The 64,942-nt window shown below is 37.6% G+C and overlaps 5 protein-coding genes across 6 annotated transcripts; 4 read left to right on the top strand and 1 right to left on the bottom strand.

Annotated features, from left to right (window-relative positions):
* Positions 1–8,596: 8,596 nt before the first annotated feature.
* LOC115951704 (protein FAR-RED IMPAIRED RESPONSE 1-like) lies at positions 8,597–10,987 on the top strand. The gene has a single exon (XM_031068860.1). The coding sequence runs from the start codon at positions 8,597–8,599 to the stop codon at positions 10,985–10,987; it is 2,391 nt and encodes a 796-aa protein (XP_030924720.1).
* A 79-nt stretch (positions 10,988–11,066) lies between these two features.
* LOC115952394 lies at positions 11,067–12,213 on the top strand. 2 transcript variants are annotated; one of them, XM_031069563.1, is made up of 4 exons: positions 11,067–11,153; positions 11,244–11,474; positions 11,580–11,597; positions 11,755–12,213. In XM_031069563.1, the coding sequence occupies exons 2-4, from the start codon at positions 11,464–11,466 to the stop codon at positions 11,990–11,992; spliced, it is 267 nt and encodes an 88-aa protein (XP_030925423.1). In that variant the 5' UTR covers positions 11,067–11,153; positions 11,244–11,463; the 3' UTR covers positions 11,993–12,213. The 2 variants fall into 2 exon arrangements, with proteins under 2 accessions (XP_030925423.1, XP_030925422.1); XM_031069562.1 differs by having other exon boundaries at positions 11,073–11,153; positions 11,580–11,639.
* A 1,659-nt stretch (positions 12,214–13,872) lies between these two features.
* LOC115954197 (importin-5-like) lies at positions 13,873–32,861 on the top strand. Its single transcript, XM_031072108.1, has 20 exons — positions 13,873–15,301; positions 15,757–15,960; positions 16,075–16,179; positions 22,868–22,933; positions 23,012–23,176; positions 23,336–23,410; positions 23,551–23,702; positions 24,459–24,594; positions 24,740–24,809; positions 24,904–25,031; positions 25,142–25,198; positions 28,457–28,642; positions 28,765–28,857; positions 29,261–29,346; positions 29,427–29,493; positions 29,578–29,644; positions 29,738–29,874; positions 31,626–31,717; positions 31,862–31,928; positions 32,050–32,861. Exons 1-20 carry the CDS (start codon positions 14,081–14,083, stop codon positions 32,212–32,214), a joined length of 3,339 nt encoding a protein of 1,112 aa, XP_030927968.1. The 5' UTR covers positions 13,873–14,080; the 3' UTR covers positions 32,215–32,861.
* Positions 32,862–35,072: 2,211 nt separating this feature from the next.
* Positions 35,073–35,846, bottom strand: LOC115951703. Its single transcript, XM_031068859.1, has one exon. It carries the CDS (start codon positions 35,844–35,846, stop codon positions 35,073–35,075), a length of 774 nt encoding a protein of 257 aa, XP_030924719.1.
* A 10,048-nt stretch (positions 35,847–45,894) lies between these two features.
* Positions 45,895–46,813, top strand: LOC115951702 (ethylene-responsive transcription factor ERN1-like). The gene has a single exon (XM_031068858.1). The coding sequence runs from the start codon at positions 45,983–45,985 to the stop codon at positions 46,811–46,813; it is 831 nt and encodes a 276-aa protein (XP_030924718.1). The 5' UTR covers positions 45,895–45,982.
* The last annotated feature ends 18,129 nt before the right edge of the window (positions 46,814–64,942 follow it).

The raw sequence follows: 64,942 nt of genomic DNA, 5'->3' as shown, positions 1-64,942 counted from the left end.
ATTCCATTGTCAATTGTCACTCTTCAATGTTTAGGGCCTATAAATGATCATCCATTTCTAGAATGGCTATGTAGCACTTATGAGCCGCCATCTAGTCCCCGAGTGCCTCTCCTATTTTGTACTCCGTCGGGAATTATACCAGCAAATGGTAAGTTGAGGTGGCTACTCTCTATGCGTTAAGGGTATGTCACCCAATGATGGCCTTTTAGGTTAAGGAACAGTCGACAACCAAAAAGGTGACCTCTTTGGTGAGCTACTGAGGATAAGTGCCAATAGTGACTAATAGGGTAATGGACCCGACGGGGAACACTTTGGTATCGTCGAACCCTACAAGTGGCGTGTTTAATGGTAGAAGTCATTCCTTATCGATCCTCATCTGTTGGAAGACAAGATAGTAAAAGATGTCTGCTGAGCTCCTATTGTCCACTGAGACCCATCGGGTATTAAAGTTGGCTATTAATAGCGTAATGACCGGGGCATCATCATGGGGATGGTGAAGTCGTTGAATGTCTTCTTCAATGAAACTAATTTGTGGGTTGTCGACCATTGTTAGCTTGGGCAGACAACTAGTGATTTGAATGCTTTACACCATTCGCAGGTGGGACTTTCTTGTGTTCCTAAAGGAACCAACCATCGTGCTTCCTCCTACAATTACCCTTATCTCTTCGAGTGGGGCTCTTAGGCATTCCTTTGCTTGTCAATTGGGTTTCGAATCCTTGGGCGGGTTCTCTTTGGCTCTTTCTCTTACGACAAACCGTGGTAGCTTTCCTTACATGACGAGGGCTTCTATCTACTCTTTCAAGTCATAGCACTCAAAAGTGTCGTGTCCATGGTCCCAATGGAAACGATAATACCTGTTCCTTGGCCTTTTGTTTGGATCACTCTTTAGCTTGTTAAGCCATGTTATTTCTGGGTTATCCCTTATCTGCATGAGGACTTGGTCGAGCAGGGTGTTTAATGGGGTGAAGTTGGCAATCCTGCCAGGAGGAGGTCTCGACCTTTTGTCATCCCTTTTGTTATTCGTCTGGGTTGACTTTCTTCCTCTGTCTAGACGGGGGTCATCCCACTTCTCCCTTTATTCGGTCTGCCTTCTTGTGCTATCATGGCATCCTCAGCGTTCATGTACTTTATAGCTCTGTATAACATGTCAGCCATTATCTTCTAGTCGTTCTTGTAGATAGAGCAAAGGAATTCCCTAGATTGGAGCCCATTGGTGAAAGTTGTGACCAAGACCTTGTCATTGGCTTCGTTGATTAAAAGAGCTTCTTTGTTGAATTAAGTTACATATGACCTCAAGCTCTTGTAGTCCCCTTTTTTTTTTAAAATTATATTTAGTAGGCTTACTAAGGACCTCTTATATCTTTGTCTGCCAATGAAGTGTGCGATGAAATGTCCGCTTAATTCCTCGAAGGTTGAGATGGAGTTTGGAGCTACCTTGCTAAACCATACTCTAGCTGGCCCTTTGAGTGTGGTGGGGAGCGCCCTGCACATGATTTCGTTTGGGAATCCTTGCAAGTGCATGAGGGTCTTGAATGACTCAAGATGGTCGAGTGGATCCCTCGACTCGTTGTATGTCTCCACTTGTGGCATTCAGAACTTGGCTGGAAGGGGGCGAAAGGTGACTTGCACTGTGAAAGGCGAGTTGGTTCGATGGACTAGTTTGTCTAGGTTGGTATATACTCACCCTCTCATGGCATTCATTATCATATCCATCTTTTCCTTCATCGCCTACATGTCCTACGCCATGCATATTGTGCCATTTTCCAATTCAGATGGACGATTAGCGTCCTTCTGTCAATCCCACCTATTGGCGGTGTTGATTTCTTCTTGATCTTCCCTTTCTTGCCGATCTCCCATCGGGAGGTGACTGTCGTTGCGCTCGTCATTGTCCCATTCGTCATGCTAATCATCAGGACATCATTCATTCCTCTAGTTCAATTGTAGCTCCAACTCATGATTTTGTTAGGTGAGTCGCTTGATTGCCACAAGAGTTTGCACTTGTCTTTCCAAGGTGCTTGAGGGGTTTCCGGTCTCTTGGTTTATGGTAGCCATTGATCATGTTTGGACCATGCAACTCTTTGTCTTAAAAGTGGTGATATAGCTAGTCTCCCACAAACGGCACTAACTGATGATGCATAAAATTGTCAGTGAGTTGATTGTCCACACGCACACCAATTAAGGTACTTGAAAAAAAAAAGAACAAAGAACCAACAGAGAGCACTAGTGGGGTGTTGGCCAAAGACCCTCCAAAGGTTAAGTTAGTGATAGAAGAATCTCCAAGAACTCAATAATATGAGAGCTAGGAAATTTTACATACTTTAAAGGAGAGGTGGCTTAGTGCTTATATAGTGGCATAGAGCTGACCAAGATCCCTTGAGTGTTGGATCTTTCCTTGTAGAGAAGATTTGGAGTTAAGTACCTGAGATATTAGGGCTTTTCTTCCTATACCAGGAAGATACAAATGTGTAGTAAGGTTTTTGGACGTGGTGTGCAAGTTCTTTTTCCATTTAGGGATGCATGAGTGGAGAACATGTAAAAGTTTGTGGGACCTAATGTATTCAACCGTCGGTATGCAAATCATCCATTGGGTTCAAAAGGAGCCGCTATCGGGCTCAAATGTATGCTACCCGACGGGTCTAAGGGAAGCTGACGAGTCTCAAGGAGAGTGAGGTGCTTACACCATCGGGCTTTAAGGAGATCACATGAGATACCTGTCCTGATAGGTCTTTGGGTCCCATGGAGATTGAGTAAGCCATCTTCGCCGGTAGGTCTTAGGTGAAGTACTTTATCTTGACATGTCAAAGAGTTAAGAAATTTTCTTAACCAAAAATACCCCTATCAGCTATTAACCCCGCAGCTCAAACCTTTCCCCCTAGACCCCTAAGCATTTTGTGCATGGGGATGTGCTAATAAAGCTACAAAGTTCTTGACTTATTGAGAAGATATGTAAGTTGAAAAAGTTAAAAAGCTATCCAAATGAACGTTGAATGTTTGTCACGATTGATGGCAATGGGGTAGGGTGGCGTTGAAGGATAGGGTCTTCACCTCCGCCCTGCATGGTTTTATCTTACCCCGTCCCACTTGGGGACATGTCTGGGAAAATTGCCTTACCTCATCCCAGCCTTTTGGGACTTCGTAGGCCCCGCCTCGCCCCACAAAACTTTACTTTGTGTTAATCTGTCACACTATGCCCCCACACCTATTAATTTTTTTTATTATTATTTATAAAACCCGTTTCATTAATATAAATATACTTGAAATTGTAATTCAATTTATTACATCAAATCAAACTAATTTTTAGTAAAGACTGAATAATATTATCCAAGGCAAGGTGGAGAAAAATTACCATCCCTATTTGCTAGCAGCCTTGTGTTTTTATTTATTTGCTTAACCTTTTTTTTTTTTTTTTAAGAAACCACCCATAAAGGGCAACTTTTTTATTTAAAATGTAAGTTTGAATTGTAAACATCAAAAACATCTGGTGGAACAGATTCCATCCTGACAAGATATAAAGCTGAACCTCTAACTCTTCTTGCAAGTCCATGGGCAACATTATTACCTTATCTATGAACATGGCAGAAATGAGAATGCATAAAACAGGAAGAGATTGTCTTGATATCATTGATGAGGTGACCAAAACTGGAGAAGGGTAAGCCATCACTGTTAATAGCCTTAACAATGATTTCCAAGTCTCCTTCACATATCACCATCTTAAAGCCTAACTCTTTTGCAAACCAAATAGCTCTATGAGCTGCTAAGACTTCCATCATCTTTACCGAACTAGGTAGTGGAATCAGTTGTGAAAAAATAGCCATAAATAGTCCATTATCATTCTAGACTATATCTCCCAAACCTGCAGACTTCTCTTCTTAAAACACTGCTTCATCAATGTTGACCTTGACCCAATCTTTTGGGGAGAGGAAGAGGGGGGGGGGGGGGGGAGCCATTTGACGAGTTGTTTGCTGCCGCACAATCAAATTTTTCCAAGACCAAACCTCCAGGTTGCTTTTCTCTCCATGTAAACTTATCCCCCTAGATCTATAAAACCACATTCATCTAGGACATCTCAAATGGCTCGCATCAAAGATTATGGTAAACGGGCTAAACCAACCTTCTAATGAGACAAAAGGATTTCGTTAAAAGCACCAACACAAATCTAGGGAAGAGAGTGTTGATGATGCAGCTGACAGAGTAGAGCCCAAGTTTATTATTTCTTGCCCATATTAGCGATGTCATATATACCCATGAACCTCCATTGATTCTGTTTTCCTTTGTTGATAATAACATCAATATGGTTCAAGGAAGAGTAAATCAATGTCCAAAGAGTTTTTCCAGAACAAAGCCAAACCCCCAACCTTGTTGATTATTGAACTATCCATTTCTTATCAAAAAGTAAATCATCATACAATTTGTCTAGCCTAGCTTCATCGGCCCACATTTTGGCTAAAGACAAGGTAGAGAGATCTTGTGACAGCATTATATTAATGAGTTCTTGAACTATACGCTGGCTTTTAATCCTATGTGCGTTCTAACAAAACCAACTCATTGTTCTTGGCGATGCTGGTGAACAGTCGCTACTATTGTGTAGACACCAAATTTTGTACCCCTTACGACTTGGGCTCCCGTTCTTCAATGATGCTGAAATTCTAAGACTCAATTTGGTTTAGGATCCAATCAGATGTTAAATTGACTTGAGAAATGTTAAAATGAAAAATATAACTTTTAATGAGAAAATAAATCTATTTTTGGAAAAGTAAAGCCAAGGAAATTCTCAGCCTACGCACGTAGGAATCAACTTGTGCTTGCGGCCATGATGCATGCACACGCAGGCTTGAGCCTGCACGCACATGCAGGGTTCCAGAAATTATGAAAAACAAGTTTTTTGCATTAAAAACTGAGGTTTGGAATAAATCCCACATCGTCTGGAAGTCGTTCCAAACCCCATTTTCACAATATAAATAGCCATATATGGTACATTTTCAAAACATACAGAAATCATAAGGGAAAACACTAAAATTACTAGAAATAGTGAATCAAAGATGGAGTTTTTCACAAAACATCCTCAAGTTAATTTTCTTTTAATTGGGGCATTTTCTGGCCTTAATCTTTGAGTTTAAGATTAATAATCACTTTTTATTGATTGTGAATAGATTTGACTGAGGGAAACGAAAAAAAATCAAGCTTGAAGAGCTTTTGTTTTGAGGTATCGAGTTCTAAACTCTTTTCTCTCTTTTATGTTTTTTACTCTTGTTGTTAATCCTGTTTCTTTGCTTGTTTTATGTTTTAATATGTTTGCATAGCTTAGTTTTAGGTAGCCTTTGTATTTCCAAGCATGTTAGGTTGTTAGATTTATTGTTTTAAGTATTACTCTGCTTTTTGTGCTTGCTGCGTTTCTGGGCTAGTGTTTCTAAGCAAGCCTACGCACTCATGCATCCTGCATGCGCGCGCAGGTCAAAGTATGCGCATGCATGCACTTGGCCCACGCACGCAAGCCTTTGCATGTGCATGCATATCGCTGCTTAGAAACCTTAATTTGGATTTCTACTTTGTTTTCTTTGTTTATTTCACATGTTATGCCTCTATTTTCCCCTTTTTCATAGACATAAATCTTTGCTTTATTGTTTATTTGTTTATTTGCTTTTCACATGTTAAATTAGGGTTTATCTTTTGTTTCTTTATTTTGATGCCATGAACATGCATTCACATGTTCATGCATTAATGCCATAGGTGCTGAGATGCAGTAAGGTAAGTAAGGTAAATCATGCATTCACACGAATACGCATGATGTATGTCTAAAGATAGATATGAATATGCTTGTTTGGATGAGTTTTCCTTAATAGATGCAATCACATGTTTACTTGGATCTTTTTGTGCTTGTGTTTGTGCCTCGATTAAGTGTTTATATGCTTATGCCTTGGATATGATATGATGACATGATGTTAGATGGATACTAGGTTGATATGAGATGCCATGATAGATGAATGATTAGGTTTTTGGGATGATTGATGCCATGTTGTATGCTTAGATGTATGCTAGTGTGTGCGTAAGTATAGATACAATATTGAATATGCCTTCAATAAGGTTAAGACATAAGACGCAATGAGACTATAAGAGGAAGCCAACCCTAGGGTTAGGCGGTTTTAAGTGCCTAACACCTTTCCAAAGCCGTACCTAAACTCCGAATCCATACTCTGGTAGTAAGATCAAAAAGGTCTTTTCTCAAGAGGACGCTATATTCATAGTTTCTAAGCCATTGCAAAAATTAGGTGTCGACTTCCTGTTGTGTCCATACATTGGAGGAGTATTTTCAAGCTTGTCGAGGGTGCTAAGAGCCCTATGCTTGGAAAAAAAAGGATATCATCTTGGGGAGGGGGGGATTAGAGCTACTTTTACCCAGAGTTTGGTCATCCATCAAGTCATCTTTCTCTGAAGTGGGCCTAGGTAGTTGGGACCATTTACCTCACTAGGAGAATTTATTTGTGACAAGAGTAGGCCCAAAATTTGGCAAATCACGTAGAGGGCTTTTGTTAGAGGGTTGCTCATGTCATGGGCCGTGAATAAAGGTAAGACTCTTGAAAGTTGTCCATCTAGTATGAGAAAGGGCTCAATGTCGTTCATGATTTCACAGATCACTATATTCTTGTCTAAAATGTCCTAATTTGAGTCCGTAACTACATTTGCCTCCCCGTTGTTGTATAAATGAATGCCTTCATCAATTGAAGAAAGTTGTTTCGCAAAATCAGCGGGTGGATCCATTTTCAGCAAAAATTCATACTTCGTAACATTCAAAATATTAGGGGAAAAAAATCCTATCAAAATGGGAGCCTAAGGGCCTGTTTGGTAGCATATTTCAAGTTTTGTTGTTCAAAATTATGTCAAAATTGTGATTTAAAAAGTGCTGTGAAAACACATATTTAAGTATTCATAATGCAAAAAATGTGTTTGGTACCATATTTCAAATAACATATTTTAAATTGTAAAAAAATATAATTGTGTGTTTGGTATGTGTGTATTTTTTTTTAAAAGCTGACAAGTACAATAAAAGTATTATTATTTTATTTGAAGAGAGAGAAAGTTCCCTCAAGTGGTCTAATTAGGTGGGACTTACAGTTTACAAAAATGCCATTAAACAATGTTATTTGAAAACCGAAAATTGGTAGGAGGAGTTTCCTAAATTCAATGTTCAAACACCTTAAAATGAGAAATGTAACTCAAACACTCCTAAAAGAAATCCCCTACCAAACATGTTTTTTTTTGGGTTCACAGTTTTCAATAATAAACACATGTTTTCAAATACATGTACCAAACACCCCTTTAAATACTGAAATTTGTTGTTTGAACTCTCTTATCAAACTGGCGCATTTCTCCTTATTTGTAATCTAATTGCTTAGCTATATCTTATCAAATTTTAACTAAAAAAAAAAAATCCTGAGGTGTTTGGTAAAGTAATTTGAGTAATGTTATTTGTAGTTTTTTGAAATACTTATAGATTAAAAAAATATGTGAAAATATATGTAATATTATTTAAAATATGAAAATGTGTATTTGAGCTTACCTATCAAACAGGCCTTTACCGAAAGAGTCCTGTTGGATTTAGTTGCAGCAGCCCAAAGCCCCTTTTCTCCTTAAAATTCAAATCTTGGGGTGTTTGTAGCTGTAGGGGGTAATTCTGATGCCACACCCTCCCTCACAACTTTTTGCACAACTTTCACATGTGGCAAGCCACCTCAGCACCTTGGGCCCACCAACATACCACAGCATCAGAATTACCCAATCACTTAAAGCCTGAGCGCCAAAACAAATTCCACAGTAAACATTACTCCTTTAGTCTTCTTCTCCCTCCCTCCGTGAAAAAGCTTGAGCGCCAAAACAGATTGCAGCTGCTGGAGTATTGGAACTACGGTGCGAAAATGAAAAAATCACTCCGGAAGACACCATCCTACACCAGAAAATAAAAACCCAGCCGTGAAAAACATAACCTCTTCACCGAAAAACCAAAACCCACCGCTCCCCAAACCCGCGAAAACCATCGTTCGTATCAGCTCCATCTATTGTGGAAAAAAAAAAAAAAAATTCTCTTCCAAATCTCAGAGTTGATCACCATCTGCCATCCAAGGAGGTGATTTTTCATTCCGCTTTTCCTAGTATTTTCTCTAGATTTCTTCGTTACTCTTTGATTCTTTGTTTTCCCCTGTATTATTGCTCTCATTCAGTAAAAATTATTGTGCATTTCTGTTAGTTTACTATGTAATGTTGTGATATTAGTTTACTTTGTCCATTGTTTGTTCTGTTCTCAACTAAATTGTTGCTGGGAGGTTCCTTGTTTTAGGGTCCTCCACTGCTTTATATACTCTCCTTGTGCTCTGTTCTGTTTCAATGAAATCTAAATTGAAATATCAACAAAAAATGCAATCTTGAAGTTGTGAATTTATTGCCTGTAATAACTGGGTTTTCCATTTTTCTATTGCATTTGGAAATGAGATTATGAAGCACAAAATTTTTGAAAGGATAAATTATAATATTTAGAATTATTAATTTTCTTATGATTACGTGACTTTATATTTTGATAATGTGTTATGAATTATATTGTATAGGCATGGCAGATGAAATATCAAATGTTTTCTCACATGTGAAATTAAACGAAGATCATATTGAGAATGATATGATGGAGGGGGATTCAAATGAAGATATTGAGAATGATATGGTGGAGGTGGAGTCGAATGAAGATAATATTGAGAATGAAATAGTGGAGTTGAATGAAATGGTAGAAACAAAAGGTGTGGAAAACAAAGCAGAAGACCCTAAGTTGGGAATGATGTTTGACTCCATTGATGATGCTGTGATATATTATAGAAGATATGCTAAAGAAAAAGGTTTTGCAGTGGCTAAAAGAACTTCTAAAAAGGGGAACGATGGGGTGGTGAGGTATGTGACCATTGCTTGTAGTTATGCTGGAAAGCCAAGGATTAGATTAAACTGTCCTGGAATTAAAAGGACTAGATCTACCAATCCAGTTCAATTGAAACCTCAAACAAAAACAGATTGCAAAGCTCAACTTAGGCTGTCTCTATGCCCAAATGGAAAGTGGATACTTAGATCCATGGTACTTGACCATAATCATGGATTGAGTCCTAGTAAGACCAGATTTTACAAATGCAATAGAATAATAGAACCACATGTGAAAAAAAAGCTTGAATTACACGACAAAGCTGGTATTAGAATGAACAAGAGTTTTAATTCATTTGTGGTTGCAGCAGGGGGACATGAGAATTTGTCTTTTCTAGAAAATGATTGTAGAAATCACATGGAAAAAGTCAGACGTTCACATCTTAGGGAAGGAGATGCTAGTGCAATGCACCATTACTTTTTGAAAATGCAAGCTGACAATTCTGAATTCTTCTATGCAATGGATTTTGATGATGATGGTCGGTTGAAAAATGTATTTTGGGCTGATGCAAGGAGTAGGGCAGCATTCAAAGAGTTTGGTGATGTAGTTACATTTGACACTACATATATGGTTAACAAATATGAAATGCCATTTGCTCCATTTGTTGGGGTGAACCATCATGGGCAATCAACATTGCTAGGATGTGGATTGATCTTAAGAGAAGATACAAATTCATTTATATGGCTATTTAAATCTTGGCTTGCATGCATGTCTGAATGTCCTCCCAATGCAATTATTACGGATCAAGACAAAGCCATGAAAAAAGCGATAGAGATTGTTTTCCCTAATGCACGACATCGATGGTGCTTGTGGCATATCATGAATAAGTTGCCTGAAAAATTTAAAGGGTTCAAAGACTATGAATCAATAAAATTCTGTATGAAAAATGTTGTTCATGATTCATTGACAAAAGAAGAATTTGAAGAAAGTTGGGGCAGATTCATTAAGAAATATCAACTTGAAAGCAATGAATGGTTACTTGGGTTGTATGATGAGCGGCATCGTTGGGTGCCTGCCTTTGTGAAAGATATGTTTTGGGCAGGAATGTCAACAACGCAGCGAAGTGAAAGCATGAATGCTTTCTTTGATAAATACATTAATAAGAAAACTACTTTAAAACAATTTGTTGAACAATATGAGAATGCTTTGGCAGCAAAGGTGCATAATGAAACTGTTGAAGATTTTAATTCTTTCAATTCACGCATTTCTTGTATAACTATTTATGATATGGAGAAACAATTTCAGAGTGCTTACACTTTGAAAAAATTTACAGATTTCCAAAATGAGATAGTTGGAAGTATTTGTTGCAGTTTGTCTTCATGCAGGGAACATGACAACTTTTCAGAGTATGAAGTACGTGAAGATATATCACGTGGAGAAAGTCAGCGGAGCGTAATTTTTCATGTGTATTTTAATGAGGATAATAGTGAAGTTAAATGCAAATGCAGGCTATTTGAGTTCAAGGGGATAGTATGCAGGCATCAAATATTGGTGTTTATTCATAGGAAGATTTATCGAATACCAGAGAAGTACATCTTAGATAGATGGAATAAAAATGTCAAAAGAAGGCACACTAAAGTTCGAATAAGTTATGACAATTGGTCTTTGAAACCTGAAGCATGTCGCTATGAAAAGATGTGTAATGCCTTTTACGAGGTTGCTAATTTGGCAGCGGATTCTGAAAATGCATATAAGAATGTGATGACACAAATATGTGAAATGAAAGGGGAGCTCAAGGAAGGGGGGAATGCTTGTGGTAGCAATAAGCCTATTTCTATAGATATTCAGAATGATTCTACCTCATGTGACAATGGTCATGTAACATCAAAAGAAGCTAGAAAAATTCTTGATCCAGTGGTTGTTTCTCAAAAGGGGCGACCATCTTTTAAAAGGAAGATGTCAAAGGTTGAACAAGCTGTGAAGAAAAAAAAGGAAAAGGAAAAGAAAAAGAAAATGAAGACTGTAATTAACGAAAGGAATGTAGTTAACCAAGTTGAGACTTCAATTCTTGAGGAAACTTGTGAGAAGGTTAGGCTATAATTATGTTATTTACTTATTTTTTTGGATAGTTAATCATTGTTATTACCATTATTAACTTTTGTACTTTGTGCTTTTGTAGGATTCTGCCAAGGTTGGAAATGTGCATAATACAAATTCTACCATGGGATATGGTATGCTTGAAATGCATGAGAGTTTTAACTTTAATGTAAGGCTCTTTATTTTCTATTATCAAGATGTTGCTAATAGGTTTAAATTAAGTATATTGAAATGCAATTATATTGTATATAAAATGTAGGATTTTGAAATGCAACAGTCACAATCACAGCATATTGGTGATAAGAGTTGTCAATTTTTTCCCCAATCGCTTGTGTGGCCAAACATAAGTGGAATTCCTAATATCCCTGGGATACATCCATATTTTGGCCAACAAAATATGTTACAAGGAGGAACTTTTCCATTTCAAACAAGTATAACAAGTCAAAAGTTTGGTATGCACCCTTTTCTTTCCCATTATAATGTATCTCAGGTATGCATTTTTTTAGTTAGATATTTTAAAATTTTTAGTGAAATTTACGTTGCTAATTTGAGTGTATTTATTATAATATATATTATCCTTCATTTTATTTTGTAGGGTCATCACTATCAAAAGGTTGGTATGAATCAAAAGAAGAAAGTTGATAACGAATCTCAGGTATAATTTTTTCCCCTTAACTATTTTAGAGATTTTATAAATTTATAGCAAATTTGAATGGCAAAACCCCTAAACCCACTGGAGTTATACTAACTGCCCAATCTTGGACTTGCAGGTTCAAGGAAGCTTTTGGAACAAAGAAAAACCATGACAGACCTAACAAAGGAATTCAGTTTAATCAACAGAATATTGGAGGATGCTGGGATCTTATTATCAAAATAGCAAGAGCTAGGAAAGCTAGACCAAAGAGGACCTCTTTTGCTTATGAAGCTTCAAATAAAGAAGGATCATGTTCTCAGGTTGTGCCAGCAGTGGAGCTTCTACAATTACTGCAGCAACGCAAGAAGCTTTAGTAGTGTTTGCTGTTAAAGCAAAGAGTTTGGGATTCTGCAGAATTTTGATCATGTGTTGTAGTAAAGGTTTAGTTAGTGTTTGTAATTTGCAGTGTAGTCCTAACTGGCAGCAAATAACCTTGCTCTCTAACTTGGCATTTCTGCAGCAACAGACCCTTTTTGTTCCTCGGGTCATCTTAGGCTCAGTTTGTAACACAACCAAGTTTGCTCTTAAGTTCCCTGGTCCTTGTTGTTAGGTGCACCCAGCATTTGTATAGTTTGTATTCCTTCAATTCTGGTATTAAAAAAAGAAAAAGAAAAAAAGAACGTATATATTGTAATTGACAGACTATGGATTTTGAAGACTTTTGGACAGTTAACTGCATTTGTACAATTGATAGGTACTGTAGTGTGACTCTGGATATTTGCAGATATTTGTAAATGTATGCTTTATGTGGATATTTGCTGATATTTGTAAATAGGTATTTGACAGTTGTAGGCTATTGATATTTGTAGATATTTGTGAGTGAGTGTAAGGGTGTGCACAAGTGGTGCCTATATATCTGCTGGGGTGTGAGTGTGTAGGTGTGACAATTGTGTGTGTTAGGATGTGCAGGGGATGTGCAGGGGAGTGTGCGTGTGTGTGCAAGGTGGTGCAGATATAGCTGCCAGGGGGTGTGTGTGCCTGCATGTTGGTGCGGATATAGCTGCAAGGATTGTAAAGCTCATGTAGATAAGAATTTCATTGTTTCTTCCCTATTATTTCTCTCTACCTTGTTCTTTGTTCCAAGTATCAATTCTTCTTCCCTTTCTTCCACTGAACTAGAATCTTATCAACAATACACAATACTACAACATACTTGGAATTATCCTTTGACCAAATCAACATAACAACAAGCAAATATTACACAAAGAACAAACAAAAGGAATGTTCCACAAATTACAAAGAACAAGTTTTAATTTTTTATTTGACTTCCTTCTGTACCAGAGCAATCTTATAGTTGCTATGCATCCATTTTCCTCCTTTAAGCTTGTTAATGCCTAGTCCATATCAAAAGAGCAGCACCAATCTGCCCAGAAGTTACATTAGCTCAATTGAAGTTATTCCTTTACTTGGATGGAATTCAAAACACAAACAAGATTTTTAAGTCCATTGGATGGAATTTAAAACACACAAAATTTGTAAGCTCATTAAGAAATGGGTTTTTGTTTTCGGCAATGGATTAATGTTTTGCAAGAATGGGTTTTCATTTTCCAATTTGGGATGGCGTTTTATGGCGTGGGATTTCCGTTTACGAGCCACCGTGCCAGTACTCTTGCAAAGCAAATCTGAGATAGACGATGTCTTTCGCGGATTCAAGGAGCAGTGGGTTTTGGTTTTTTGGCGGAGAGGTAATGTTTCTCAAGGTTGGGTTTTTATTTTCTGGCATGGGATGGTGTCTTCCGGGGTGATTTTTCCATTTTCACACCACCGTACTCCAGCCGCTGCAATTTGTTTTGGGGTTGAAGCTTTTTCACATATGAGCTTTGGGAGGAAGAAGAAGGAAAGGTAGTTACGGTGGTATTTCTCATTTATTAATTGAAAATTTGAAATAATTAAAGTTAAGTGCTGTGGTGGTGGGCCCAAGGTGCTGAGGTGGCTGGCCACATATGAAAGTTGTGCAAAAAGTTGTGGGGGGAGGGTGTGGCATCAGAATTACCCAGCTGTAGGTTGAACTTGGAAATGTGAATCAAAATTATCCATATCCACCAAACAATGATTGGAGTAAAATAGGCAAAGTCATAGAAAAATGGGGTGACTGGTTCCACGTGGGCTGTTTGTAATTGGTTGAAGTTGATAGCAAGTAAGTTGTATAACTGTACTCTGAAGTTTAACCCTCCGGCCTCCATCCGGTCCCAACCATTTAAAAACCTTTCCCCAACATCAGAGCAGAACAAAACTCAAATAAAAAGCCGTCAGAGACTCCAACTCAAAGCCCTGCGTGTTTTTTTTTTTCTTTTTTTTTTTTCCTCTCTTCTCTCCCTCCCTCCCTCCCTGCCCGCCAGCCAAACCCAACACAACACTGCCTAATTAAAAAAAGAAAGAAGCTTAAAACCCTAAAAAAAGCGATGGCCGCCGATCCGAATCAGCAGCAGCAGCAGCAAGTGGGTCTCCTCTTGGGTCAAGACCCATCCCACTTCGAAACCCTAATCTCCCACCTGATGTCCTCAACCAACGAGCAGCGTTCACACGCCGAGTCCCTTTTCAATCTGTGCAAGCAGTCTCACCCAGACGCTTTAGCACTTCAACTATCTAATCTCCTCCAATCCTCTCCTCGCCCGGAGTCCCGAACCATGTCCGCCATCCTCCTCCGCCGCCAGCTCACCGATATCTGGCCCCGACTCGCCGACTCCACTCGCTCCGCCCTCAAATCCCTCCTCCTCACCTCCCTCCAGACCGAACAAATCAAATCCATCTCTAAAAAACTCTGCGACACCGTTTCTGAACTCGCCTCCCTTCTTTTACCCGACAATTCCTGGCCTGAACTCCTCCCTTTTATCTTCCACTGCGTCACTTCCGATAATCTCATTCTCCAGGAACTTTCTCTCATCATTTTCGCTCAATTGGCTCATTATATCGGCGAAACCCTCGTCCCTCACCTCACCACTCTCCACGACGTTTTCCTCAATTGCCTCGCCTCCCCTCGGAGTAATTCCGATGTCAGGATCGCTTCCCTTGGCGCCGCTATCAATTTTGTTCAGTGCTTGTCCAGTGCCTCTGATCGGGACCGCTTCCAGGACTTGTTGCCGTTGATGATGCAGACTTTGACTGAGGCATTGAATTGCGGTCAGGAGGTCACGGCGCAGGAGGCGCTGGAGTTGCTGATCGAGTTGGCCGGGACGGAGCCCAGGTTTTTACGAAGGCAGTTGGTGGATGTGGTTGGGTCCATGTTGCAGATTTCCGAGGCGGAGAGTTTGGATGAGAACACTAGACATTTGGCCATTGAGTTTGTGATTACGTTGGCAGAGGCCAGAGAGAGGGCGCCTGGTATGATGAGGAAGTTGCCACAGTTCATCCAGAGGCTTTTTGCAGTGCTGATGAATATGCTCTTAGATGTGGAGGATGATCCTGCGTGGCACAATGCCGAGACTGAGGATGAGGATGCTGGCGAGAGTAGTAATTATGCCTTCGGTCAGGAGTGTTTGGACAGGCTGTCCATTTCGTTGGGAGGGAATACCATTGTGCCTGTTGCGTCCGAGCTTTTCCCGGCTTTCTTGGCTGCTCCTGAATGGGAAAAGCATCACGCCTCCCTCATCGCCCTTGCTCAAATCGCTGAGGGTTGCTCCAAGGTCTTAGAAACAAAAACAAACAAAAATTAAAGCATAAGCATTGCCCCTTGCTGACTTTGATGTTTTACATTCACATTTGGACTGATTGCCAATGTTTTTCATCATTCACTTGGAAATTACTAATTAGATAGGCTGCTTTTCTTAAATTTCATTATTTCTTATCCATGTTTTATGATATTGCCAAATAGTTGTTAATGCCACTCTTTACTTTTTGATAATTCTATATTTACAACAATGGGAAAGGGGGGATTCGAACCCACTGAGCTACAATGTTTGATTGGGACTCTTTAATATTTGTACTTTTGTTTTAACTTGTTTTTCACAAACATTTGTTATTTTAGTGTCTCTGGTTCTTGTTTCTGCCATGGTCTACTTTTGGTTTTTAACTATGTTGACCGGAAGACTTAATTTGCTCTCAAGTATGGTGTTCTTACCTTTTGTCTTTCTTGATACAGGTAATGATAAAAAATCTGGAGCAGGTAGTGTCAATGGTTTTGAAATCATTCCAAGATCCCCACGCCCGGGTGCGATGGGCAGCGATAAATGCAATTGGGCAATTGTCCACGGACTTGGGCCCAGAGTTGCAAGTTCATTATCATAGTCAAGTTCTACCTGCATTAGCTGGGGCTATGGATGATTTTCACAATCCCCGAGTTCAGGTTTGTGATATTAGGAGTACTATATCCTACTTGTTATTGTTTCTTTTTGGCTCCTTTTTTTCTTCTATTTTATTTTTTCCCTGTAAATAAATGTTTATTGTTTGTTTATTACAGGCCCATGCGGCTTCAGCTGTGCTCAATTTCAGTGAGAATTGCACCCCTGATATTTTAACACCATATTTGGATGTTATTGTAACCAAACTTCTTGTCCTCCTCCAGGTAATCCTCCTTGTCCTCAACCTCACCTTGAGCTTGTGTGCACTTTTCCATATTTTACTGTTTGATGATGGAATCAAAAGTAGATGGAATTCTTAGATTCTTTTCCCTCTTAGAAGTAAAAAAAGAAAAGAAAAGAAACTAAGAAAAAACTGCAGGAGAAGAGGGTGCAACCCTAGCAGGATGTACACGAAGGGAGGTACTGGGAAAAATTACTTAAAAAGAAGAGGGAAAAAGGGAAATGTTGGCAAAACAAATGAAAATGTAAAAATACCTAAAAAATTGAGCTAAACTAAAAAAGAGTACAGTCATGGAACTTTTTCTTTTTAATTTTGTGGCTAAGCATACAGTTATTGGATTTGTTGAGTCATGAGGATGATCAGACTGCCGAATGAATGAGCTCTTGTTATTTTTGTTGAAGCATGTAATTTTTGTTCTTGTTATTATTTTCTCAACAAGGATGATGCCGGACAAGATATGGGATTTGTTTTTATCATTTGTTATTTTTTTTATAACGATAAATAACAGAACATCTATGCAAAACAAACATCCAATCCAACAAAGTTCTAAAGAAAATTAATTTGAGGTTAGGCATAGTTCTCTCTGTATCCTCAAAACTCCGATCATTCCTCTTCCTCCATAAACGCCACATTAAGCAATGCGGAGCAGCCATACATAAGTGACCATTCCGATGAAGCTAACAACTCAACAATAGTCTTCGGCATTACCCAAAAAATCCAAATAAACCCAACACCATAGACTACAAGACATGGGGTTTTGTTTTTATCATTTGTTATTTTTTGATTTTTTATGTAATTTTCAGAATTTTATGATTTATGATTTTATTTCTTTTATTTTAGGTGTTTTTAAGGATGTCCTAGTAAACTTAGAGTCCTATTATGATTTTGTAACTATTAGAATCTGTTTAGGATTATCCTTACTTGGAAAATAAAGCTTTTTTTGGAGCCTTTAAATAGGCTAGTAATCTATAAACAAAAGTGAACAATCTGCTTTCTTCTTCTTCTTCTTCTAAAAAAAAATAAAAAAATAATTTTTTTTTTTTTAAATTTTTTTTATTTCGGAGTTCTTCCTTGTGAATTCAAGGTTCCCTTATGGATTAAGGGTTTGCTTCTAGCTAGAAAGATATCTAGCCTTACCATGTTTCCTTGATTTAAGTGTGTATATATATATATGTTTTTATATTATATTATATTATTTTTTATATTTATAATTTTACTTTTAAAAAAAGACTCTTAAATCAAGGAAATAAAATCCTAAGAGCACTAGCATTAGGTTTAGTGTATTTTTTATATAAGTAAAATAAAAAATATATATACATACACTTAAATCAAGGAAATAAAATCCTAAGAGCACACCAAACACCAAAAATCATGCTTCATGAGATGTGCCAAATCTCAAATTTTTTTTTTTTATAACATGCTACGGTACCCCTTGTACTAGTAGAAGGGCACTGTAGCATGTTGTAAAAAATTTATTCTTTTTTTATTCTCTCCTCTATGTCCTCACTTTCTTCCCCTCTCAAACTGCTCTCTTTCTTCCCCTCTCAAATCTTCTCTCAAACTGTTCTCTTTCTTCCCCTTTCACACTGTTCTCTTTCTCAGTTGAATGTCCATGGCCATAGCCTCTTTGCTCTGCCCCAAATTTCTCGGATCTAAACCTCTTTACCTGGCTTTTTTTTTTTTTTTTGATAGGTAATCAGAAAACTATTATAAATGAGTAAATAAGGAAAAGTACAAGTTGTTCATGATGATGAACAACAAGAAATAATAGAACAAACAGCACAACAAAAAGAGTAATCAGGAAACTAAGCTAAGGGAAGACATAAACTCAGAGAGAGAAGAACAATTAGTTAAGCCCCAACAACGAGACCACTCCAAAAGACTACGTTGGCATAAAACCTTTAACTCATTCAACGTTTCCTCATTATCCTCAAAGGAATGACGATTTCGTTCCAACCACACAATCCACATTAAGCACCTTGGAACCAAATTCCAAATGTCCGAATTATGTTTCCCAAGCCACTGATGCCAACAAGATAACAAACCCGCCATTGATCTTGGCATAACCCAATGAATACCAAAAGCCTGAAGCATAAAAGTCCATAGGGAATGAGTAACAGGACAATGAAGAAGAAGGTGGTCTACCGACTCCCCATCACAACAACACATACAACACCAAGTAGCCAACAGGCAACCCCTAAGCATTAGATTATCCAACGTGACGATCCGACCATGTGCAATTGTCCACAAAAAGAATGCCACTCGCCTAGGAATCTTTGGATTCCAAACACCCTTCCAAGGAAACAAAGAATTCAAAACACCCCAAATCGCATGGTAATAAGATCGGGTGTCAAACTTACCATCACCTTTTAGCCACCAACAAAGAGTATCACTCCTATCAACCCGAGGAATATGAGTTTGGATAAGCTGGAATAGAGAAAAAGATGCAGCTAGATCCCAATCTTCAAAAGCTCTATAAAACCTTAAATCCCATACTCTAACAGTACCCCTTCTGGAATCCACAAAACCTTAGAGATACAAGCATCCTTGACCGCTGAACACACAGAGCTCACGATAGAGATCTTTAATAGTATTATCACCAATCCATCTATCATGCCAAAAGCGGATACAAGTGCCTTCACCCACTATAAAAGACAGATGCTTAGAGAAGCTCTCCCACCCTCGCTTGACTCCTTTTTTTGGTGATGGCTGGTGTTATGGTACAATGTGGTCTCATCTGTTTGTGGGTGTTGGTTGGTTGATTTTTTGTGGTGCAATTGGTGTTTATGGGTGTTTTGTGGTGTGATTGGTGTTTATGGGTGTTTTGTGGTTTTGGGTGTGAGTGTTTATGGGTTGTTTGCCAGTGGCTGTGGGTGTTTGGCTGTGGGTATGAGTGTTTGGCAGTGGGTGTGGGTGTGGGTGTGGGTGTTTTGGTTGATTTTGATTTTGATTTATGTGGATTTGGTTGTTGGCAGTGGGTGTGAACTTGGTTGTTGTCATTGATTATACACACTTGATTGTGTGAAAACCAAAGCTTTTCTTCAATATTTCAATGGGTTAGCAGTGGGGGTAGTAGTGTGAAAATCAAAGCTTTTTTTCAATATTTCAATGGGTTAGCAGTGGGGGTAGTGGTGGGTGGTGGCTGGCTGGTTGTGAGAGGTATTTTTTTTTTTTTTTTAATAAAGGTAGAAGTTATCTTAGGCTATTTTCATGGGTGATGTGTTAAAGTAAGAGATGGGATGTAGGGTATATTTTGAAATGCTATATTAAAATAATAAAGTAACTTTTTGATGTGTGAAAATAACATATTTTTGAAACAGCTGATGCTGATGCTCTAAGTCCCAAAATTACAAAAATTACATTAAAAAAAAAAATTTGATAAAAACAAAACTCCGTATCTTGTCCAACATTAGACCCCTCCACCTGAATGAAACTTGGCCTCGAGTTTTCATTTGAAAAAGTATTTTGCTCCAAATAAAAAAATATTTTTAATACTTTAATAATTTGATTTGGTTTTGAAACTTGCATCCTTGTAACATAAATTTTTTCTCATTGGATTGAAATTGATTTGCAACATCAATTAACAAAGGATTGAAGACAATCAAAATTTTCTACTCAGAATATGAATAGATTGTGTTATAGTGGTCTTCTAGAAATCAACTGGATCTATGGAATTATGGGTTATGGGCTAATCATCTTTTTTTGATAGGTAATCAGAAATTTATTAATAAAGAGAAAAAAGAAAAGAAAAGTACAAGTTGTTCATGATGATGAACAAGAAGAAAAAAAACAAACAACACAGCAAAACAAGAAATCAAGAAACTAAGCTAAGTGAAGACATATTTGAATTCAATTGGATCTTCCACAATATTCCATTTGATGATTCAATCATTCTCCTCAATCAACTCCATCTTCTTTTCTGTGACCTCTTCATCAATCTCTTGAAAAGTATTATCTTCAAGCTTCAATTCGTCAACTTTTTGCACGAATTTTCAACTTTATTAATCACTTCAAGATTTTCATTGAAACTTGGTTCTATATTGTTGATTCCCAATAATGTTATATATCTTCTCTTGAAGGTTGAATGTAGAGTACATCAATATAATTCATGGAGTAAGATTTTTTCGCCATATAATCTTGTTTTGTAAAGCACAATATTACCTTGTAATTCTTGGCAAAAAATTCGAATCCAAGCATCTTTTCATCCTTGGCCATGAACAAATTTTGTCTTGGATTCTATGAAATTGTGTTCACTCCCACCAATCTAAGGCATGCCGAATAAGCTTATACAAAGTGAATTAAACTCTCTCCTTAGGAATATCCATAAGTCAAAGAATCCTTTAGGTCAAGTGTCCAATCATGAAAATTTGTGATCCTTATGAATAGTATGAAACAAAACGTGCTTACCAATAGGTTGTGCAGGGGCTATATATCTGCTATTTTTTATCCCTATTTCTTACATGGTTCAAACTAGCTTGATGAGCATGTCCCAAATGTCATGGGCCGCTAGTTATCTTCTCACCCTTAGTTTGAATAGCTACTTTGAGGGCTTGCACCCAGCAATCACCGTTAATAGGGTGTTGTTCTTGCTGTTGCCCTTTGCCATATCAGAAATTTACATTAAAAAAAAAAAACCCTATATGTTTCCTATATCAAAGGAGAATTACAGATTCCTAGATTTAGATAAATATATTGATTTTTTCATTATGTAAGAACACTAATATTCTTTTGAGCTCTATTTTCATTACTTTTGAATTTTTAGGTTTCTATGTGATAAACATACAAACACGCATTAAATATGCAAATTGGCATAGATGGCCAACCTGCCAAACAGCTCTAATTTTCATTTTTCCAGTTGTTATTCTTCAACATTATTGCTGTGAAAATACATGCTTTCAAACTTATTTTGTGCCCATGAGAGAATAGTTAAAAATGACTAATTTCCATGAATGTCTGCTTTCTTAACTACATAAAACTGAAATGATGACTCAACAAAGGGGTTGGTTGGGGAGTGACATCGATAGATTGTATTTACTTAGTTGCAAAGGAAATAAGGAAGAAAGTCATGGAAGAGAATAGGGAATGATGCCTGATTATGGATAAAATCATGGAAACTACATTCTATTAATCATTTATGGTTTCCTTTTCTAGTAGGATTCAAGCTGTAGTTTTTGGAAATTAAAGGCTTTTTAAGTTTTATAGTTGAGGTGTTAATTTAGGAAGTTGGAGGGTGATGGAGAAAATGATAGAACTGTGGGAGAGAGAAATTGTAAAGAGTAAGACTTACAAGTGTGAATGAGAGGCTCTTTTTTAGCTCTGGTATGAAAGTACGCTTGTTTTTTTTTTCTTGGAATGCAGATGCTCTCCCACATTACCTATAGATGATTTAATATAGCATTATGTGTTGGTGTGTTGGATTTGTTAAAATTGATAAGCTTACAATCCCTATGTTCTGTGCTTAAAACTTCTTGGTTTGGGGGATGGAGAAGTAGGAGGATAGAAAATGAGGAGGGGATGGAAAAGTGGAGGGATAGAAGAGATTTTTGTTTTTCCCCTAGGCCTAGTGTGTTTGGTTGGGAGGATGGAAAAGTAGAGGGGTGGAAAACTCCTTTGGTTAAGAAAAAATAATGAGGGGATAGAAAATATAATTTGTATGAATTTACTCTCATGCCCCTATTTATATAAATGTTATAATTATTTTATTTTATATTGTATTCCACAAACATATTAACTACATTTACAAGCATATCATATCAATTTACCCTTTTATTTTAATTACGCAAGTAATTTCTCATAAAAAACACACAAATTATAGGAATAACAACTGATGCTTGTATGAAAATACAAAACACATTTGGTAGTTCCATAAAAAAATAGAAAAAAAAATTATACAATAATGACCCTTTCTTTTTGCTGCCAAGTGCTATAAATGTGTGCACCCTATGTCCCTATCCCTTTGTTACTTGTTTATAGGAATGGGAATTTCAGAATACAGATACAAAATAGTGCATTCATGGTCAAGTCTCACAAAAAAGAATTTCATTTTTCAACCTCCTCCTGATCTCACACTAATGCTTCGTATGCTCTCATGGACAGCAATGCTCTCTCTCTCTCTGCGAAATTCATGGCAAAACTGGGTTTTCTTTGGTTTATACTCTAATGTTAATTCTGATGTTGAAATTATGGGTTTAATTTTCTGGGTTAGTTTGCTGAAGGTAGGGTAGTGAATTTGAGATGTTATAGAGAAGGGCAGAAGAGGGAAAATATGTAAATGTGTTTATGCCCGTGTTTTCTCCTGTGTTTTCCTCCCAAATCGGGTATTGATTTTTGATTTTTCATGGGCTTGGGGAGAAAACACCCAGGCTCCTCCAAAATCCACTCCCTTTTCTCCTATCAACCAAACAACCAAAAAATCATTTTCTCACTACTTTTCTTTCCCCCATTTTCCATCCACCCAATAATCACCCTGAACCAAACACAGTATAAATTGCTTTCTGAAGATTAAAATTGAAAAGCTTCTTCTATATCTTGTTGTGGTGATATATCCTGGACCATGCTTTTAAGCTTTTTTTCATGGGAGTTATTATTTTCTTTGGTCAGTCATTACACCTCCTCCCCCCACCCTCATTTCTTTGAGCTTATATCCTTTGTGTTATTTATACACATTCCAGAATGGGAAGCAAATGGTGCAAGAGGGTGCTTTGACAGCTTTAGCATCAGTTGCTGATTCATCACAGGTACTTTGGTTACCCATGATACAAGTGTTTTCATTTTTATTTTAGAATGCATCAATATAACATGGTATTGTTGAACAGGAGCAATTCCAAAAGTATTATGATGCTGTAATGCCATACTTGAAAACTATTTTGGTGAATGCAAATGATAAGTCTAATCGCATGCTTCGTGCCAAATCTATGGAGTGCATTAGTTTGGTTGGAATGGCTGTTGGGAAGGACAAGTTTAGGGATGATGCTAAGCAGGTGATAATTTATAACATTTTCTAGTCTTTTGATTCTTAGATTGTCACACTACCCATAATCACTTGATTTATTATGGATGATGACTTTTTTTTTTCCCTCTCTCTCTCTCTCACCTAGAATATTGGAGTGTGTCCTTACTAGTTTTTTTTTTCTTGGAAGGTTATGGATGTCTTAATGTCATTGCAAGGATCACAAATGGAGTCAGATGACCCGACTACAAGCTACATGTTACAGGTTTGTTCTCACCATTTGAAGAAATAACTTGGAGATCTACATAGATATCATGTTCTTTTATCTTCTGACTGATAAATGTTTAATATATTATTTGTTTCAATATTGATGGTAAAAAAGCTAACTGCTTGATTATTTTTCAGGCATGGGCCAGACTTTGCAAGTGTCTTGGGCAGGATTTTCTTCCTTACATGAATGTTGTCATGCCCCCATTGCTTCAATCTGCTCAACTTAAGCCTGATGTAACTATTACATCTGCGGATTCAGATGATGATATTGATGAAGATGATGAAAGGTTTCCTTTTTCCCTAGCTTTAAATTATAGTATTGGGTTTTTTTTTTTAATTTTATATATATATATATATTTTTTAAATTTATTATTTGAGATTATTTCTATAGAATTTCCTCTCCTTTATCACTTAGCGTGGTTTGTCTTATTTTATTTTATTTTTATAAATATTTTAAAAACTGCCTTTTTGCTTTTTACTTGTTTACATTTTATTCATTTAGGGTGGAGATAAACTCATCATCCAGATTTTGAACTGCTTCTTAAATCAGTTTTGTTATCTATGGTGGTATTAGGCAAGATAGAGGTGCACTTAGCCATTTCATTAAAACATTTAGGTCACATACTAACATACATGTACATACAAACATCTATCTGTAGTCATCTATCATTTCCTGGCCCCAGAACTTGATCCTAGACTTTTTCTTTTGTTGTAAAAACCATTAAGTTGAATGACTGGCCTTGGGTGTTTACCATGTTTCTTAACAGCTCATGGATTTATTATTATTATTTTTTAGAATATTTGTTTTAGGAACTTGTCATATATTGCCTTCTGTTGTTGTCTTGTTCTTGCAAAAAAAGAGCACTTGCTCTTAAATGAAAAAGAAGAGGTCCTCAAAGAAAAATAATGATTATGTTGTTGTCTTGTTCTTGCAAAAAAAGAGCACTTGCTCTTAAATGAAAAAGAAGAGGTCCTCAAAGAAAAATAATGATTATGTTTAGATACCAATGTTTTTATGGTATTCTCTATGTTTCTTATTGCAGTATTGAAACTATTACTCTTGGGGATAAAAGAATAGGAATCAAGACTAGTGTCCTGGAGGAAAAAGCTACAGCTTGTAACATGCTTTGTTGCTATGCTGATGAGTTGAAGGAAGGATTTTTCCCATGGATTGAGCAGGTTTGGCTTGATTTACATTTTAGGGGCTTTTTTTATTGTTTTTTTTTGTTGTGTTTTTATTTCATTTTAAAAATCTTCTTAGATCCTTCGGGTGCTTACTTTGAAGGATCTCAAAAAATATGATACTGACTACGAATATGTATAGGTTGCTCCGACATTGGTTCCCCTTCTTAAATTTTATTTCCATGAAGAAGTCAGGAAAGCAGCTGTTTCGGGTATGGTCATGAACTTTGCTCTTTCTTTTTCCTAATGTGAGTTGTTGCAGAACTGACTGAAATTCTTGATGTTGTCTATCCACTTTGTCCATAGCCATGCCAGAATTGTTGCGTTCTGCTAAATTAGCTGTAGAGAAGGGGCAGTCTAATGGTTGTAATGAGTCTTACATAAAGCAATTGTCTGATTACATAATACCAGCATTGGTGGAGGCTTTACACAAGGTTGCACTTCTGTTTGAGTCGTTTGTATTTTATTTGAATCAGTTTGTTTAAGGTCATTAAATACCATTTAGGTTTGTTGCTGATTTATTTGAACTGTGGCTGACTTTCAGGAGCCAGAGGTAGAAATTTGTGCAAGCATGTTGGATGCATTGAATGAATGCGTACAGGTTTGTACATCCATTTATGAGGTTGGAGTATGTATTATTAGTACAAAAATGCATTTTTTTTTTTAAATATTTCTTTTTATCCTTGGTATATCCGTTGTGTTGTGCCTCCTAGCAAAGCCTATTTTAACTAAGATGGGTCCTAATGAGATTGTCTCTTTTTGACTTGGAACATTACACCTAAAGAGGTTTTATTTGGTATTATTCTTTTGATACTATAACAACAACTTAGCCTTAGTCTCAAAACTTTGGGGTTGGATATGGATCCTCAACAGGCTATTGATTCTTTTTATAATGGACTGAAATATCTCTGAACTTACAGTGAACCTTATGTTACTTTGTAGCATCCTATGATTCTTTCTTTTGGTAAATGTTCCTTTTCAGCAATAATAGTCCTGTGCCCATTGTTCAGCTGTTCTATGTCTAGAGTTTAAATATAATATATTTTTTTTCTCTTCCTAGTAAAAGGTCACATAACTCACATGCCACTTTGGCTGCTTCCTTTAATTACCACAAGTGGTGCTGTATTGCAGCAAGGCGGTCATGCCTACTAACTTTACGCCATTTAGCTCTAGCTCGCATCTTCTCCCCCTGTAACAGTAGGGTGGAGGTGAGGTTGTGAATTCGAGATCCATTTGGTGTGAACTTATCAAGAAAAAAAATTATTTGGTGCCCTTTTTCCCCATTCTGGTTGTTCATGCAGTTTCTTGAATGCTGTTGCTAATAGTGTTTCTTCAGATGTTCTCCTTCTGTGGAATTTGTCTATACAGTCTAGTAGATGCTTCTTGCTTTCTGTAGACATCTTCAATTTTCATAGCTTAATCTTTACATGCATGGGGCCAGCATGCAATGTCTGATTGAAGCTAGACCTATATGGTTTTGAAGCTAATATAATGAGTATCTTAGGGTTAAATTGAATTGAGTTTGTAGTTTATGAGTTGTGGATGTTTTTGTGTAAGGGCAGATCTGGAATTAAATTCCTACATAAAATTTTACTTTAGGGTTACTTCTTGATTGCTTGATCTGGAGTATTTTAGAATATGTAATGGAAGTCTGTTACTGGGTTTGACCATGTCTTTTCTTTACTTGTCAAATTGGGAGACTTAGTCCTAGTAGGTTAAGAATCAAGGAGCGCCACGACCACCCTAAAATACCTAATTTTGCTGCTGTCCAGAATTCTTGCACCCTGTCATTCTCTGTTTCAGCTGCTTCTTCATCCCTTGAAATTGGAGTGCAGCTTATGTTACTTTCTTCTTGTTTGGTATTTACTCTTTTTTTTTTTTTTTTACACCCAAAATCTCCTCACAATTGAATCCTGGTATGTTTTTGTTCTATGCTTTAAATTTTTATAAAGCATTGTGAGCACCTAGGAAGCACAGATACAACAAAATGCCCAATGTGTCTGTGTTAGACACATGTTGGACACAGAATATATATATATATATATATATATATAAAATATCAGACTCTGCTGGGACATGGTCTCAACACGGCAGTAAAAAAAGTTAAAGAAAAGGGGAAAAAGCAAGATTTTTTAGAACTTAGCACAATCCGAAGCATCAGGCTTTAGGGCTGTAAAATTTTGATCAATCTTTCTCTTTCTCACCCTGGAACACTGGAATTTCTCATTTCTCTTGCCGATTTGGTTGATCAGCACCTTAGAGGCTCTAGACTTGGCTCAATGACAATAAAATAATTTTTGAGCAAGACTTAGGTACAATACTTAGATGCTGTTCCTTAGGCTCTTTTCTTAAGATTCTGCCATGTGCATTTTTTCTCATGGATAGAAGTGTATTTTTTATTTAAGTAGCCACATGGTTGAATCTTAAGAGGAGAGTCTAAGGAACAACACTTAAAGTATTGTACCTAAGTTCTGTCCATAATTTTTTATGTTTGTTGTTATTATTAAAAGTCCATGAAACTAGAATGCCATGAAGAAATTTGAAGAAAAAGTTATTGAAAAGGGATTTCACATATTGGAGATGATGAATAAGATGTCAATGAGGAAATGATTTTGCAAGATGATGAAGAGGATGATAACATTGACTTGGAATATGGATATGAAGTTGATTTGGCTAGATAATGAACATGATAGAGAAAGAAATTATTATGCTGTCTTATATATCATGTCTACATTTGAGTTTGATCAATTTCGATGTGAATATTATATTTTTATATTAATTTAATTTATTTATTTAGATTTATTAAATATTAGTACATAAGTGATGATTAAATTCATCATTAGGCCAAGAACCTCATAGTTCAACTGGCATCTCTTGGGGTTTCCAATAGAGATGTCTGGGGTTTAAATCCCCCCTCCCCATTATAACAATTATTCATTATTAGTTGAATGTGTTTCAAATTTATAATAAATATACCCTTTTATATGTTTGTGTATATATATATATTTTAATAAAAAAATAAATTTATAAAGAGTTTTTGTATAAAAATAGAAAACAAAATCACAATACGATTCATGTTTTGACAACCATACTTGCTAGGTAAATTGCACTGCTCTTTCTTAAGGCTAAGCAAAATACAGAGACTGCCATTGTATTATCTCCCTGGCAGTGTTGTTATGTGAGCAATTACATTATTATTGCTTTCGCCTTCATTGTGTACTTTCCCATCTCTGACACTGAATTCACTAGCTTCTCAGCATGGATTAAAACATTATAATGATTGTCATAGTCGCGATTTTGTACCTGCAAAATTGGGAACCCTACTGCCAACACCAAACCATTTGTGGCATTAACTCTAATTTTAAGACCAGAACCATTCCTAAAACCGACTCCAATTAGGATGCTCAATCTAAATTTTACTAATGTGAATGAATACTTGTATTTTTCACCTAACTTAAAGAAAAATTTTAATTTGCCCCCATTTATTTGATGGACATGTTTGACTGACAAGTGACTAGTAAATTTATTTTTCAAGAACTCTGTTGTAGCTACTTTTCTTCATGCTTCTTGGCTTTTGTGACATCGGCTGTGTGTACAGGTTATGCATATCTCTATCTCTAATGGTTTGAAACTCGCTTCCTTTATTTGTTTGTTTTTGGTTGGAGGTGGGCGATTTGGTGGTAATGTCCCTAATAATTTCAGGATGTTTTGTCAATGAGCTCTAGCTCAACCCTTCCTCCATAAAGAATGGGGCGGAGGGTGAGGTCATGAGTTCAAGACCCACTTAGTACATGTGTCTCGAATAAAAAAAATTATCAGGATTACTGGATATATGTTAATTTTGATTTTTTTGGGTTAGGTTTCTGGACCACTTCTAGATGTTAGCCAAGTAAGGTGCATTGTGGATGAGATTAAACAGGTGATCACAGCCAGTTCTTCTCGAAAACATCAAAGATCGGAGAGGACCAAAGCAGAGGACTTTGATGCAGAAGAAGGGGAGCTGCTTAAGGAAGAAAATGAACAAGAAGAAGAAGTATTTAATCAAGTATGTTATATGAACCTATATGTCATGGTATCTGGTTTATCAGTTTCTGCATTATATATTGATGTAAAAATGACCGTTAAGTTGTCTTCTCTGTTGACCTTGTTTATCTTTTCTTGATCAAGGTTGGTGATTGCTTGGGAACTTTGCTAAAAACTTTCAAGGCGTCTTTCCTGCCTTTCTTTGATGAGCTTTCATCCTATGTTACTCCTATGTTGGTGAGCTTTCCTGCCTTTCTTTTATCTCTTTGATTTTAGTTATTTATTCATTGATGTTTTTTGGGGCAAGGGCGTTATTTAGTACTGGGTTATGGGGATGTGCTTGCAACTTTATTACGGAACTAATGCCACCTTGGCCCCTCAAAGGGCTTAATATGTTACCACTTGACCAGCAGGAGGTTAGCAGCCACCTAATCAAAAGTGGAAATAAGAAACTACATTTATTTTCATGCCACTAGATGTAGTTCATTGAGGTTTTTTTTTATTAGTTTTAATTTTTTCTATTGAAACTGAAGGAAGCAGAAGGAAGGAAATGACAAAGCTAAATTGTGTTTATAGCATTGCCATTGTTTTTATTTTTTATTTTTCAAATGAAGTCTGACCAAACTTGTTGATCAAGCAGGGCAAGGATAAAACAGCAGAAGAGAGGAGGATTGCCATATGTATATTTGATGATGTTGTGGAGCACTGCCATGAAGCGGCCCTCAAGTAAGCATTTGCATATTTCTGTTTTATTGAAATTGTTATTGGCAGTTGGTTCCATGTATTTATTCAATTTGTTTGAACAGATACTATGATACGTACCTTCCTTTCCTATTGGAAGCCTGCAATGATGAGAGTTCAGATGTTCGTCAGGTTTGCCACGTTGATTAGAACTTTGTCATTGTGTTGTCAAGTTAATCATGGGTCTCATTTAAAATAACCTCAATCCCTTTTCAGGCAGCTGTTTATGGGATTGGTGTTTGTGCAGAGTTTGGTGGATCTGTGTTCAAACCTCTTGTCGGAGGTAGGCTGCTTTGCACTTGTATCTGCCTTTCTCCTTGGAGTTGTTGCCTTTATATATTATAGGTAGACAAATTGTTCATCTGAATTTTTGCAGAGGCTCTTTCGAGGTTAGATGTTGTAATAAGGCACCCTAGTGCACTGCACTCGGATAATGTAATGGCATATGACAATGCCGTTTCAGCTCTTGGGAAAATATGCCAGTTTCATCGTGATAGTATAGATGCAGCACAGGTACGTAGTATTTTTGTAGCTATGTCTTCTGGCCTTCTCAAGTGTCATTTTTTCCTTTCTCAGTCGACTTTGTTTCTGGCATTTGTCCTTTCATTTGGAGAAAGTGGAGGCCTCTGCTCTTGTTTTGGTCTTACATTTGTTTTTGGATAAGTTTAAGAATTTTCTTCCAAAAAATTAAAGATATACAACAAAAGTGCAGAACAAACTTAGTGACCTGCTATGAAGCACAAGTACCATCACGGTACAGGGTACATCGATACTACATATCTTGAAAAATTAGGGTACAACATGTCAAGGATACAATGACAATTAAATAATTAATAAATATATATATTTTTCAATATAATTTGTTTATTATAGGCTTTAAAAATAAATAAAAACCATCAAACTATTTGAAAATGTATCTAAAATTAATTCAAAAGGATTTTCAAAAAAACAATTAATTGAAAAGGAATAATATATAGCAAAGAAGTACAATGATAAGCATAAGATGGTGTTAATAAAAACAAATAAACGAACAAATGATCTCACATACTAACCTAAGTCTAACTACCATCAACTTTATTGATATCTAACAATCTTAGCCAAACTAAATCTATAATAATTTTTTTTAAAAATAAAATAAATACTAGTAGAAATCATGAGCCATACAGTTGTAAGCAAGTTTTTTTTATCACTTTAGTCAGTACAATACAAAGTTCTCGAATAGATGTATTAGTCACTTGAATAGAAAAAAAAAGTTCTAAGAGAATGAGAAGAGTGCTGAGAAGAGAGAATAAAAAAGCCAACTAACGTCTATTGTTGCCAGTAGAAGAAGATTTACAATGGGATGTTGATGCTTGGTGGCAGGGTCGGCCCAAGGCCCCCACCACAAAAAGTTTTTACACCCTAGGAAGCATTTTTCATTTTTCATTTCTAACAAGGCCGTGTCCGATCTGAGTCCTCATTAAAATAGCATTTTTTTCCCCTTCACTAACACATACAAGAATCCTCACTATTTGAGGTCTAGAAAGAACCAAGTTTTACAAACACCTGGACTAATCACCTAAAATTTAGTTAAATTTAGAAAGTTCTGTTTCCGTAGGAGGTTTCATAATGATATTGGAGATGTTTTGGACCCCACTCTCTCTTGCCATCTCTAGTAGACTGATTTTTTTATTAAGTTTCCTCTTGTTCACTTCTTTGGCTGGATCACTATTCTAAACAAGTTAGCCGAAAATGCTCATTACGTTATTTCTCTTGAAGGAATTTTAGTTGACTGATTGTAGATGGTTGTGCATCTGGTTGGGCTGAAGCAAGCTTCCTTATCTAATTATCTTAGAGTTTCAGCTTGATTAAAAGTAATTTGATGAAGTGCTTTACAAGATTGAACCCTAGTTCTAGTATAAGAAATGCTGGTAACTGATAGTTGCTTCTCATTGTGCCTTGCTCTATTCTTATCTGCCATTCTATTATATCTGAAGTCCTAGTCTATTACTTTCTTAATTGAGGTGTCCTTTTTTACTTCTTCCACATGGACTTGTAGAATCTTAATTGGTTCATTACCTTGTAAGGCTTTAAGCAATAGGAACTTTGCTGATGCAGAGGTAGGATTGTTTGTCTTATGGAGTTTTGGGTTCCATATCTGCTTCCATTAGTAGTTTATGAGCCCTACTTAATGATAATTCTGCTTCCATAATGACTTACCGCGAGTTCCGGACGGTGGATGCATTGGTTCTACTATGTTTCTCATGTCATCAATGGTTTTTCAGGTAGTCCCTGCCTGGTTAAGCTTCTTGCCTATAAAAGGTGATTTGATTGAAGCCAAGATTGTGCATGACCAGCTTTGTTCAATGGCAGAAAGGTAGAAATATGAATTGTTGGAGCATGATAATATAAATATATATATATTTTTTTTGTTTTTGTTTGTTGGGGGGGGAGGGGGGTGATTCATTGTTAGTGCATGGATGTATTGAAAAAAAAAAAAAATTGTGTTGCATCTTTGCAGGTCAGATAGAGAACTTTTAGGGCCAAACAATCAATATCTTCCTAAAATAGTTGCAGTCTTTGCTGAGGTATTATCTTCTGTATTCTGATGCCTGTTTACTTCAATCGTTTAAAATTATATTTTAGGTTTATTTATTTATTTATTTTTGTTCATTTACACTTACTTTTTGGTAAAATTGGTTGGTGTAGGTTTTATGTGCAGGTAAAGATCTTGCAACGGACCAAACTGCCAGTCGAATGATTAATCTGTTGAGGCAGCTTCAACAAACTTTACCACCTTCTACCCTTGCATCAACGTGGTCATCCTTGCAGCCTCAACAGCAGCTTGCGCTACAATCCATCCTTTCATCTTAGTTGCTTTTTGAATTGGTGGATTTTTTTATTGTACCTCTTTGGGAAGTCGCCTCATCTGGTCATCGTAATTTTTCTTCTATATTGGTGAGCGTGTTTGTGATGCCTTCCTTGGGTCGTCACAGTGTCATTGTTCCTGATATGGGAAGCTGCTGCATCAATTTTTATTCCATATGGCATTGGTGGGCATGTTTTGTTTCTGGAGAAGCAGTTGTGTCCGGTTGGTGTGCTTCGATCACCCATTCTTTTACAAATTGTATTACATAATTTGTTGTGTGGTTTGCTACTGAGGCAATGTTTTTGGTTAGTAGAGAGTAAAGGTGAGGAGTAGAGAATTTTTGGTATAGAATGTGTATACTAGAGTTGTTGATAGTCTGTCCTTGTCAAAAAGGAACCAAATGAAATAACAGCAAATTGTTAAAAACATACCAGTGTGGAGCTTTTTAGTGGATGGATGTGAGGTTGAGGTGTGTCATGGAAGCAAACTTCTAGCAGTTTTGGTGCTTTGAATTTTTGCTGAATGTGAAAACAGTCCAGTGTAATACCTTTATTTTGCCCTCGCAACATATATTCCTTGATAATTTCTGGTGTGAATGTTTCTGGGGTGCTGTTTCCTACCACTTTTTGAATGAAACATTATGCTATATTATCTTGCTAGACATGGACTACTGCTGAACCTCTTCATTATGGTCCACATATTCGGAGCTTGCACTTGCAGGGTACTTCAATCCATAGATTGAGTTAAGTAATTAAGCATGGGGTTGGAAGATATTCCAAATTAAGCCAATAGCTCTAGTTCAAATGGTATCTCTCAGCTCAATGTCAATTGTCAATTTTCAATTGTCAAAGATCATGCTGTGTATGAAAGAGCAATCATCGACCAGAAACATGTACTCAAGATGATTGACCCAACTATCAAGATTACCTGTTGAAGCACTTTGGCGTCAGATGATGGGTTGTAGTTGACATGGCAACATCATTGGTCTAGTCTTTTTTATTATTTTTTGATACCATTCAAAGGAAACAAGAGTCTTTCAAAAAGGTTGGGTTGACCCAACAGTAGTGAATTGGCATTCTAGTTGCCAAATTAGCTAGGTTGCAAACATTGCAGAGTAACCTTGGAAACAAAACAAGAATGATAAGCTAGACCATTCTGATGTAAGTGTAGCAGATCTGTCATCAGAATCCTTTCCTGCCAATTGGGGGTTTCTTTCTTTGTTGGCAACTTGGACTGTTCTCTTGCTATCACTGAGAAACAGAATTTGACTATATCCAAGATTCCCAGCTTTTATAGCTGCTTCCACCATTGCTTCCTGAATGGCGATGAGTGCTGACCCTACTGCACAGCTTAAACTACCGTAGAAAATGATGACTCCTTGCATGTTTTTGGCTTCATAGGCAAAGCCACTCCTCCTAGCTCCAGCAGTTTTGATGATCAACTGCCAAGGACCTCCAATTCTTTGGTGAGCTCAATTCTGGTCTGCATTCTGATGAGAAGAATCAAGCAATTGTTGAAAGCATGGACCACCAGGCTTCCGAGTCCATATGGTCCAAAGGGTTATGAAAATGGCTTGATGACAGTGCATGTCCTGATCCATTCCTTTATATTTGAGCAAAATAGTCCCAATCCAATGTTGTACAGAGGTATTATTTAGATCAGAAGTGTGAACTGCTAAAGGAGATCCGTGCCAATTGGCTTTAGCAAATGGGCAAAAAAGGAATAAGGTGGATTCATCACCTGCATTACAAAGAGGGCATGTGCTAGTTATTGGGATCCCTCTTTCTTTTAAGGTAAGATTTGTTGGAAGGCTGTGATGAAGAAGTCTCCACACAAAGTTAACAGATTTTCAAGGGAACTTTCACCTTCCAAATGAGGCACCAAACTTCTGAAGGGATGTGCAGATGTCTGTTAGGATTAGGATGGGATGAGCTCTAATTTCTATGGAGAAGATTGTAAGCATTCTTAACTTGAAAGTCACCAGAGTAAGAATGTTTCCATAGCAATTTATCAGAGGTTGTTCCTGTCTTAGAGATAGGGAGTCCTCAGAATTTCAGAGCTCAAGGGGTAAGGGTAGAGTGATCTGATTAAGCTGGGTTTCCAACAATGTGAGTTATTATCAATCAAGATCTGTCATTGTACCAGTAATCAGATTCGGGTTGTTTAGGTGTTGGTATTAGTCGAGTCTTTTGATTCATTGCCTCGGTGCTTGGAATAATAACTTTAAAAAAAACCAAATGCTTTCATTGTATGTTTTATACTCCTTGTGTTTTGAATTGTTTGGCATTTATTTCATTTCAGGATGTCGTAAGATGATGTCCTTTTTCCTATTTGAGTCTCAAGATAAATAAATTTCTCAACATACCCTACACTTTATTTTAAGAGTCCTTTTTTGTTAAAGTTCAAGTTAAGGAGGGTAGCTTTGAAAAGTTGTACATTTTAAAAAAAAATTTATTTAAAAAAACAATGCATTAAATGATGTTCACTTAAAAAATTGAATTTTCTAAACAAACCAAACAAAATGGGATAAATGGAGTAATATTTTATATAGATATTGATTATTTAGTTAAAGGGATTTAATAAGTAGGAAAATGGGTAGTTAATTACCCAACTTGTTAATAATTGTCAAACCTACTCAAATACCTCCATTTACAACCCCTCAAGATGGGCATAGTGCTTCTAAAAAAAAAAAAAAAAAAAAAAAGAATCCATCATTTAAGAGTTTTTTCACCTCTTCTGTGATTGCTTTGTTCTGCTCTAGGGCAAACACTCGTCTCTTCTATTGAATGGGCTTCTTTGTTAGATCGACGTTGAGAGTATGCTGTATCACTCGTTTGTCGATTCTTGGCATGTCCTCATGGTTCTATGCAAAGACATCTAAGTTATTTTTCAAGAACTTCACCAATTCATCCTTCAAAGTCTGTTGAAGTCCTACCTTGGTGGTTTTGGACGGGTCTCCTTCTATTAGCACTACATTTTCTGCCTCTTCCATAGGTTTGGGTGGTTCTTCTTCTACCATCCAAGGGTGATTTTCCCTTGATGCCAGGACTACTTGGTAACATTCTCGAGCCAAAAGTTGGTCCCCAACGATTTCTCCAGTCCCGTGGGGGGTTGGGAATTTCACTTTCAGGCAATATGTGGAAGTTACTGCTTTTAGGCGATTAAGGGTTGGTTGCCCAAGAATCACATTGTAAGATGAAGGGCAGTTGACGATCAAGAAATCTATCATCCTCATCACTTGAGTAGGGTAGGTTCCTGCTGTAATCTGTAGTGAAATTATGCCTTTCAGATAAACGCGATTTGCGGTGAAGCTGACTAACGGAGATCCAAAAGGCTTGAGGCGCTTTGGATCCAACTTTATCTGTTGGAAAGCCGTCATGCACATTACATCTGCCAACACCCTTCGGGTATTGCACCCTTTAATGGTTAGCATAATGACTAGGGGATCATCATGGGGTTGCTTGATCCCCTTCACATCTTGCTCGGAGAAGACAATGTCATCATTCTCAATGTGGCGATGTTTTGCCATTGGGTGATTGACGTGGACGCTATTCGCCTGGCTCTGAACTACCCTTCTTAGGGACTTGTATGATCCTTCAACAATTGGCCCCCCAGTGATCGTCCTTATCTCTCCCATGATGGGTTTGAGGTTGTCGTGATCTTCCTTTGTTTGGTCGTTAGTGGGTTTCTCCTCTATTTGCTGACGAACTTGATAGTCTTTCTTAATAAACTTCTGGAGTTTTCCCCGCTAGATCAACTCCTCTATTTGCTCCTTCAAATCCTAGCAGTACTTCTTCGGGTCTCTTCGCTTCGAGGATGAGCTTAGTGGCTTAGGCCATTTCAAGGCAGGGTCGTCCTTTATCTGCATGAGAATCTTGTCTGCAGGCATTATCAAAGGGGTGAAGTTTAACTTCTTCTTTGATGACGCCTCCAGGCCACTTTTACCAGTCTTAGCTTCTGCATGACTACCTTTGCGCTCCTTTTTCTTGCTTTGGGACTCTGTGCCTTTGTCCTTCTTTCTTTTGCCCGTCAGTCCCTTTGCTGTCAACGCGTCTTCCCAATTCATGTATTTTTGCACTTTAAACAGCAAATCTGTCATCGAGTTTAGGGGAGTTTTCCTTAGGGAGAAAACAAGGTCAGGGTTGTTCAGCCTAGCTTGGAAGGTCGTCATTATCACCTGCTTGTCAGCCTCATCAATTTCTAGTACTGCTTTGTTAAATCACTTCACATATTCCCTCAAGGTCATTATCACCTGCTGTTTCACAATTAGTAGGTAGGAAGTAGGCCTCTTACGGCGTTGTCCTCCAATGAAGTGATGGACGAAGGATTCACTTAGCTGGTCAAAGTTTGCAATGGACGCTGCGAGCAGTTTATAGAACCATACCTGTGCTGCTCCCCTAAGGATTGTTGGGAATGTCTTGTAAATAACGTCATCTGGGGTCTGCTGGAGGTTCAGAAGCGTTTTGAATGCTCCAATATGGTCCAGAGGGTCTTTAGTACCATCATGGACTACCAATTGAGGAAGACGGAACTTGGGAGGCAGGGGGCACTCCAGAACGCTAATTGTGAAGGGTGAGTTAGTCCTCTTGATCATGCCATCTAGATTTATTGTTGTTTTCCCTTTCATGGCGTTCTTGACCTCGTCCAACTCCTTCCTCATTTTCATCATTTGATCACTACCACGAGTTGACTGCGCGGTATGCTCTTATTTGCTATTCTTTGGACTATGATCATCGTTATCGTTGTCATTGCAGTTACGTCGAGACTACGGCCTTGTCGGAGTTTCAGGGTGCGCTCTCCATTTCAATTCTTCATTCTATTTTATCAACTCTTGCACGTTAGCAGTGAGTGCTTGGATTTGTTGGGCCATCACGATTGGATCTATAGGAGGTGATGAAGTGGAAGTGTCCATGTGTCTTGAGGAACTTTGCTGGTAGAGATATGATGATGACTTGCCTAAGAGAATTGCAACTCAATTGTTTCCCATAAACGGCGCCAAACTGATGAAATAAGAATTTTCCTCGTCAGTATATTCCTTGTCAGTGGATAAGGGCACCGGTGTGAAGGACCATTCGATGCTTAAGTTAGCTTATTCTCTTTTTGAAAAAACTGTAATTCGTATAGCTGTGTGTGTTCATGTCCTTTTACCTGTTTTTCCTGACTTTATATAGCCTTAGGTTGAGTTAATATTCAGCAGACAAGCAGCTAGATAATCAATGCTTAATGATGGCAATTTAACTCTAATGTTTTCTGCTTCATAACTGATCCTGAATTCTGCATTATTGGATGAAGGTAACGGTTTTGTGCTATTCATTACTCAATCATTAATTACTGCCCATCCATACCCTTACTCGTCACTGTTAGTGATGGTTTGTGAATGATGGAAGATCATTTGTATACTACTCGTCACTCAAGGTATTGCAAGTTAGAAATCAAGAACAAGGAAGTTGCGGGTTCAAGAAAACAAAACTTGCCAAGCTTGACTGATCGAGAAGAATGCTTGATCGATCAAGATACGAATCTGCAAAATTTTAATTAAGTCCATCTACTCATTAAGCCCATTAAGTGATTAGGGTTTCAGATTTAATTTACATAGTATTTAAAGGAAACCATAAGCTAAGTTTTGTTATGACTTTATAGCTTCTTTTTTGAGATTTAAAAAGTTTTGTGTCTTCTCCTTTCAAAGTCACTATCGGAAATCAATCTACATACCATTAGAATCGATAGATCTGAAGTTGCTGCTTTCTAGTCATCAAATGTGCTAGAGATTTAAACCTTCAAAGGTGGTCTTAGAGTCATAGACTGGAGGTCTATGTGGGAGATCTAAAGCATGAACAGGTGGTTCATATATGTAAGGACAGATCCAGATCAAGGAAGTCTGTGGAGTTCAGAGTCCAATTTGGTAACTGTATAAATTTACTATGAATTGATATTCTTAATTTTAAATCTCAACTTGATATAATGGATAGTGCTCTTGGGATTGTTTCCCCCAAGTTTTTTACCTTGAAACGAGTTGTTTCATTAGTTTTTCTAAGTCATCACATCTTGTGTTATTTAGTTTTTCGTTGTGCATGTTGTTTGTGATGAATGTTTAACCTAGATCTAACCTAAGTAAGAACTTGGCTAATAAATTATGTTAAACAAACTATGTTTTCTAAAGGTCTATAACCTAACAAAAATGACAAGTCATTATTCCATTAGCCACATAAGCAATATCACTAACCATAATTAACAGAAATATAGTTCATTTTTAAAACTCAATGGACCAATAACACTCACTTGTAACTTGAGAAACTAATTGCGCTTATAAGATAAACTTTAAAGACTAATAATATAGTTTTACCTTTTTTTGTAGAAGATTTGATGTGAGAGATCTTGGATTCTTGGCCAATGTTTTTCTGATTTTTTTGGAAGACCGTCAAGCCTGTGTCCAGTTTTACAAACCAAGCAGTTTGACATTGTTCAAGAGGTTCACAAAAAAATTGAAATCTTTAGTTTTGTTGGTTTTAAAAATTGGACTAGTGGTCGATTCCTAATTAACCGGTTCAACCAGTCAGTTCAACTCGGTTTTCAAAACCATGATTATGAGTAAAGTTCATTGTTCACTGGCGGTGCAAAGAGTCCAAAGTTGTTTCATGGCAAATGGCAGGGCACCATGGTGAGGCAAATTTAAATCGGACAAACAATGCCACATCTAGCATTGAAGCTACTCTGCATTGCACATTTGCACTACACACCTGACATTGGAGCAGGTCTATTTACGGCACAAACTACCAGAGCATTCCTTCTGTTCCATAAAATAGACCTCTGTCCATATTTTTTGTAAGTGCTACATAAGTTCACCATGCATGTTTAGTTTATTTAATAAAATAATGCCACGCTATTTTTATCATGCTATGTTTTTTTAATTTTTTTAGGCTACAAAAATAATGTGACATTATTTTATTCGACAAACAAAACACACATGGCAAGTTTATGTAGTACTTAATAAAAAATATAGATAAAATGGTTGTTGATACAAATGAAATAGAACTTTAGGGGCTGTTTGGTAAGAGTATTTAAATATAGTTTTTTGTTTTGCAATTCATAAAATGGTGGGTCCCACACTTGAATTTATTGTTTGGCTAATATTTTCTAAATATAGTTTTCAAAAAACAGCATCATATTTTCCTGATTCAAAATAGGATTTTGAAAACGGCTAAGGGGTGTTTTCAGGATACAAAAAATGTTTTTAATGGCATAGTTGTAAATAAATTGAAAACAATGGACCCCACATATTTGTCCAAACCCTTTTATCTTTTAAATTAAGGAATTTATCTTTATCACAAAAAGAATTCTCACACTTCAAATTTGAAACTTATTATTAAATATATATATATATATATATATGATGAGCTCTATTCCCTTATCATTATTCACAAAAAAAGTAATCTACAGATTCTACACGTTACTTTTTGTAAAAAAAAAAAATATATATATATATATATATATTTAAAACCTCAAAATAGAAATAGTCTCCCAAACAATTATTTTTGTTTTTAGTATTTTGAAAATTGTTCTTAAAAGTAGGAGCCAAACACATAAAATATAAAAATTATTATCTGAAAACTAGTTTCGAGTTCAATTTTTTGAAAATTGTTTTATACTATTTTGAAAACAAAAACAAAAATCCTCCTACCAATCAGGCCCTTAGGGAATCCAAATTATAATACTTTAGCATGTAAAATTCAAATACTCCCAAACTTTAAGGTGTAATTTTCAATTTCTCAGAATAAAATTTTTAAAATTTTTATTTGATCAAATTATATGAGTTGGGTTTAAGTTACACCTGGTGTAACTTTAGGCAATCTTACCACTCAATAACATGTTATTAAATTCATATTTTGAAAATCTTACCATTTGATTACATGTTCTATATGTTCTTAATATGCATACAAATTTTCATGTCAATCAGATGTTATTTACTATTTGATCTATAAATTCATCTTTTATGCATTATTTTAAAATACAAAAAATTAAATTTAAACAATTGATTGATAACATAGCTATTAATCATTTATCACCTAAAAATTTTGCAAGCTAGAAGAATATATGAAGATAATATAATCCAACAGTGGATTTGTCAAAATTTGCACCCAATTATATTGAATAGTTTAATATTGCTCAAAATTACATCAAGTGTAACTTGAACCCAACCCTATAAAATTATATGAGCAATATATATGTTTGAAAAACATCTAGTTTTCTTTTTTCAAAAAAAAAAAATTATTATTTTACATATTTTATATCATTACAATTACTTTCATTGTTAACTTTCTTTTGTATTAATTCATTATATTCTAATTCTTTTTTATGAGTTTTTTTTTTATATTTATTTTGTGAGATTTTAATCTAAATTTTCTATTATATTTTTTGATATTTCTAATAACATATTTATGCCCACTTTGTGGTGTAGTGTCTCCGAGCCCACACGGGGTTACCGGGCCGGCTCTGATACCATATTGTAATGACTCAAGGAAAAGTACTAGCCACATCTGAGGTATACCTCAAAAGAACTAGTCAAAATTGAGACTCCTTGTAGTTGTTAATAAAACTTAGATCTACCTAGTAAATACTCGATGTGGAACTCATCACACACCTATACATATCATACAATCAATCAAATTGGGGCATCACAAAAATATGTAAGATTCAATTCATTTTTATATTATTTTTTTTAATATCCAAATTGATACTTTCTAATAAACATTCAAAAAAAAAAAAAAAAACTCTACAAATAAAAATATGGGGGCATTCTTATTGAGGGGCCTTATGCCATGGCCTCAAGCCGCCCCTGCTGCTGATGAGACTTGGTATATGAGTATTTAATACAAATTTAACACATAAACAGACAAGTAGAAAGGAGCTAAGGTTGGAAAGAAACATTTAGATTTCTGTGAAGGAGTAGGCCTTGCGTGACATATCATTTCAAGGTCAACATTAAGAATCATTCAGAGCTGCTCCCTAAGCTTACCAAATGAGGCATAGACTATTATATCTTCTTCTTTTCTTTTTCTTTTTTTCTTTTTTTTTTTTTCCTTTTTTTTTTTCGCTGAATAGACTATTATATCTTGAACAAGAAAAAATAGAATATCGTTTGTTCACCCTTTACAGACTACAGATCAACTCATCAGAGTCCAGCAAACTATTCACATTTTGTGATTTCTCCATTTACTACTCTATTTGTCACAATTAGTTCTTTATTAGATTTACCATGCAAATATCAGGTCGAAGATTTTTACCATGGTAATGCATTGCTCATAATATCTTATATTACTACACTATCAGTTTACTAGTCGAAAGATTAAACAGTAATTTTACTATCTAATAACTTCTTTTTAAAACTAGGATACGTTTGTATAAGCGGTTAGAAAATTGTGTTTTGAATTTAAAATAGACATTTGTAAAAAGGTTACGAGGAGTTATAATTGCAAGACAAAGTTTTGGGTTTTAAATACACTTTTTTAATCTCCCTAAACACCCAACCAAAAGGACCCTTAGTCTCAAAGATTTTGGGCTACCAATTAAAACTTTAAGATTATCACCCAAATTATCAAGATAAAGTAAAAGACTTATCCACAAAATATTGGGACCTTCAGCAATCGGATGGATTCAGTTTTATTAGCCAATGGCTACATCAATATTCAACATCTTTTTTTTGAATGTGAATTTTTACAAATCAACAATTGGAATACGTTTTCTTCTTGTATCATTCATGCTTGCAAAATTTTCAGAATATCAAAATTCAACAATTATATTATCAATTAAATGTTTAAATCTTAAGTTCTTTTAGGGTATAATTATACATAAAAAATAAGTTCTTTTGGCATTTGGCACATTTACCACATCTAGTATGGATGCTCTTATAGCCAATGGCTACATCAGTATTCAACATCTTTTTTTTGAATGTGAATTTTTACAAATCAACAATTGGATTACGTTTTCTTCTTGTATCATTCTTGCTTGCAAAATTTCAGAATATCAAAATTCAACAACTATATTATCAATTAAAGTTTAAATCTTAAGTTCTTTTAGGCTAAAATTATACATAAAAAATAAGTTTATAAATCGAATAGTAAATAACATCTGACTAACACAAAATTTGACATGTGTGTTAAGAACATAAAAAACATGAAATTTAGCAGTTGAATTTTCAAAATATATAGTCTTGTTAATTTTTTTTAATGGAAGTTGTAGCCTTAGGCTACAACCAAGTTTATAGGCAAACTTTGTCCTTGTTGTAAATTTTATGGGAAATTACTAGAGATACTACAAGTTTTACTGCATAAAACCTACAAACTTTTTTGAGAATGAAAAACCTACAAACTGATGTAACAATAAATGTGAATGGTGGGGTTCAACCATCTCATAACTAAATATTTGAATTACCTTTTTATGATTAGTGATACATTAATTTGAAATCTCAATGTAGTAAAACATGTAGTACTTGGAACTCTACTCAATTTCAAATAACAAAATCTTTTACATAAATTAATTAAATGTTTTTGAGAAATGTTATATTCACAACATTTTCACAACAAATTCTAAATGGTGGGTTGTTAGTGGTTGTTATGGGTGAGCAAAAAAAATTGTTTAAGTTGTAGATTTAAATTAGAACCAATAAAAACTTACCACCTATAATTTGTTATAAAAATATTGTGGATGTAGCACTTCTCAATGTTTTTTGGTTGAATGAGTATCAAAATTGGTTGTAGTATAGTAAAACAAACATTGTTTTTTTTTTTTTTTTTTGGGTTTTTTTTATGGGAATGTTTGTATTTTTTTTTGTTTTTACTAAACAATATCAAATCCATGTATTTATCTATTTTTGTAGTTAGCATATGTAACCATTGGAGAAAAATTAGATATCCCCTAAGAATAGAACATTCTGTTATGGGTAAAGTCACACATGGTTGTCAAAATCCCGATCTGGATCCTACGATCCTACGATTTTACGATCCCACTTACCCAAAACGATCCAAATCTTTCAAGAATTTTTGTGATCATTCAGGATCAGTAGGATTGTACGATTTTGACAACTTCAAACAATCCTGATTTCTTATAATCTTCTTTAACTTGACAAAAGGCTCAGTTAAATCCAAATAAAAAATAACATCCCAATAGACCAAGTTTTGCTATTCTAATATAGAGAGATAGAGTGTCAGTTGGACCCAAATAAAAAATAATATCCTAAGAGAGTGTCACGTTTTGAGGTTTTTGGCCTCTTTAAATAATGCTTACAAACAGATATAGTAATGTATGATAATTACATCAAATTGATGTAAATTTTTTTAGTTTTTATGAATGAATGTATAGTTTATGTGATTATTTAACATACCAATGTGTATTTTTTATTTTTTTCTCAAATAATGTAAAATATTACGATCCACGATCCGATTTACGATCCATGATTCTATCTACCTCCCAAGATCTTACGTAGGATCCCGATTTTGACAACCTTCGTTATATCCTAATCTCAGTCTTAGTCTTATTAAGAACAGAAAAATTATTTCAAACCTTACAAATCTCCCACAAATGTAAGCACCTCCATTTTTTTTTGGTTGAGAAAGAAGTTAGTCAGTATACAAATTATATTTTTATAGTAAGAAGTTAGTCATAGGGTCAGAGAAAAGGCCAGTATACTAGTAAGTACTGGCCTTTTCATTTTTTTCTATCATTAATTTACACCCATTTTAAGTTGAAGAGTTGTTAAACTGTCCTCTACTCTATCAGATCATTGTATTTTTTTAAGTAATTAAAACAGAATTAAAAAATATCGTTAGCAACCTGATTATAAATGTATACATTACGAAGATAAAACTAATAAATCTACGAATAAGATAAGGCAAATTAAAGCAAACAAGTTTTGTTCGGTGTTTAGCAAAAAAAATTGTTTTGTTTGGTGATGATGTGTATAACGGGAGTTAGAACAAACGTACCGTGCACGATAATTAGATATTCTTTTGTCGTATGTATAATTATCTTTATCTCTATATATTAAGAGAATTCATAAAGTTTTTTTTTGAGAAAGAAGAGGATTCAGAAAGTTCGTTATATGGCTTCTAAAAATGTTAAAAATACCTCTAATCTAATTAGATAATCTTTATTCTTAAAAAATAAAAAATAGGATTAAAATTGTAATTCAACAAAATTCAAAAAAAAAAAAGTCAAAGAAACTTTTTTCCTAAAAATTAGCACACTTTCTGTTTAAATATATTTCAGACACATTTAATACATTTTTTCCTAAAAAATTAGCACACACACTAAACTCAATAGTTTACTCTATTTCATATCCTAAATTTTAGTTTCTTAAAAATTCTTTTTTGTAACCTCACTAATAATAGATAAATTTAAATTAAAAAAAGAGTCTCATTACATGTACAGAGCGTGTGTAATGAGGCTAATATATTATAATAATTAGTGAGTAATATTAACAGGGTCTACCTTAATTCAAGCCCAAGTTTGAACTTTGAAACACTTTAGTATTTGTGTTCATTCTAAGGATTGTTTTGGTGCCTCCAAGTGCAACCCTTCGTGCCTTCACGAGTTTCTTCTTCAAACGTTTGACTTGGAGAGACAAGACAGTCGTGAGCATCCCTTAACCACGCTGGGTGGGCCTTGGATAGAATACCCTAGCTTGTTTTCCACCATTTTTCTTCTTCTTTTTCCTTTCTTAGTTTTTAGGATACCCTTGTGTGCTTCCCAAATTACCTTTAATGTCCTTACAGTGTTAAGTAGGAAACATGTTATATCAATTTTTACTAAAATAAATTTACATGAGAATAAATTTGATTAATATTACATCAATACCATAATAAATAAATTTCTTAATTATATTTTTATGTTGGGCTTAAAAATTAATGTATTTTGTAAACATTATATTGTAAAATTTGTGTTACCACCCATATTCTTTTCAATAATATTAAACTCATTTCTTTTTCTATTAATGTTGGATCTTGGCAATTCATCCCTTGTTAAACCTATTTTTTATGTTCGAAACTAAGTTTTCTATATGGGTTCAAGTTATTTCAACTATTAAAGTAATTTAATATTTAGATTTGAATTCCGTCTATACTAAATATAAACTTATTGATGTTTCCGCTTGATAATACAAATAAAACTATGATGTATCAAGCTTATAATTTTCAAATTCTATTATTATTATTAATTAAAAAAAAAAAGAGTTTTCTTTTCTGTTGGAGTACTACTCTATTTACTAGGTGAAAATGACTAATGCAGGATATATGTTCTATAATTATATGTCTGAGTTTGAAGGAATTGGGGTTCATGACTTTGTTTTACTTTTATCGGTTCTTTTGATACAAACAAAATATGAGGGTAGATTAGTCATTTGATAAAAGTCAAAGCAAGGGTATATTAGAAAGAGAAAAAAGAATCAATTAACTGATTTTTTTTTTTTTTTTAGGAAGATTAACTGAATTAATTAAGTGATGATTTGTCCACAATGTGTATAATAATATCATTAGATGACAAGTAGAAACAAACACCTGCGAATGAGTCTGTGATACTCTTAAAGACCAAATTGCTTATAGAAAACTCCGACCTCCAATCCATAACATAACATTCAAACAATAAGAACATGTAGACGAGCTCTCCACTACCTTATAGAGCTAAAACAGATCCTTCTTTCTTTTTCTTTTTTTGTCTCCCTTCTTTAAATCACCACCCCTATATCTCAACCCTCCTTAATTATTCTATTGTGGACAATTTGCAATGGAGATCCAGTTCCAACAACAAAGGACTACGCAGCATAAAAAAGCAGGCATTCCCATCAGCAAAGATAGCAAGTTCAAGGTAAGGAACAGAAGCACTAGTAACACAAACAAGTTTGTTGGGGTGAGGCAAAGGCCTTCTGGGAGATGGGTAGCTGAGATTAAAGACACCACACAGAAGATAAGGATGTGGCTTGGCACATTTGAGACCGCTGAAGAGGCTGCCCGAGCTTATGATGAAGCCGCTTGCCTTCTTCGCGGATCAAATACTCGCACCAACTTCATTACCCATGTGTCTTTGGATTCTCCTCTCGCCAGTAGGATTCGAAATCTCCTCAAAAACAAAAAGGGAGCCATAGAACAACAGGTTAATGTTGATGCCTCTAGTACTAGTAGTACTCCCACTGTTACTCCCACTATTAGTACTTCTACTGGTACATGTAGTAGTTCCACTACTTCCACAAGCAGCTGTGTTAACTCTCTTTCCAATCAAGATTTCCGGTTGTTTGATGATGCATACAAACCAGATTTAAGCAGCTGCAGAGAGGAATTTGAGTTGGGTTCTTCTCAATCTGATCCTTCATGCGGTTTCGGACTTGGGTTTGATCGATTTTTGTTTACTCAAGAAGCGTTGGATTTGCCAAAGAATTTAACTTTGCCTGACACAGACACAGCCGAGTTGGAGATTTCGGAATTTGAAAGGATGAAAGTTGAAAGACAGATATCAGCTTCGCTATATGCAATGAATGGGGTGCATGAGTATATGGAAGCTGTTCATGATTCTGCTGAAGAGTTATGGGATCTTCTACCATTATGTTCATTGTTCAGCTAAATTTGATCGTTTTAATGGCCTTTAAAAGATATTGTTCTTGCTTATTACTAGCCTTCTTTATCTTTTTTTGTGTTTCCTTTAATTTAATCCCATAAAATGGGATATGGTTGGGGATGGGATGCAAGATTACATATAAAGAAATTTAGTTATAACTTATAAAAGATGAAATTTCTGTTTGTCAGACTTTTAATTTTTTGTTTTGAAAATGCCGACAGAAAAAACGCATAGAGATGTTAGACCTATAAAGTCCAATGATTTGAACAGGACTTCTCGATCTTCACTCTCTATATAAACTATAAAGTCTAACTAATCATATTCATTTATTAGTATTTTTTTTTTTTTTTTTTTGGGGGTGAATATTCAAAGTCACCATCATGTTGATTAAATTTAAATGTTCTCTTACTTCCTATGTTTGAAATCTCTCTATACGCCAAAAGATCAACAAGGTAGCACATTCTAATATTATTAAAAGTGACATCAAAGATTTTAAATTCCTCTCTCCTAAAAAAAAAATAAATAAGGAATTCTCAGGGAAGTGCACACAGATGTCATCAATTTCTTGTACTCATTATTAAAAACAAATTGCATCCTCTTACAGCTCAAATAAGGAATTTTCAATTTTCGAGGGCCCTACACTCTCTAGCCAACAACTACAAAGTTGCGGTTAGACATGGCAAAACGGGTCAGAATTTTCTAACCCGACCCGAGAAATACTTGACCCAAATCCGATTTTTTTGACCCAAAGTAAAATGGGTTGACCCGTGACTCGACTCGTGTTTTTTGCGGGTCAACTTGACCCGCGACTCAACCCAAACCCGAATCATTTTTAAATTTTTTTTTGATAAAAAAAAATAAAATTAAGACAATATTGGTTTAATTGTTTGTGTGGGGCCCAGCAATTCGTGGACCAGGCCCATTTGCCCTTAGAAAGTCCGAGGGCCCAATCCGAGGAGAACTGTGGCCCAAGCTCCATGACACCGAGCACGGACCAATTTTTGGGAGGCAGCCGAGGACAGTCTAGTCCTCGGCAGGCCCATAATCCGCCCAGAATAAAGGGATAAATTCGTAAGGAAATCCAAAATACCTTGGGGCGATTACCCTAAATACCCTTCTGGATAAGGCCCAATGCCTGGCAGAACCGTACTCTACAGCTTTATCAAGTCATCCCCAACAATTCCGGGATTAGACTGATGGGACCAATGTCAGTATTTGTAAAGACTGACCCTACACGTGGACGAAGGACATCGAACGCACACTAGTATAAAAGGAGAAGTAAGTGAATCTAGCAGGGGGGGGAGGAAAAAAGGAGACTTCATGAGGAAGATCGCCGGAACGATCCATGCACAGAACAGAGAAAGTCCTCCGTTGGACAACCGGAAAGGACCACAAGGGTCCTCGGATCAAGTCCGAGGATCCCATTCTCAGAGGTGGCAGTATGGCGGGGCTTTAAACGTTTAGGCCCAGTCCATTTTCCACAGGGATCTTTATGAAATCCAGACCGGACCATCCCCCCGTGACCAAGCCCAAGCTTTTCAAGCCCACTCTCTACAAATCGTATTGTGAGGGATCTCTCCCGCGTGAACCCGAAAATGTCACTGGGCCGCGCAGGAATCGTGTCCTTACAATTGGCGCCGTCTGTGGGAAGCATGCGCGCTTGGCGCAGGTGGCGGTGGAGTCAACTCTCTACTAAGCAAAAATCCACGGAGCTTCCTCCGTCTCCTTTGACGTGCAGCTGTTGTTCCGACATAAACTTCTGCTAGGGGCTACTCCTTGCAGCGCCCATGGCGTAGGCAGCCCTAGGGGCTCTTGGCCTCAAGCCGGCTCTCCCCGCCCTGATCTAGGGGCTTACATCCGAAAAACAAACCAAACACAAAAAAAAAATAAATCTCGTAAGTTTTGGACAGAACCAAGGTCTTGCATGGTCCTCGGACTCAAACCTATGGGGAAACCAAGTACAAGAGATGAAAATCAAAAGTTTTGGACAGAACCAAGGCCTTGCATGGTCCACGGACTCAAGCCTGTGGGGAAACCAAACACAAAAAAAATAAATCTCGTAAGTTTTGGACAGAACCAAGGTCTTGCATGGTCCTCGGACTCAAACCTATGGGGAAACCAAGTACAAGAGATGAAAATCCAAAGCTTTAGACAGAACCAAGGCCTTGCATGGTCCACGGACTCAAGCCTGTGGGGAAACCAAGCACAAAAAAAAAAAAATCTCGTAAGTTTTGGACAGAACCAAGGTCTTGCATGGTCCTCGGACTCAAACCTATGGGGAAACCAAGTACAAGAGATGAAAATCCAAAGCTTTGGACAGAACCAAGGTCTTGCATGGTCCACGGACTCAAGCCTGTGGGGAAACCAAGCACAAAAAAAAAATAAATCTCGTAAGTTTTGGACAGAACCAAAGGGTCTTGCATGGTCCTCGGACTCAAACCTATGGGAAACCAAGTACAAAGAGATGAAAATCCAAAGCTTTGGACAGAACAAGGTCTTGCATTGGTCCACGGACTCAAGCCTGTGGGGGAAACCAAGCACAAAAAAAAATAAATCTCGTAAGTTTTGGACAGAACCAAGGTCTTGCATGGTCCTCGGACTCAAACCTATGGGGAAACCAAGTACAAGAGATGAAAATCCAAAGCTTTGGACAGAACCAAGGTCTTGCATGGTCCACGGACTCAAGCCTGTGGGGAAACCAAGCACAAAAAAAATAAATCTCGTAAGTTTTGGACAGAACCAAGGTCTTGCATGGTCCTCGGACTCAAACCTATGGGGAAACCAAGTACAAGAGATGAAAATCCAAAGCTTTGGACAGAACCAAGGCCTTGCATGGTCCACACGGGGAAAACTCCCAAAAAAAGGGGCCCCCCTTTGGTTTGGGGGGGGAAACCAAGCACAAAAAAAAAATAAATCTCGTAATTTTGGACAGAACCAAGGGTCTTCATGGTCCTTTCGACTCAAAACTAATGGGGACCAAAGTACAAAGATGAAAATCCAAAGCTTTGGACAGAACCAAGGTCTTGCATGGTCCACTGGACTCAAGTCCTGTGGGGAAACCAAGCACAAAAAAAATAAATCTCTAAGTTTGGACCAGAACCAAGGTCCTTGCATGGTCCTCGGACTCAAAACCTATGGGGAAACCAAGTACAAGAGAATGAAAATCGCAAAGCTTTGGACAAACCAAGGCCTTGCATGGTCCATGCGGACTCAAGCCTGTGGGGAACCAAGCACAAAAAAAAAAAAAAAATCTCGTAAGTTTGGACAGAACCAAGGTCTTGCATGGTCCTCGACCAACCCTATGGGGAAACCAAAGTACATAGAGATGAAAAATCCAAAGCTTTGTGACAGAACCAAGGTCTTGCATGGTCCACGGACTCAAGCCTGTGGGGAAACCAAGCACAAAAACAAAAATAAATCTCGTAGTTTTGGACAAGAACCAAAGGTCCTTGCATGGTCCTCGGACTCAAACCTATGGGGAAACCAAGTACAAGAGAGAAAATCCAAAGCTTTGGACAGAACCAAGGTCTTGCAATGGTCCACGGACTCAAGCCTGTGGGGAAACCAAGCACAAAAAAAAAATAAATCTCGTAAGTTTTGGACAGAACCAAGGTCTTGCATGGTCCTCGGACTCAAACCTATGGGGAAACCAAGTACAGGAGATGAAAAACCAAAAGTTTTGGACAGAACCAAGGCCTTGCATGGTCCACGGACTCAAGCCTGTGGGGAAACCAAACACAAAAAATAAATCTCGTAAGTTTTGGACAGAACCAGGGTCTTGCATGGTCCTCGGACTCAAACCTATGGGGAAACCAAGTACAAGAGATAAACATCACAAGTTTCGGACGGAACCAAGGTCTTGTATGGTCCTCGGACTCAAACCTATGGGAAAACCAACTACTCGAAAGGAAAAACTACATTACGTAGAATTTGGATTCATCTGAGGAAAGCTCCCCACTCGCCATTGGGTCAGTTCCCAAACTGCGGGGATTCGCAAGTCTGCTCTTAGATCTGCAGCACCAAGGGAATCGATGCGACGTAGGGCAATACGTCACCTGAGAAACAATTTGAGTTCTTTACCCTCCGTCAACTCCTCGGACGGTACTCTCATACTTATCACAGAATATTCAATTGTTATTTTTGCTAGTTTCCTGAGTTAAACCTGCTATGAGTTATCGCCGTAAGGTTTGGTAGTGTTGGTACATTAGAACTGATTGGATTATGTTTCAAAACTTCCTGCTCTAAGTATCATTGAAGAAACAGACACAGGGAGCACACCCTTCCACAAAATAATGTTGCAAAAAGAGTAGTATTCAAAATAAGTAGGCAAAATTTCCTTTCTTATTAAAACAAAGAAACAGTACAGCATACAACAAAAAGCTGAAATCAACTTATGATAAAACTTGCTACATGATAGAAAGGAAAGTTACAAGGAAGCAAGAGAAGGCCGAGGAGGTAGCACAGACGAGAATTGGGCTACTGCTTCGAGGCCTTGACCCTTCCCCCATGCTTTCGCATGCCCATAGCTCCGGCAGCAAAGGAGCCCAACTTGAGCCTCACGCCGCAGTGGGGAGGATGCAGGTAGCACAGAGGAGAGGTTGGCTACTGCCTCAAGACCTCGTTTCATCCTCAACGCTTTCACGTGCCCGGAACTCAGACAGCAAAAGAACCTGACCTCAGGCTAACACCATCTACAAAGAAGATGCAGGGAGCCGAAAGTTGGGAAGCCCCCGCAGAAATTGGCCGGCTGCCAGGTAGACAGTGCTGATGGTGGAAATTCCTTCTTCGGACATACCAAAAATCTGGCATGACCAGAACCTGCTTCGGATTTTGACTAAAAGCGTGGGAAACACCCTCTCCCCTCTGTCATAAGGGAATATTTCTTTGAATCTATGCCTTCGTTGCCCGTATATCACTCTTCTGAGCTTGAGGAGAACGTGGCGCCTTTGCGGCGATGAGAGTTTTTCTTCCCCGACCCTCGTCTCAAACATGACTTGCTGCGGGAGGAAGCTGAAAGATGAGACTAAGGAGCTGGTGCCTAGGCAAAGAAACTTGCTCTCTTATTTATTTGAGGAGATAGGGTGGTGGCATTTAATTAGCGCAGCTTCCTGAGGAACGCTACAGACAAAACGTCTCCAGCTCGACTTCCAACAAACCTCTGCAACGACAAGACTAAAGGAGCCTCGTCGAGGTGCACCTCGAACATCGGGACACCCAGAAGTACCGCGTGGCCAAAGATTATGGAAATATCTCATGATCCGTGGGCCTAGTAAATTCGCGGCCCATGCCCTTGCTACATGATGGCCCACGGACTACGGCCCACGCCGGGTAATAACTAATGCCGAGGACAACCTCCTGCCCGGCCGCGTACGGGATACTTAAGGAGAGGGAATAAAACAGAACCAAGGCCTTGCATGGTCCTTGGACTCAAGCCTATGGGGAAACCAAGTATAAAAATTATTATTATTACAAGTTATGGACTGAACCAAGGCCTTGCATGGTCCTCGGACTCAAGCCTATGGGGAAACCAAGTATAAAAATTATTATTATTACAAGTTATGGACTGAACCAAGGCCTTGCATGGTCCTCGGACTCAAGCCTATGGGGAAACCAAGTATAAAAATTATTATTATTACGAGTTTTGGATAGAATCGAGGCCTTGTATGGTCCTCGGACCCAAACGCGGCATCAAGCCTCCAGTTCTCTCCTCGGCCAGCATGGGTAATCATTACTTTTCACTGGTCGGCCTTATTGGGCCAAACACTTATATTAGAGTTATGGCAACATCTTTTTATTATCAAGTATTTTGGTCTTAGTTGTCATCGGTTTAGATACTTTCTCATTGAGCCGAGCAGCATTTACCAATATACAAAAACATAAACGGAATATGCAAAATGAAATAATAAACACTTTTATTAATATAAGAGATTATTACAATGTACGAAAAAGGGCTCAAACAAGCCTATACAAAAGGAGAACTGCTGAAGCAACGATAACACTCGCAGTACAGAGAAGTAAACAGTCAGGCTTCTTCTAAAACTCATCTTCAAGGTCTCTTCAGTCTCTGCCTCAACATTGCTCATATCATGACAAGAACCTTCTTCGGAAAAGGATGAGGGACAAGGAAGAAGAATTGAAGGAGAAGGAAGAAGAATTGAAGGAGAAGGAAATAGTAAGGAAGAAATCAATGAAGAAGATGGAGGAGATGAAGGAGGAAGATGGAGGACATGAGTAAAGAAGGAGGAGAAGAAGAGAGAAGGGACGAAAAGAAAGAAAAGGAGCAAAAGAGGGAAAAGGGAAGGCACCAGGACGGAACTGGTGCTGGGAAGACTATAAGAGGAAAGCGGAGGAGGGCACCAAGGAGCAAAAGAGGGAGAAGCCGAAGCACTTAGCCCCTGCCTCAGCCCTGACTCCTAACACGTTGGTGCCATATTAGGTATGCTCATGAGGAGCCGGGTGGTGCTGGTCTTGGTTGTTCTCGACTCAGTCGCGCCGAGAGTTCGACACGACGAGTTCCTGCTTCGGATTTTGGCTGAAAGGGAGGCGAGACAGATCTTAAGTCTGCGCCACCCTTGCCCTGATCGAGCCATTTCAAGCTTTATCAGAATATGGTGTCTAGAGGAGGGGCATGATTTCTTCATCATTTGGTGCGATCTCAGAAGAATAGAAGGGAGTTAGTACGAAAGTGATGGCCTCCTGCTTGCCTTCTTATAGGAAGAGCAGAACGGATGGCATTAAATGCATTCAACCTTCCCAAAGAATCTGAAGAAAAAAGAGGCGTCCGTTCCACTTCTCCACCTTATCAAATGAGCCGCTGGATATAAATGAGCCTCATTAAGGGGAATTCATTAAGGGCGCGTCTGAGACATCCAAGCGGCAGGAGCAGATTCCGAGCGGATTAAAAGGAATCCCTCAAAAACCGCCTGACTTCCTGAGAAACCGCTCACATAAATGCGGGATCAAGCTAAATGGGCCATATTAAGGGCCCGGGTTTGCCAAAACCCTCCTTTCCAATCCGGAATTCAGATAGAAGGGTTTTGAGGGGCTATTGTGGGGCCCAGCAATTCGTGGACCAGGCCCATTTGCCCTTAGAAAGTCCGAGGGCCCAATCCGAGGAGAACTGTGGCCCAAGCTCCATGACGCCGAGCACGGACCAATTTTTGGGAGGCAGCCGAGGACAGTCTAGTCCTCGGCAGGCCCATAATCCGTCCAGAATAAAGGGATAAATTCGTAAGGAAATCCAAAATACCTTGGGGCGATTACCCTAAATACCCTTCTGGATAAGGCCCAATGCCTGGCAGAACCGTACTCTACAGCTTTATCAAGTCATCCCCAACAATTCCGGGATTAGACTGATGGGACCAATGTCAGTATTTGTAAAGACTGACCCTACACGTGGACGAAGGACATCGAACGCACACTAGTATAAAAGGAGAAGTAAGTGAATCTAGCAGGGGGGGGAGGAAAAAAGGAGACTTCATGAGGAAGATCGCCGGAACGATCCATGCACAGAACAGAGAAAGTCCTCCGTTGGACAACCGGAAAGGACCACAAGGGTCCTCGGATCAAGTCCGAGGATCCCATTCTCAGAGGTGGCAGTATGGCGGGGCTTTAAACGTTTAGGCCCAGTCCATTTTCCACAGGGATCTTTATGAAATCCAGACCGGACCATCCCCCCGTGACCAAGCCTAAGCTTTTCAAGCCCACTCTCTACAAATCGTATTGTGAGGGATCTCTCCCGCGTGAACCCGAAAATGTCACTGGGCCGCGCAGGAATCGTGTCCTTACAGTTTGTTATGAGTTTTAAGGAAACAAATGAGACATTTACATAACTGTATGCAAATTAATTGAAAGATTAATGATTGAGCATTCTGTAATGAGTAAAGATTTTTAAGTATTAAATAGTAAAGTACATGCCAAGATAATCTGATTATAGTACAGTTAAAAACATAGATTTAAAATTGTAGACATGTGTGAAAAACATTCATAAGTGTGAAAATAGTGAAGCCAAAGTAAATGACCTGACCCAATCCCGAACCATTTTTTAGAACTTTTTTTTTTTTGTAAAAAAAAAATAAAATTAAGACAATATTGGTTTAATTGTTTGTTGTGAGATTTAAGGAAACAATTGAGACATTTACATAACAGTATGCAAATTAATTGAAAAATGAATGATTGAGCATTCTGTAATGAGTAAAGATTTTTAGATATAAAATAGTAAAGTACATGCCAAGATAATCTGATTACAGTACAGTTAAAAACATAGATTTAAAATTGTAGACATGTATGAAAAACATTCATAAGTGTGAAAATTGTGAAGCCAAAGTATCAAATTAATATAAATTATGAATGCTTAGACCTATTTTTAACAATTTATGTCCAAAATAAACAGCTTTTCAAAATAAATTATGATATTTCCTAGAGTGTGTGTTGCTTAACAATGATATGATATTCATAAAAGAGACTATGTATAAATAAGTAAACAATCAAACTTTAATATATATCTCAAATTAAAATAGAGTGCCAACCACAATTGACAATAGATTATAAAATTAATTTTCAAGATTGTAAATTTCTTATATGTTTTTATTATTTGTCAAATGAATTATCCAATAAGTCATTTGCAATTTTGTTTTATATTTTGGGATGTTGATATTGTATAGAAATAAAACTTGTGTATTTGTTTTACTTATCTTTGTGTTATTTTGTTTTAGATAGCAATGTTAGGATTTGTATAATTTTAAAATTATTGAATAAGTATTAATAAGTATAATTCATTCTTAATATAAGTGGTGAATTCAAAGTAATGCATTTTACATCAAGTAATTTGTTGCACGACTTTCTAAATGACAAATAAATGTCGTTTCTTAAAAAAAAAAAATCATGTGAAAAATAAGGGTCAACCCGATCCGACCCGCAACCTGATTGACCCGAACCCGTTTTTAACCCGCTTAAAGTGACCCGTGTTTGACCCGCAACCCGATTGACCCAACCCAAACCTGACCCGACCCGCCCGTTTTGCCATGTCTAGTTGCGGTCCTTTCAATGTAAAATATTTAAGGTATGCAGCTGCTCTTCCTCCGAGTGATAATAATAATAATAATAAAGATAAATTGCAAATTACACCTCTAAAGTTTAGATTCAGATCCTCTAAATTTTCTAGAGCATTCTACCAATAGATTTCCTTAAATTCTAACCATTCTTTTATAACTAAAGAGTCTAAATTCTGTCATGTCAGTATTCTACTAGCAATACTCTTAAAATAATATAATAATATTACAAACAAAACAATTAAGATTATTGTTAGTGGAATGCTGACATGGCAAAATCTAGGCCATTAAATCATTAAAAATGGTTGATTTAAGTAAATTTATTTAGTAAAGTACCTTAGAAAATCTAGAGGATCTAAATCCAACTAGCTAAAAGATCGAGTATACTGATGCAATATTAACATAATAAGATATTATTATTATTATTATTGTAAGAGCACAGGTTCTGGTGGCCCAAACCTGCCTAGATTGGTGAAATTGGTACTACTTGACTTGGCCCAAACCAATAGATATTTGTAAAGAGAGTGAGATGAAACAAGTTGGGCTTCGCCCAAGGACACAGATAAAGAAGAAGTAAGTGAAAGTTAATGGCTAAGTATATTGATAATTCTTTACAAATTTGCCCGAGGACAATGTTCTTGTGCAACTACACTGTTCTCTTTTTCTCAGTCACTGTTCTAGCTCTAATCTTTTTCCCTTCACCTTTTCTCCTTCCTTTTTATCTGGAAGTTCCTTTCCTTTATATATTCTTAGGCTTCTTGCATCCTAGCCCTCCATCTACAATCCTCCCAACCCTCATTAGGACACTTGTCCCATTAGACGTTTAGTGAAGGTGGTAGAAGGATGCACTTAGTTGTGGATCTATTATTCAGGCCACCTCCTCATTAGTGCAGCTGATAAAACTATTGCCAGCCATTTAATGCAAAGGAGTAGGTGCGACTTTACAAGAGATCTCCCAAAAATATCCTGTTTCTCCCCTAAGGCACCCCTCTCACCCTTATATTTCCAGAAGATGTTCTGTCTCTTCCTAACTTCTCCTTGGGCAAGCCCACTCCTTGGGCTATAAATGCTCTTACGTGAGGAAGGAATGAAGGCTACGATCGTGCTACCCTTCCTCGGTCCTTAATTCCCCACAATAGCCCCCTAAAATCTTGCTATTGCCTTTGATGCAACATGTAAGGTTTTAGTAATACTACCCCAACTAATACGTACCAAATGCTTTCCCACGTGGTAATGTCTTTTCACCTGTTCTCAACACGATCTTGATGCTTTGGTATCCATAATGCGTCATTTATTATGTCAGGCAGCTACTTGTCTACCCACATTCCACAGTGAGATGGTGATCCTACAGTCCTTATTTACCCTAATTTATGAGCAAGAAATTTATCGCTCACTTTTCACCTCTATATAAGGAGGGGCTGGAGATAACTTTGCCACATTTATTCATTTCGCAATTTTTCGTTGAAGCAATAGTCCGAGGAGAGATTCTTCTATTGTCTGTAGGTGCGTCCAAATTCCTTTATTTTTATACATAGATTCTTTGTTACCGAAGGCATGGCTGCCTTTAGGGCTCACCATAAGCCTCCATGGGTAGATTTGCTAAGTTAGTAGATACTCTCAAAGGCATGGCTGCCTTTAAGGCTTAATATAGGATTTCTAAAGGTGTTGAACTCCAACACTGTGAATTAGGCGAATGGTTGGTCATGAACAAACCTCCTGGCTCGGTAGTAATTCCAATGATCGCCTTCATAGAAGTTGGGATGGAAATTCCCATGGGTAGGTTTACCAGGGACTTCCTTATGAACTATAGGTTGACTCCCACCTAATGTACCCCCAACGTCTTTAGAGTCCTTGGTAGCGTAGACATGATAAACCGTAAGATGGGGACCAATCTCACATGGCATGACGTGAATTGGGTATGTAACTGTCAAAAAGGGAAAAAAAGGGAAAGAGACCAACTACTACATCAAATGTAAAGTCCCAGTTGTTAGGTTAATTTCGTGTATGTCGGAATCAAATAAGGGTATGGACGAGGATTTCCTCATTGTCTTGGGAGACTGGCATGATGGATTGCACTGTCCCACCCAAGAGGGGGAACCAACTATGGTTCCCACAGACATTAGATGCACTTAGGATTTTCTTATTTATATAAAGGAAAAACTTTCACAAGGATTCTTCCTAATATATTGTATGCGTTGCATGTTTACTCGTAGATGAACATCACACCGTCCCGAACAAGAGCCTCATAAATTTTCTTGAGCTAAACCGAATCCTCAGGTCAGAAATTTTTCTTCACAAGGACAGCCAGCTTCGGGTGGTTCATGTGATCCTTAGATTCAAGCCTATCTTCAAGCGTTTCCAAAGCCCCAAATACAAAATCAAAGCTAAGGACCCAAGGCAAGCTTCAGTTCACGTAGCAATTCTTGGTTTCCTAACAATAGAGCCTCCTCCACCCGGAACTCAAGACGCTCAACTCCCAGCCTCACTCATAACCAAACTCCTTTACACCCAAGAGCAGCCTATTCCTTCGGATGACGAAATCAGGGAGCATACCTTAGAGCCCACCCAGGAAGTCACAGATAAAGACTTCAAGGTCTTTTACCAACAAGAGGATTTTGAAGATCTTCCTGGCCCCTTCCATCACCGTCCACTACCTACCCAGACTAACACCAACCAAGAAGCAACCAACACCCCTAAAGGAATGGTGCTAGAAGAGAAGACCCCTAACCTACTAGCTTTGCTTACTACCCGTGCTAGGGGTGCCTCCCCAGCAGTTCCTGTGGTCCTCCGACCACCAGCTCTTGCCCCCATATACGCGTCCTTCGGAGACGCCACGGATAAAAAGAGGAAAAGAGTACAAGGGGTAAAGGATCTGAGGATGCTGAAGAGGGAGAGGTTACATGCTCCTCCCAGTAGCCCCTTGCCAAGGAAGCCCGAACTACTAGGGCTCAGTAAAAGAAGAGTGCTCCCTTTAGGGCCTCCAAAGGAACTGAAGGGGAACAGCAGCCAAAGGCCTCTGCCTGGAGGCCTTCTTTTATGCTAAGTTCAAGGAGCCCTATCATGGATGATGCCAACCTCAAGGATACCTAGAAAGGTAGGTCAAGCGTCCTAGCTGAATGTCTAGAAAAGGCTCTCCTTTTACCTGAGGACATGCAGGAGCTCCAGTCCTTTCGGAAGCACGAGGTCTTCCTGTCACTAAAGAGAGACCTTGCCAAGGTATACAATCACCTTCTTCTTTTAATAAATTAATATGAAACATGTACAAATCCTGACTTATAATAATTTTGCAGTCTGTGCAAGCAGCCTTTGTGGCTAAGGAATGGGTGGACCACGCTTTAGGTCAGGCTCGCGAGGCTGAAGGCAAGCTAGAAATAGTTGAGAGGGCTCATGCAGAGGCTGATAAGAAGCTCAAAGAAACCCTCTCCCAACTGACTGAGGTAGGAAGTTTCGAAAGAACGCTAAGGTTGCCCTGGTCGGCCACGAAAAACAAGTTGCAGAGTCCCAAGAGGCACAAAAGAAGGCTAAAAACTAGCTGGCCTTGACCATGCTGAAGGTTAAACAATAGCAAAAATAGCTGGAGGCAAAGGATGTCGAGAAGGCTAAGTCCAAGCAGGCGGCCTATGATGCGGGCATGACTAAAATTGCCTAAAGTCTAATTTCCCAACTCAGGGACGTCGCTCGGGCCTTTTGCCTTGAGGTATGGGGTTAGGCCCTCACTGCAACTAGGGTCAGTACTGAATTAGAGCTTAGGGCTCCTGATAGAGTATATTACCCTCCAGCCTTGCGCCTGGTCCCCAGCCTATCTTAGCCTTCAGCTGATCCTGGCTTTACCCCTGCTTCTGGCTTGGTCTAGCCTGCCACTACTCCAGCTCCTACACCTGCTATAGACAAAGGGCAAGAGCAGCCACCTCTAATAGCTGTTGTGGACGTAGAGACAGATGAAGCAGCTGAAGTGGGTCAGCTGAAGAGAAAGAAAAAGGAGAAGGAGAAAGAAAAAGAGGAAGGGAAGGAGAAAAAAACAACAGCATAACTTAGTCCTAGGTTAAAAGAAAATTAGTCAATTTTTTAATTGGGCTTAAGTTTAATTGATGCCCCTATTTCTTTCTATTGTAATCCAACTCCTAAACTTCAATGAAAACAGTCAACCTTTATTTTATAATTTTTTAGCTGTTTAAGTTTAACTTGTTTATGTGTATCTCTTGCTATTTCCCTTTTTTCATATTATCTATAACATACTAACCTTTAACGAACTTAATTAATTACTCTCACTATCCTATTCATTCTGACATGAACTTTGAGAAAGTTATTGGATTGGCACTTAGGGGTAATTGGTAACTATATTTTGGCACTTAGTAAAAATTTCAAGCAACACTTACCTTACTTTGGATTTGGAATGCTAAAAGACCAATCTACCTTATACCTGTAGCCCGAGGAAGCAAGCAAGATTTATAACTTTATTCAATACTTAGAAAATTCCACATAAGTGTTAACTTGTCCAAGGTTTGTGACCCGAGTTGCCAAACCAAACCAAGATTTCAGAAAGCACTTGGAAACTTCTTACACATAGGTTAAATTACCCAAGGTTTGTAACCCAAGGAGTCAAACAAGACCGAGGTTCTATTTAACACTTAGAAAATTTTCACATAAAGGTTAATTTACCCAAGGTTTGTGACCCGAGGAGTCGAACAAGACCGAAGTTTTATTTAACACTTAGAAACTTTTCACATAAATGCTAATTTACCCAAGGTTTATGACCCGAGAAGTCGAACAAGACCGAGATTCTGTTTAACACTTAGAAACTTTTCGCATAAAGTGATTACAATACCAATTGCAAACATAGTAAAGCACAAATGAGCCAGACATGAATAAAAAAGAAGTTCATAACATTAGTAGTAATAATGCTGCAAATTATTTACATTCCAAGGACGTGGAATCACATTTTCATCCAAGTCTTCCAAATAATAAGCCCCAATACCAAACACTGATGTTATTCTATACGGGCCTTCCCAGTTGGGACCTAACTTTCCCCAGGCTGGGTTCTTTGCTGTCCCCACCACCTTTTTCAAAACTAAATCTTCTAGGGCTAGTGGCCTTTGTTAGGACACATGTGATTTGATGTTAGGAATATATGTCAATTTAGAATTGGCTAATCTTTTGACAAAATGCACTTTACTTGTAATTGGGTAGATCTAGGATGTGTTTAATACTTCAAAGAACAAGAGTTCAAGTCTAGTATTGAAGCCACGCAAATCTGTCTAAGAAACAAGTGAAGAAGGTCTGTTTATTAAAGCTGGACAGGTTCCTAACAGATAGCTATTTATCAAGGTCTCAACAGCTGCTTAATAGATATTGTCTATCGAGATCTCGACAGCTGCTTGACAGATACTATCTATCGATAATTACGAAATCAGAATTTTTAGATCTGATTTTCGGCCCATGTTGACATGTATGTGTAGGGTTTCTTTTCTCACAACCCTAGACATATATAAGGTTTATTTTAAAGGCCGTCACATATGAGAATACAAGGAGAACACATGCAAAAGGTGACTGAATGCCTTATTCTCTCTGAAAGAAGCTATTATGTCTTTTGCGCCGTAGGGTTTTGTAACCAAGTGCTTCTTAATCTTCATTGTTGATGAAGTGAAGAATTTTGCAGCCAACAATCTTCTTCAAGTTGGTGTGTTAGTCACGTAATGGGAGTCGTGCATCATTGGTTAGTCACATACTGGGATCCGTGCAAAAAGGTGACGTTCATATATTAAAGAGTTCAAAGGTTCTGAAGCAGTAGAAGGCTTCTACTGTAAATTCATCTACGGGGATTGTAGAGTCTAAGGACAAAGGTTTTGTACTAGATTTGAAACTTCTCTTTACTATAATGGATTGCTTTTTGGGAAGGGTTCCCCTCAAGTTTTTACTGTGAAACTAGTTTGTTTCATTGGTTTTCCTAGGTCATCATATTTTGTCTTATTTACTTTTCCGTTGTGCATGATATTGACATGATATCGATGTTTGTTTGTTTTAATAAGGTTTATTCATAATAAATCTAATTAACAATTTGGGTTTAAAACTTGTTAATTATATCAATCGGGGTCTAAATTTCCCAACAACATTAGCTTCACTCCTTTGTCATATCTGTTCTTAAACCTCTGCTGATAGTGTGCCATCTTCACTGCAACCACTTCTTTTCTTTCCTCCACCAAATTCAAGTTGGCCGAAAGCAAGTGATTATTCTCCTCGATGTTGAACTGGTCAGTTCTTAAGGTTGGAAACCCTGACTCAATAAGGATTACTACTTCTGCTCCATAAGTCATTGAAAAAGGAGTCTCTCTAGTTAATCTTTAAGGTGTGGTGTGATAAGTCCACAGTACATGGGGCAATTCATCCACCCATCTTCCCTTGACATCATCCAACCTTTTCTTCAACCTAGACACTATGGCCTTATTTGTAGCCTCGGCCTAACCATTCCCTTGTGGATAAGCAGGAGTAGAATACCTGTTCCTGATCCCCAACTCCCCACAGTATCTTCGGAAGACTTTACTATCAAACTGAAGACCATTTTCTGAGATTAATGTGTGTGGGACTCCAAACCTAGTGATGATATTCCTTCATATAAACCTCTTAGCATCCATGTCCCTGATATTGGCTAGAGGTTTAGGTTCTACCCACTTAGTAAAGTAGTCTGTCCCGACGAGGAGCCATCTTCAATTTCCTATGGCTCGAGGGAATGGCCCCACTATGTCCAAACCCCATTGAGCAAATGGCCAAGGGTTGGAAAGTGGATTTAGAACCCCTCCAGGTTGATGAATATTTGGAGCATATCTTTGACACTAATCACACTTCCTCACCTAATCCTAAAACGTTTTCTGCATGCTCGGCCACCAATATCCTTGGGTGAGGGCTTTATGGGCCAAAAACTGCCCTCCTGTATGACTTCCACATATTCCTTCATGCAACTCCTCTAACAAGGGATCCACTATGTCAGGATGTACACACAATAAACATGGCCTTGTATGAGAATGCTTGTACAACTTCTATTCTTTGGATAACAATAATGGGGAGCCTTCCTTCGTATCTTCTCTACCTAGCCCGTATCTTCAGGTAACAGTCCTTGTTTCAAGAAAGTAACCAAGGAGTCCATCCAACTTAGCCCAACTTGGATGTTATGAACACAGACCAAGGGCTGCTTCATAAGACTAGAACTAGCCAACTCTTCAACAATAACAACCCGAGACAGATTTGACCCCAGAGAAGTTTCCAGCATAGCCAAAGAATCTGCATAAGATTTTTGTCCCCTTGGGATCTACTTTAGAGTAAAGTTCTTGAAATGGACCGTCTAACTTTAGCAAGATCTCCTTGCATTCATTAATCCTGAGCTTCAAACTCCCCATTGACTTGGCCCAGTACTAGCCACGATTCTGAATATAGCTCTACAACTTCTCCGCTCAACTAATTAACCATTGCCATTCTAGCCAACAAAACCTCATCCTCAACTTCGTTATTTGTAGCTAGAAAACCAAATCGTAGTGATTTTTCCATTACCAGCTTCTCGGGGGTTACCAACACAATTCCTACTCCTGATCCTTTTCAGTTAGCTGCTCTGTCCGTATACACCTCCCAAGTGGCAACACCAAAGGCCGAGACCATCTTAACCTCTATTTTCTCATTCCCATCCTCGGTCATATTCTCTATAAATTTTGCCACAAAATCTGCCACGACTTGTCCTTTTATGGCAGTATAAGGCATATACCTAATGTCATAGGCAACCAGCATGGTTCCCCAATTAGCTATCCTGCCCGTGTAATCTGATTTTCGTAAAAGTGCTTGTAGGGGGAGCTAGGTAAGCACCATCATAGTATGTTCTTGAAAATAATGTGGGAGCTTCCTCGTGGCATGTACAATGGCCAACACCGCCTTTTCCAAGGGTAGATAGCGTGTATCAGTTTCTTGTAGGGATTTACTAACATAGTAGACGGGCCTTTGTACTTCGTTCTCATTCCTAACCAGAACCAGACTAACTACATGACTCGTAACTGCTATGTATACATATAACACCTCTTCCTTCTCCGGCCTAGAGAGGATAGGGGGTGTGACAAATACTGCTTGAGCTCCTCAAAGGCCAACACACACTCCTCGGTCCATTGAAAGTTCTTCCACTTATGAAGAAGCTGGAAAAAAGGACAACACCTATCTACTGATGGAGAGATAAACCTATTCAAGGCTGCTGCCATTCCCGTCAACTTTTGTAACTCCTTAGGATTCCGAAGAGATTGTAAATTATTCATGGCCTTAATTTTATTGGGGTTAACTTCAATTCCTCGGTGTGTGATCATATAGCCTAGGAACTTTCGTAAGCCAACCCTGAAGGAACACTTAGATGCATTCAAGTGCAAACTATGTTCTCGTAACACTGAAAACACCTCCTTTAGGTTTGCCAATTGTTCCTCAACCTGCTTGTTTTTTACCACCATGTCATTAATATATGCCTCCATATTTCTCTCAATTTGTAACTCAAACATGCGTGTCACCATTCTCTGATAAGTGGATCTTGCATTCTTAAGGCCAAAAGGCATTAACCGATAGTGAAAATTACCAATGGGATCTTGGAAAGTGGTCTTCTCCTGGTCGAGTAATGCTAAGGGGATTTGATGGTACCCTTGGAAAGCATCCAAGAAACTCATCCGAGGATGTCCAACTGTTGCATCCACCAGCTAATCTATCCTAGGAATAGGGAAAGGATCCTTTGGATAAACTTTATTCAGATCTGTGAAGTCCACACACACCCTTCATTTTCCGTTCTTCTACTTTACTACCACAGTATTGGCCAACCGCTCAGGGTAGAAGATTTCTTTAATTGCTCCAGCTTGTTTGAGCTTGTTTATCTCCACCTTTACTGCCTCTACGTGCTCTTTAGACGATCACCGAGGCGGTTGTCTCCGTGGTACCGTACTAGAATTCACATTCAACTGGTGACAAATAAACTCGAGATTAATCCCAGGAACATCATAAGTACTCCAAGCAAAGACATCAATATTATCTTCCAAAAACTTCACCAACACTGCTTTCTCCAAGGATAGCAACTGTGACC

This window comes from Quercus lobata, chromosome 7 (assembly GCF_001633185.2).
Source record: "Quercus lobata isolate SW786 chromosome 7, ValleyOak3.0 Primary Assembly, whole genome shotgun sequence".
NCBI lineage: Eukaryota > Viridiplantae > Streptophyta > Magnoliopsida > Fagales > Fagaceae > Quercus > Quercus lobata.
The sequence above is the reverse complement of the archived record's forward strand: the minus strand, read 5'-3'. Positions and strand labels throughout refer to the sequence as shown.

Coding starts and splice junctions, on each gene's coding strand:
- LOC115951702 (XM_031068858.1), top strand. CDS start 45,983: ATGGAGATCCAGTTCCAACAACAAAGGACTACGCAGCATAAAAAAGCA.
- LOC115951704 (XM_031068860.1), top strand. CDS start 8,597: ATGGCAGATGAAATATCAAATGTTTTCTCACATGTGAAATTAAACGAA.
- LOC115954197 (XM_031072108.1), top strand. CDS start 14,081: ATGGCCGCCGATCCGAATCAGCAGCAGCAGCAGCAAGTGGGTCTCCTC. Junction 23,703..24,458: donor ATTGATGAAGATGATGAAAG/GTTTCCTTTTTC, acceptor TTCTTATTGCAG/TATTGAAACTATTACTCTTG. Junction 29,645..29,737: donor GTTCAAACCTCTTGTCGGAG/GTAGGCTGCTTT, acceptor GAATTTTTGCAG/AGGCTCTTTCGAGGTTAGAT.
- LOC115952394 (XM_031069562.1), top strand. CDS start 11,109: ATGGGATATGGTATGCTTGAAATGCATGAGAGTTTTAACTTTAAT. Junction 11,154..11,243: donor ATGAGAGTTTTAACTTTAAT/GTAAGGCTCTTT, acceptor TATAAAATGTAG/GATTTTGAAATGCAACAGTC. Junction 11,475..11,579: donor CCCATTATAATGTATCTCAG/GTATGCATTTTT, acceptor TTTATTTTGTAG/GGTCATCACTATCAAAAGGT.
- LOC115951703 (XM_031068859.1), bottom strand. CDS start 35,846: ATGGGAGAGATAAGGACGATCACTGGGGGGCCAATTGTTGAAGGATCA.